Here is a 72,089-nt window from a genome sequence, read left to right on the forward strand (position 1 = left end):
AAAAAACTGTCACACGAGTGGAATGAATCGAAAACAACTGTCTTATTCCTGTATTAGCAAATGATTAGTGCAGGCATTTTCCATTTTAAATCTGTTTTATAGTTGAGTAAACCTCACAAATATCAAACATCAAAACAACAGCCCAAGTGATTTTCACTTATATCATATAGTGTTTAAAACTTAACTGTACGTGTGGATTTATTTATTTTCATGGGTACTAATTTTTGTGAAACGAAAACCTGTATGTTCGTGGATATTTAATTTGATGGTTTTGCCAAAATCTGTAATAAATTACACGCCTTTTTTAAAAGAAAAATTTGAACATAAATTTCGTGGTTAACCGTGTTGACCAAATAATAGATAAATGTACCTAGAAAATTGGTATCCAAGGAATAATAATGAATCCACAGTATACTTGTTGGGTAAATAATAAGAAGCAACTCTTGGCCTAGTAAAGCAAACACATATCTGTTTTAATAAAACTTTTTAACAGTATTAATTTGGTTCATATTATAGTTACTCATGCAGGTATGTCCTTGCACAAAATTGTCATACATGCACTGATAATACATGTATAGTATTGGGGACATGTTACGATGTATTAAAATTTCTAAGCGTTGATATCATGCTTGAGGTTTTTGTTTACAAAAGTGACGGGGCAACATTGATTAAGTTGATATCTTGATAACATATATATCATGTATACAGTATTAAAGATAGTGGAATAATGTCCTCATTTAGATTTATTTATTAAACAAAAATTTAACGTGTAGAGTGATTTGGGAAATTAAAACTTGGGAAGATTTTTAACGGTAAGAGGAACAAATTACTTGCAAAAAATAAAAAAAAAATGTGATTTATAACTAATTTTGTTAGTTACTATTGCCAAATTACATAAGTTTAAAGTAGGTCAGGTTAAGGTTCACATAAAGGTCATATTGAATTTAAAAACTCACAATCTTGGTCTGCAAGAGCCAAAATTATATTTTTATATCAAATTATTTGAAGAAAATATAAAAACAATGATCTTTTTTTTTAAATTTTACTTTTTAATTTAAAAAATCTGGCATTGCAAAGTTGTATTTTCTGACTTTGTTGGCATGTCCGAAGTGATTCCTGATTTATCAAATACTGTACACACAAATTTTCTGGACAAACTCGGAACATTTTCTTATTTGATACATGTACTATAACCCTTATGATATGTTAACATATGGAGCAATGTTTGTTAAAAGAGATAGATACTAACCATGTTTAAACTTGGGTTCAATGGCTGCCTCCTATAATGTCCATAAATTTTCAAGAAATACAATCGACTTGTAATATGTGTATTTTACATTGACTGTTTCGAATTCTGGTGAACCGTTGTCTAATGTGTTTTCTTGTCTTATTAAACTTTTCAAAAATATTTCCGTATGACGCAGAGCCTTGGTTGTCAATTGTTTAAGAAATCCATCTGCTTCATCACTAGCCTAACACTGAGGTTACAAAAAATGGGAATTTGAATTGTCGAAGGTCACTATACTCTCTGGGTACTCAAGATCTGTAGGCTTTCACCAATCAAAACTGCATGACCATGACAATATTGTCAGCAGTGCTAAAAGTGGCATTAAACACCAACAAATCAATCAATCATCTTCATTTCTAATATATTTTCCCCGAATATGTCTTAGTTACATTCACTCATCATCATAAGAAATTTGCAATCAAATCAAACTTTATATATAGGTCAAAACAGCAACTGTCAACATACATGTATTAAAAGTGCACCAGTTGTGACAGATTTTAGAGATCAGGTGCCTTGACTAACACATTAAGTTTTCACAGAGGATGCTTCTTTTCTTCCAGATGCTTCAATTGCTATAATTTTATTAATTGTTCAAAAACTTTTGAAAAAAATACTTAACATGCTTTAGTATTCTGAGATCAATTAAAAAATGTATGGCATAATGCCAGCTGGTTTTGTATAATAGTGGTCATTCACTTAGAATGAAATATTTTGCATATATGTGCACGTATGCTGCATTGAAAACCCTTACTAATCTGTAGGACTTAGCTCAATAGCATTGGTCATTGTCCTTCTGACCAGGTCAGTTTTAGATTTATGACCTCTTTCTGAATAAGAAAACACGAACAAGGCATTACATACATATAAAATCGGTCAATCCGTTTTATGGAAAACTTAATCACAAAATTACTATCTCTGCCAGAATTCCGTAACCATGAGGTTGGTACATGTACATATGCCTTTGTGGAATATTTTTTGATCAGATATAATTTGAGAAATATAATTTTAATAATGCTTTAATTATAATTCTGAAATGAAATTTTCTCTTTGCATAATTCTGTAACCTTTATAATTGAGGAAATATTTTGATCAGCTGTATCATAATAAATATAATTTAATGCTTCAATAATAATTGTGAATGTAAAAATTTTTTCTTTCCAGAGTTGTGTAGCAGTGGAAATCTACCGGAAGTAGAAATATTAAGTTTGATTGAAGAACAGATACCTAAATATCGTTTACGGTCTGATAGCATTACTGATTTCTGTGGCTATGATAATGAAGACTGGATACAGACTCCGCTGATCCCGATCGATGAAGATCTAGAACTGACCAATGAACAGATCGATGAGACCTTAAAATATTTTGGTAAGTTATATTGTAGGGATTCCTGAAAAAGGGAATTTGATAAAAAAAAACAAAAACACTTTTTTTTACAAAAATGCATGTTTTTTGCAAAAGACTGATTCTTGTTGCAAAAATGCTTTTTTTGTTGCAAAAGACGGGTTTTTGTTGGTGCAAAAATGCTTTTTTTTGCAAAACATGAAAGTTTGCAACAATAAAACATCGCAATATCAGGAAAACATCTAACAGACAGCACATGTAGTTCTGAGACAAGACATCTGTTTATAGATGAAGTCTGTTTATTAATATAACCTCCATTTCAAAATAAGGTGTTGTGTTATTATAATCAATGGGACAAAATTATCCCCCAAAGTTCAAATAAAGTGAATGTTAGCAATTGAAGGTAACTGTATGGCCTTCAACATTAAGGAAAACCATACATGTTGTCTTTTGAATATGTGTTGTTGGGTTGCTCTCAAATTCACTTAAACCTCACTTCTCTATGTTTATGCAAATTATCATTAGTTTTTAGTGGACGTAAAAATTTTGAAGGTCTTTTTTTGGGGGGTCATGTTCAGGATATTGTTGAACGTCTTTCTTCATTTTATGATAAAACACGTAAAAGTAACTGCAACATAGTCCTTGGTATTTTTTCCCATTTTTCAGGAATATTAATGATTTTTCCATATTTGAATTTATTTATTTATATTTTTAGCTGAGTAACGCGACAAAAAATAGAAGATTCACAAATAATTATTCTTTTTATATGTTTTGATTGTCAATTCTTGTATGTAATCAGAATTTAAGAATTTGAATTTAAATGTAGATTTTGAAATTTACAGGGTTGGAGAGCATGTGGCACAGCACATTTAAAAGCAAGACTTAAACCTAATGCTCAATTATCTTAAGTTAATTTCAGTCATACAAAATGTACATACAGTATTTACATATCATATCTCATGATATCTAAAAGATCTACATGTATGCAGTTAAAAATTTGTTTGTGTTTCTTATCCTTATCGGGCTGTGAAGATAAAGTTAAAATGCTTCTTTCTCTAGGCAGGTATTGTTCAGCGATGATAATAACACTGATCATTTGAGAGATACCTGGAAACTAAATAATTGTCATTAAAAATTCATAATTTAAAAGCCATAGAAAGGTCATGTTACAAGGTTAAATGTCCTGTTTTCATAGCAACTATGATGCCTGTTTACATATTGTATTGTTTATTGAAATATATTAACAATTTTAGGATTTGTATCGAATCGATTATATCATGGTCTTACAGGTTATTAAAAAATCAATTTTAGTAGAGACTTGTAAAAGTGAGAAAATAGAATCATTTGATTTCTTTGATATAAAAAAATGTTATTGAAAGTAAAAATCAGATAAGGACTTAGATGTTGACCCATCCTCATGTATTGAATAATTCAATAGACGCTTCAAGACCAGAAAATGTATAATGAGTTTGGGTGCACATGAAAGTTTCATGTACAGTGGAATCAAAAAAAATGATTTTATGTCCATTTATGGGCATTATGCATGTTTTCTGGTCTGTGGGTTGACTGTCCGTTTGTCCGTGTCTGTCCTTCCATTTGTCTGTCTGTCTTGCTTCATGTTAAAGTTTTTAGTCAAGGTAGTTTTTGATGAAGTTGAATTCAAATCAACTTGAAACGTAGTACATATGTTGCTTATGTTAGGATCCTACTCATTTTAATGCCAAATAAGAGTTTTGACCCCAATCTCACGGTCTACTGAACATAGTAAATGATATTGCAGTGGGCCATCTATGCACTAAAGACACATTCTTGTTATGAAGTTTAATTTAAAAAAATAGATTTAGATACTGAAAATGTCAACAAAATCAATGTATTTATAAATTTTATATCCTGTCTGATAGCCATAATGTATAATCAACTAATCAAAAGTACTTTTAAACAGTTCAAAGTTCATGCAGTCATTTTGTCATTTTTTGTAACCAATTAGATTTTATCAAGATGAAGATAAATATTTTTTAAGACCATCTAAGGGAAACATTCCATAAATAATTTGTAGTTTAATTCAAAAGTATGCAAATTATATAGATATGGACATCATTATCTTAAAAAAAACCACTTACAAACTGTTATTTTGGTGTGTGTCTAACTGTCGCTATTTTTTTGTTGATTAAAAAAAATTATTTTCCCACCATGAAAAAATCCCTGATTTAGTATAAATTCAGCAGATATATTATATAAATAATTAGTCATGGAAAACTTTGAAATATAAAACATGTATCCCAGCAAAATATTGAATAGTATTTTTCTTGAGTATATTAAGCAAATCCTAAAAAAAAAGCTGACTCAGGGAAATTCTTGACATAAGATAGTTGCAGGATTCATAACTTTAAAATACATGTATAACATTCACATGGAAATAATGCAGAATCAGTTGACCTGTCTGTTTTAATCCTAGGAGCAGATCCAGCCATTTTAAAAAGGGGGTTCCCAACACAGGATAAAGGGGGGGGGTCCAACCATATATTGATCGTCTACATTATTGAACTGTATGAGTTAGGTTGCACGTTAACTTGCGAAGTTGATTCGTTACATGTGACTTTGGTCTCATTTAATCAGATTTCTTAATCTCGCAATAAATTTTACAAGACTACCTTAAGTAGATAACATTTTACACTTTGGAATTGCTAAGCTACAACATTAATAACTTTGTGTAATGTATTAGGGACATCAAAAAGATGACCTTCACATTGTACAACGAGTATTTGATTTATTCAAAAATGTCAATAAGTCAATTCGGTGCTAGTATTTATCTTTCAAAACAAAAACAATGAAAGCTGAATGGTTAAGTATTTGAAATATCGTCACAGTGAGTAGAGCAATATTACCGGGTTGTAAACTAATATCAGTTCTTTTCATTTTATTCAAAAGTCTATGTATCAATTAGCGATAAAATTTAAGCTCTTAAAACCACCTCACAAAAGAAATGAATATATTTTTAAACCAACCATGCTTAAATGTCCTGTTGTTAACTAAATGAATGCATATATTTTACATGTGAAAAGCTGTAAGTTAGACTGTTGGTTTTCCTGTTTGAATGGAATTCATATTAGTAATTTTTGGGGCCCTTTACTTAGCTTGCTGTTCGGTGTGAGCCAAGGCTCTGAGAGTGTGTTGAAGACCGTACTTTGACTTGTAATGGTTTTCTTAAACAAATTGTGACTTGGATGGAGAATTGCATCATTGGCACTCACACATACCTCCTCTTATATCTCATTTCTTTTTACTTGTGAAATGCAGAAAGTTAGAAATTTTTTCCTCTGATCTATACATGTGTCAGGATTATCTTAGCCGTAAATGTGCAGTGTAGAAATTGAAGGATAATCAATATATACATCTTCATAATAATTTCTTGCAAGAAGCAATAGAAACTTTCGTCTGGATTGTTAAGCTAAAAGCTTTCTTTCTTGTGAGGCTCAGAGTTGCTACTATTCTTTAATGTTACAAAAAGTTAAACTCAGAACTTAAGTCCATGTGATTTTGTATGTCATAAGTAAATATCTCAATTATTAATGAGAGATAGAAGATATGGGAATTATATGCTACAATTTAATGGCAAGGTACGTACAACATTTCTGTTCTATTTACTTTAATTGTCAGGTGTGTTATAGATATTGCCATTCAACTTCTTACCAGTACATAACCAGTTGAATGTTATCAAATTAAAAGACTACTGAGGTCTAAAAAACCTTCTGGACCTTATGGTAACCAATAAAAAAGAAGGGCTGTCATCTCTCTGATCAATATTTGTAGTAAGCCAAGTATAGTTTGTTATGTCATGTACATGTATGTGTCAGATTCATATTATTAGTTTAAAGGATAAAGGTGCAGTTTTAATTTGTAAGCATTTATTCGGGTAGTAATTAATATATATTAACTCCAGTTTGTCGATTTCAATGAAGGGATGATTTAATTTGTCAAGGTATCAGTTTTATTAGATTTTTACTTTAATAAATCTTTTTTGGTTATCAATTTAATGAGTATTTCAGTTTTTGTCACTTATCTCTAAAACATGCAATAAGACATGTACAAATGAACATGTAAACTTAGGCAAGTACATGTATGTAACATGTTCTTTACTCAGAAATTCATATTGGATATAGAATTTACATCCGACCTCAGATAGTGTAAATCAGAATTTCTCCATTGGCTTTTTTTAGAAAAATGTATTTGATAAAAATTGATTGTAAGTGATGATTTTTAAACTGAAATATTCATGATTTTTAATTTTTCCTCTTCTTCCCAGTTACTAGTCGAACTTGAAAGTAAATTGTTACTGACTCTGTAAAGTTATGAGTATGATATTTTTTCTAGTCGCATCAAAGAAGTAGTTAAAAATTTCATGGTGAAATTTTGGCGCATAATGACTCAAGAACTAACAGCATACATCCTTCATTGAGAATATAAGATGATGATCAATCATTTAAACCAGTAAATTTATTTAAATTGTATGATTATAAACCTTAGCTACTTATAATTATATAATTTATTATACACCTTTTTAAGTTGATTGTGATTATTTCCCTTTAAGTTAAAAGATGGATTATATCTTGTTAATTATTTAAACTATAAACATGATCATATGATAAAACACAAACTCTTCAATTATACACCCACATTACACTTTTATTAGATACCTTAGAAACATATGTAAACAATCTAAATATGGCAATTTTACCTTTTTAAAGAAGAGTTCCACTTATATTGTTTTATCTGAATTATAATCAACCTGTGTTAATTGAAGTTTGTGTTTTTAGAATCAATATTATATTGGAAAAAGAATCTATTAAATCTTAATACAGTGCTGTCTCTTTCATTTGTTAGAATAATTTACCGTAGGGTCTGGATGTATGGGGTTAACAGAAAAAGAATAATGGCCAATATACATGATATAAATAAAAAGCATGATTATTAAAAGTATAGAGAATATAGAATGATTGGGTGCAAAAGCATTATAGAAATATATAGAGTAATAGGGTGCAATTGTATAAGGAATTTAATTAGATAATAATGGGGTTCAATATAACAGTATAAAGAATTAGAATACAGAATGAACAGGAAAATCATTTGCATGAACATTTTGCAGAATAAGCATTATTTTTCAAGATAAGAAAAATGTCCATATATTACTTGAATAATATAAATTATATTAAGGATCTCCCATCCTGACTTTCATACATATCTTAGTTGTTAAGGTATTGAGAAAGATTAGTCCTTAAAGTGTTCCAAATGTAAAACATTTACAAGGAATTTTACGTAAGTCATCAAATCGTGTCAAACTAGTACCTTGACCTCAGGTAATTTTTACCTGGTGTAAATTTCTTTCATCTCTTTTTTCAATACACTAATAATCATATAATGTTGTTTAGAGATTCCAATTAACTGTCTTTTAATCAATAGTCTACCTGTCCTTTAAATGATATTGATTAAAAAAAATATGGATTATTATTTGTAAAATATCTTTAAAGGTTCTGTTTACAAAAAGTGTAAATTGGAAACATATATATATAGTGAACATACATTATTTACTTACAACATTTAAAGTAGACATATATATATATAATTTTGGTTTACCAAAGGCTTTGGAATATATGTTCAATTCTTTTCAAAGGCTGGACAATTCCGGGTAGATTTGTTTTAAGTTACATTTAAAAAAATAATATGTTTTTATTTTATTTGACTCAGTATTTTGTTTTTTTGTATCCATAGTTAAGTTATCGACTGATTTGCGGCATTGCCTGGGTTAATATCTGTTTGAGGATAAGTATCAAAATAAAACCTAAAGTTGTGTCCAGTTGACAGGTCAAGCATAAGTATTATAATCTCAGAATAAACATTGTCTTTGGTCCAATGCACATGTAACAGTTATAGAAATTTTATGTGTCGAAAATGTAAACGTTGTGTCATTTTTATGTTTTTGGCGACAGGACATTTCGTCATTGAGGCTTGTGATTTGATAACTTGATAAATATACGGATGTAGAAAATGTAGAAAATGTGTAAATGTTCTTTTCTAAGGAAGTTATATAACCAATTTAAATGGAAACTAATCTAAAAAATAGGCTCTTAGTGCCAAAGATTGATAATACATGTAGAGATTGTTCTTTGAAGAAATCATACACTACAGGTGTATAAATGACAAAACATGGACTTTAATTAAAAAAAACTGTACTTAATCAAGTATTTTATACATCACGGTACAGGTGTAAATTGAAGTGTGGGCAATTTACAACACTCTAAAGGTGACAAAATATGCATGTGCTTTGAATGAATATAATCAACGATTTTGACGTTTGACATACATTCTGGAATTAAAAATTCGTACTTAATCAAGTATTTATTACATCATTGAAAAGGTGTTAATTGAACTGTGAGCAACATAGTACGACAATCTTAAGGTGACAAAATATGCATGTGTTTCGACTGAATATAATCAAGGATTTTGACATTCGACACATTCTGGAATTAATATTCATACTCAATCAAGTATTTTGTGCATTATTCATTAATTCAAAAGGTGTTAATTGAACTGTGGGCAACATATTACGACAATCTTAAGGTGACAAAATATACATGTGTTTAAAATGAATATAATCCACGATTTTGACATTTGACATACATTCCAGAATTAAAAATTCGTACTTAATCAAGTAATTATTACATCATTGAAAAGGTGTAAATTTAACAGTAAGCAACTTATAACGACACTCTTAAGGTGACAAATAATACATTTGCAGCATTATGTATGAATATAATCAACAATTTTGACATTGGACATACATTCTGGAATTAAAAATTCTGTGACAAATTATTGACGATATTGATTGATTTGTGCAGGTATAATGACTGTGAACGGCTGATTTCACAATTCAAGGTATATTGACTGAAAACAGAATATTCTGTGGCAAGTGTCTGATTTGTTGATTATTAATTACCAATTGATTTTATGGATGATAATCTTGTTTATTTCATACAGAACAGCAATTGATTAACCTCGGGACCTTTGTGGAAAATGAAAATGAAGTGTTGATGTGAATTAATTAGCATATTAATTGTTCGAACAAGTTTAAAGATTTTTTTAAAAAGAATTCATTGTTGTTTAATAGATTGAGGTCGAAGGTGGATAATTATTAGTATAACATAAACAGGTGTTTTGTCGGTGTGCCGATTGTAGAGATTGTAAATTCTTACAATTAACCCCTCCAGGATTATAAGACCTTCAGATTAAGATTAAACGAGAAATGTGAATGTTTTGACCGACATGTTATGGTATAATATTTACGCACTGTTTACTTACGGAATATAAATAGATGGATTATGGATAACAATGGTTTTAAAATTAAAATCAATGAAATCAATTAAATATTTATTAAAATGAATAGTTTAGGTTGCTGCTTATAATTGGATTAGCTACTTTTGGAGTAAAGTTTAGTGTGCTCTTTTTCTATAGAAGAATAATGCATGTTTTATTTATCAAAAGTTATGAAAATCATTCTCAAGGATTAAAATTCTTCCCAACTTAATACATTATATAGTATTTCCGGAGAGAGGAGTGTAAAATTAAAGTAATGATCAACTTGGTATGAGAAAATCCATTTTGAAGATAATTCAAATTCAGACTACCAATATGTAAAGGAATAATTTATTATACAATTTATAAAAAAAAAATGAAATTCTGACAAATATATGTCTGACATTATTACATGTACAAGTTTGTTTTCGTTTATTTTAAACATTGGAATTTATCTGAAATTCTCATTTGTCTTGTAACCACAGTTTGTTTAGAGAATTAAGATTAATCGGACTGGAAAAGTGTTGGAAGAAAGTTTTTTTCTAAAGATATTTATCTGAAAAAGAGTTCATTAAGACGAAAAGACAAAACATGTAGTTGAAATGCGTAAAAAGGAATGACAGATATTCCTGTATCATGCAACTTGGATGAGAAATTACTTTTAATGGGATGTAGAAAGACAATTGTTGTTTCATCTTATGATTTATCGCTTATAAGAAAGGATTTACTCGCCATAAAACTCAACAAAATTGAAACAACAAGACTTGATTTTAAATTCCCTAGTGTCTTATTGAAGAAAAGAAGCTTTGCACAAAATATTTAAGAGGATTTAAAATAAATTGGAAGACTGAGTCTGAAGGGGATTGAAATTAAAGTAAAAGTAAGTGGCGTACTGTGTTTTCTGCTTGTCTCAGCAAGTTGCATAGCATCTGGAGATCTGAGGTTGATGTTTGAACTTGTACAGATTGCACTGTGATTTGTGATCAATTTATAACTATGATCTCCTTTACAAAAGCAGCACCAGAAAAGTTTAGACAGTGACTATTGCCATTGGAATTGTGAGTTGACAATTGATCAACCAAAACAATTGATATTAGAGATTTATTACTCTAAAGGGAATTCTTAATAGTTATTTTCCAGATAACTCATAACTCTACATTGAAATAGTATTAAGAAACTGTTAACAGTTCTATTTTGACAGTAGGCAAACAACAATTCCAGTGGAAAACTGTTAACACTTTCATTTTTGCAGTTAACAAACAAAAATTCTGGTGGAAAACTGTTAACACTTTCATTTCACAGTTAACAAACAATAATTCCGGTGGAAAACTGTTAACACTTTCATTTTCGCAATTAGCAAACAATAGTTCCAGTGGAAAACTGTTAACACTTTCATTTCGCAGTTAGCAAACAATAGTTCCAGTGGAAAACTGTTAACACTTTCATTTCGCAGTAAGCTAACAATAATTCCAGTGGAAAATTTAACTTACATGTGAAATAGTCTTTGTCTCATAGACCCCAACCCCTAAAATGACCAAGATGACTGGACATAATGGATATTCCTGTGTTATCTCTGACCAGTGAAGAGCTGTATTGTTATGGGTATTCTACAGACGATCAGCTACAACAGTTGGCAGGTAAAAATTGAATGAAAATCAGTTCAAATTACACTGATGTGCTATACATTTAAAAGAAATGTAAAAGTTTTAGGATCTTTTGTGATTGAGGTTTTGATTTTGGGTTTGATTAAGCACTGAAGATTTTGAATTTTCCACAGAGTTCCATATTTGTGTAATTTTGCCTTTTTTAAAACCTATGTGTTTTTTAGAAGAAAATTACTAGAGGGAAGTAATTTAGACATAAGTGAAAGAAGAGTTTTTGAGAGGGAACACTGTGTCTTATTGTGGATTGTGTCTGCATGCATGTATGTGTTTATAGTTTTAAGTTATGAAAGTTAGTGTTTTAATCTACCGAGTATTTTCTGACAGGTTTAAAAATTTGATAATAAAAACAAAATGAATAAAAAAGGTTTTGCTCATTTTTGAAGGTGGTCATATATGTTTGAATGTAACTTTGTTATTTAGTCTATCAATGGTTATGTCTCGTTGGCAATCATTCCACTTCTCCTTATTTTAGATGGCAGCATAACATCAGAATTTTAGTTCACATTTTTCTATAAGCATATTATATTTCACCTTTATGTAGACCTTCTTAAATTATGTAGACTCATCAACTTAGTGAAAGAATGATGTCATCAATTTAAAATTTTTATCAGTGATCCCTTTGTTATGGAATCCAGGGTCTATGTGATCTGTGAAGTCAACAAAGTTAATCTCATTTATATGTTATGCAAGGGGTCCAATTGACATGCAGTTCTTGAACCTTGGTATTTAAAAAACGGTACGATCCTCAGTGATGAATGTATTTCAAATATTGAAAAAGTGCAGTGATAATATTTGATTTAAGGGAACTTAAGTTTCTTTAAGTAATTTATCTTTTAAAGTTTGGTGAATAAAACATTTAGGACATGCTTTTCTGACATGTGTTTTTTTTCTTTTTTTTTAAAAGATAAAAATGACAAAAATAGATGGCCTTGCATGATGTTCTATTTAATGTTGTTTAAAAAAATGCATGTCTGAGATGAGATGCATCTTCTATTGATTTATTTTATATTGCTTATATTATCTCTTGACAGCGCAAAATGATAATTTAGGACAAGTGTCCTCATATATTTAAGAGAAAATTACAACTCCATGGCAGAAATCTATTTAAAAAAAAGGGGGACATCAGTGGCTATGTGGTCTAAGAAGTTACTACTGAAATTACTAGCCCGTCAACACTGAGGTTGTGGTTTTGAACCCTGCTCATTCAGGTGTACTGAACTCCAATGTTAATTGACTATGATTTTCAGTTTTCCTATGGAAATGTCATGGTTTTCACTTGGCACTTGGGCTTCCTCCACCAAGAAAAACTTGCCCCCACAAAATAGCCCAGAAACGGTGCTTAAAAGTCATGAAAGTGGCATCAAAACCTCAATAATAGAAAAAAATCTATCAGACACATAAAAACACCAGAGACAAAAAGTTCATAAAACACTACAAAGAAATATAATCAAGACTGAGCAACATGTAGCCAATCAAAATAAAAGTGTTGATCTCAGGTGTTCTGGAAGGGTTAGCAGATCCTCATGACACCTAATTGAAATAGGGATTATGTCAAGACAAAAACCCCAGCAAAGAGCAGAAAACATCCGATGACCACCAATGGGTCTTCAGCACAGCGAGAAAATCCTGGACCTGTAGGTGAGCCCCAGCTGGCCCCTATATAAAATTGTGTTGTAGTTTAGTGAAAATGGACATCATATATACTAAACTCCACAAGATATAAATTAAATGAATTGAAAGAATATACATATCATTTTGCTAATAGTTTGAAATAACAAGTTGGGTAATTTACTTTAAGCCTCATCCTATACTGAAAATGAAGATTCATTTGTAATACTAATATTTTACTTCTGTGAACTCTAAATATGTTTTTTAAAAATCTTTATAAGAAATTTATAAGTAAATAAATAAAATCCATCAAATTTGATATTGATTTAATTTCCATATTCCACCTCACATTATAGGGCGATATCTTTTTGCGCCAAAAAGTAACTCATTTGCGCCACAACTTAATTGCGCCAATACTTCTTTTGCGCCACCATATTTTCAAAACTATAGGTATCATTTGCGCCAATAAAATAATCATCTAATTGCGCCAATTTTATCTATTTTTATTTATTATATATAACAACTAAATGATTGACCTTCCTCCTCCCTTCCGGGAGTGGGATAAAGTTGTTTGAAATATTTTGGACAAATTTATAAGTACCATCAGCAAAAAATTCCTCTGACATTGTAAACAGAAATTTTATTTTAGCCTCGCATCCTAATAAAATTATCCCCTTTTCTGTATCGTTAAACAATACAAAGTCAACATCTTTATTTGTAACAACACCAATATCATCCAATATTCTGTTTTTGAATCCTTCTTTTCTAAATTTTCTTCTTCAATTTTGAAGAGCTCTGAATTTATTATTTTTGAAGGTTGCTCTGACAACATATCGGTTGCTTTCTTTTGCACGCAGTTTTCAAAATTTTACGTTCTTATTTCTGGACATTTGTTTCGTGAATATAATATAATTCTCCATTCAAAATAATTGTACACGATTCATCTGTAAATAACCTAGCACAACATGACTTAACTGTACATCTCAACCTTATTTCTTCAGTTTTCTTTATAAATGCCTGATGAAATGTGTGTTCTTCAACAATGATGACCGGTTTTCCTCTTTCACACTCTATTATCTTGAATGGTATATCTGACATCTTGACTCGAGAAAAAATATTCTATTGCTAAGCAATATATTTTTTGGTGAGTTATCTTTAATGTTATGAGTGTTCAGTTAAATCTTAAGTGGAAAAGTTACATGTAAGATATAGGTAAAAAAATATTTACAGGTAAATGTGGCGCAATTTCGTTTCATTTATTGGCGCAATTTATACCATCAAAATAAAAGAGAGTGGCGCAGTTAATACCTTTTCAAAACTGCAATTGGCGCAAATTGATTCTGCCCACATTATAAATATTTTATTAAATAAAATTGTAAACAAATATTCAATTGATTAATTGGTGCTTCTATACTGAATTTTAATTAAATAGATTGATGCAAATTTAATGCAGATAAGAAATTAGAATGAAAGAAACATGAATGAATAGGCAAAGAAATTTAGAAATAAATATTTTCAATGCATTGATACAAATAAATTTAGAAATAAATATTTTCAATGCATTGATACAAATAAACAAATGATTATTAACTGTAAAGAGGTTTAAAATTGAGAAAGCAAATAGGGAATGTGTCAAAGCGACAATAACCTGACCATAGAGTAGACAACAGCCGAAGGCCACCAATGGGTCTTCAATGTAGCAAGAAACTCCCTTGATAGTATTTTTTTTCTTCATTAAACGTTTACCCACTAAAGTATCTTACAACTGTAAAAACTAACAGTATTTTGATTTTGGGCTCTTACAACTTTAGTGGCTACAGTGGCCAAGCAAAAGTAGCGTTTACCAACTTTTTGCATGTCCACCCTGAATTGTGAGTTTAAACCCTGCATGTGGTATGTGCCTTTGATTCCAACCTGTATTGACTGGGATTATAAGTTGTGCTCTATAGCATTAATGTACTTGATCTCCAAGCAGTCTATGGCTTCCTCAACCAACAAAAACTGACCACCATGACATCACGAAGAGCTTAACCACCAAATATCTTCAATTAATTATAATTTTAAGTTAATAACTTTGCCTTTTTTTATTCCCACCAAACTAGCTAATAATTGAAGTGAATTCGATTTGTAGAATTTTGCTTAGAACTTTAAAGTTATGCAATGAACATTCATATTTTTCTATTTCTCATGACGTATGTTTTGATAAAAAGTAAATATAAACAAATTGTAAACAATATGTCTCTTGATCGATTGAGACTTTAAATGGACTCCATACTGAATATTAATTAATAATTGTTTACATAAAATTCATTGAGGTGTTACATTTAATGTATTAACTGTGTATAATACAGAGTCGATAAATAACAGATTAAAATTCATAAAGCTTGTATACAGTTTATAACGGTCTTATATGGAAATGCTGCCAAATGTCGGCAGAATTTTGCAACCTTGAGTTACTGTGAGAAAGATCTACACCTATTGACGATCCTATAGTTATGATTTCAGCGCTTTTTTAAATTGTTATGTCTATAGATGTGGGTGTCTTTTTATGAAGTGCAGGAACATTGCCAATCGTTGGTAGACTTTGACAATCCATTAAATGTTATGGTGTTTGTTTCTTGAGGAAGAGATGATCTTTGGAGTTATATAACATTGTGACTATTTGAATTTTTTATGTGGTAGGTTCATTCTTTATTGAACATGTTAGAATATTTGCAAAAAAATTTATAATACAGCCATTGGTTTCTTAATAAAATGATTTGTATGCCCTTGTTATTACTAGAGGAGGGGGTATTAAGTTTTACTCTCGTCAGTCTGACTACTTTCAAAAGTTGGTTCTGTTCTCTAACTTTAGTTTACCTCAACCAAATGTTATGAAACTTATACAGGAAGATGGCCATTGTTATATTATTGTTCGTTTATGTGTGTGTTGCATTTTAACGTTGAGTCGTTTGTATTTTCTCTTATTTTTGAGATATTGAGATGAGACGTGGCACGGTACTTGTCTATCCCAAATTCATGTATTTGGTTTTCATGTTTATATTTGTTATTCTCGTGGTGTTTTGTCTGATGCTTGGTCCGTTTCTCTGTGTGTGTTACGTTTCGGTGTTATGTCGTTGGTCTCCTCTTATATTCAATGCGTTTCCCTCGGTTTTAGTTTGTTACCCCGATTTTGTTTTTTGTCCATGGATTTATGAGTTTTGAACAGCGGTATACTACTGTTGCCTTTATTTATACACCATGCTTTCAACCACAAAACACAGATCAATTTTGAATTTTGGTGGCAACAAGCTCATCAGATAATTAATGTGGATCTTATTATTCTTGTAAAAAAATATTTATCGAAACATAAATATTTGGTTGTTTAGATGGATTTATTAAATTTTTTCTGTATGTAAACAAGACCTGACAATGGCTTCCTGGAAAAGCAATGTACCTCAAAATTCAAATAAAGAAGGCAAAGTGTATAAAAGATAAACAATTTAATGTTATGTTGGATCTTTAACCATAACAGCAGTTTAATTTTAGTTAAATATATATATATATATATACCTTTTTAAAATGTATTTATATAATAACTGATAAGAGTTTAACTATAAAAAGGGACTGTGACAAAAAAAGTATTAAAAAAATCAGTGTCAGCAGAAGGTTGAGTTGGTTCAGGTTGGGACAACATTTAGGAATTATTCTGTAAAAACCACTCTGTTTCAGGGATTTAAATGATCATTTTGTACAAATTTGGTAAATAACATATTATTTATTGATATACTAAACATGAAAAAGGTGGTACCGTGATTGACATAGAGTTGTTTACCTTAATGTCATTTGGTTTCTAGTGGAGATTTGTTTCATTGACAATCATACCACATATATCCTTTATTTTATGTAAATCAATCCAATGTTACTGCAAGTGTATAGTTTTGAAATAGAGTAAGTTTTTAATTGGTGATTATTTTTTTATTTCTTTAGGGATATTGCAAGGCCTTGTAAATATAGAATAATGGCATTTATTTATTTTTATAGTGACTTTAATCAGCAAGAACATCAAGAGATACACTACAAGGTATTCCAGCTGATGGAATCAATCAGTATCAAAAAAATAAAAGGCCGTTATTCATTTATTGGTTATTTGTCTTAACTGTGTTTTTTTTGTTAAGAATATGAAGCAAAATGAAATAAAAAATAAAATGTTTTCTGCCTTTATATATTTGGTAATAAAATTGCTTGCATATTTTATACATTGATGCTTACCAGTATATTAGGGTAGTATATTAATCAGTGTCTTCATATTGATTTTTTGTTTCTGATATGAAAATAGTGACGTAAAAAATCAACTTTTTTATTAAAAGGCCACACTGTTCAAACTCAGATATCTGACTAAGTTTGATTAAATACATACATGAAGTGAAAGTTTACTTGGGAGTACAAATATTTCATATGTACATATATCAATTTCATAGTGCATAGTCAACCCACAACAATTTGAAGAAAAAGCACTTTAATTTTCTGATCTTCTCAAGAAAATTTTACATTTTATCCCACAATGATTTTTGTTGTTTATAAATAATAAATATTTTCAATTGTTTCATGATGAAATTTCTAACAAAAATTAGATTCAAAGCATATAAAATCTCAATTTTATAAGGCAAGTCCAGGGACATTTGAATTTTTTATTGGTGAGTCCATGGCCAGTGTTTTGTCTACTTTTGAAGACCCTTCCAGGGACTGGTTAATTTTTAAAGGCAATTCAACCAGGCAAGAGTCTTGTTAACTTAAGGTGATTCCACTAACTAGTCCAGGGTCTTGTTAACTGTTAAAGGCCAGTCCAGGACTTGTCACATTTGGTCATGGCTGGTCAAGCATTTATATCCAGTATTTCAGTCTCCATTTCAAAATAAGGGAAGGATTGCATACCATCAAATTTAGATATTTTTACATTTTATATTTTTATGGCCCATTTTAATGGGCATTATGTTTTCCGGTCTGTGTTTCCTTTCGGCCATCTTGTTTGCTCTTTTATTCGTCCGTTTGTCTGTCTGTTTGTCGTTTGTCTGTCCTGCTGCAGGTTAAAGTTTTTGGTCAAGGTAGTTTCTGATGAAGTTGCAGTCGATTCAACTTGAAACTTAGTAAACATGTTCCCTATGATATGATCTTTCTAATTTTAATGCAAAATTAGAGATTTTCCGATTTTCACGGTCCACTGAACATAAAAAATGATAGTGTGGATTGGGCATCCTTAAACTTGGGACACATTCTTGTTTTCCTTAAAACGATGATGTTTATATTTTATTTTCATATTTCAGTCCTGTGCTCTGATCGTCTAACACAGATGACAAAGACATATAATGATATTGAGGCTGTAAATAGATTATTAGAAGAGAAAGAAAGAGATTTAGAACTTGCAGCACGTATTGGACAAACACTTTTAACTAAGAATCAAGAATTAGAAACCAAAAATGAGGGCCTTGAGGAGCACCTATCTGCAGTTGTTGATAAGGTATTCTAGGATACAATATATATCTACTATAAGGACTAAGATAGAATATTGATTCATATGTTCATAACACAGTTTTTAGTTGAACAATAAATCAGAGCTAGGTGAAGTTTATCACATTGATTCTGATTGGACAATAAGGACCATCTAGGTTAAAAAAAAATACTCCAGGAATGTAAATTTGCAACACAAGCATATTTTTTGTCTATGAATATTAGTCTTGTTCTTTTGAGATATTCCGTAGATATTATCTAATGTAAATTTGAAGTTGTTCTCCTGCATCATTTATTGAAACAAAGTACCATTTAGTATCTAACTAGGTTATTTTTATGAAATGCCTCTAGGTGTTGAACAAACAACATTCTATCGATCAATTTATCAATCAGATTGAAAAGAATAAAAAGATTGCTACCTTATCCAAACTTCCTCAAATTATCAGTTTAATTTTAGAGACATTTTTAGCACAATTGTTAAATGTTTAACAATACTATAATTCAGTTTATACTATTTTATAGGTCAACCAGTTGAAACATGAGGTTATTTTGAAGGATGGCCTACTCCAAGCCTTCACAGAATATGAAGGTGGAATATCTCCTAGTGATGACTCTCTGAGGTATGATCCTATAAATACTATTGGTTCATTTATTTTTGTTGAAAATCCAATTTTCATGGATATTTGATTTCATGGTTTTGCCAAAGTCTGCCAGAATGAGTAATTGTAATCATTAATCAGCTGTAATTGATTACAATTTGTCAAGAAATCATTGTAATCATTACTCAGCCAAAGATCTGATTTAATTTGATCAACTACTTAAATGACGATTTTTGTTGAACATATGTTGTGGTTTTACCAAAATCTGTATGCAAAGCCTATAGAAAGGAGTAGGTCCAGTAAGACCCCTTTTTGGCCCCAAAATATAGCAGTTTTACAAATTGTCAAAATGTAAACTTTTCGTTATTTATTTAAGAATTGAATGCTTCTTTTTGTAAATTTATTGGGGTGTAAAAGCGTTGACCGAAGTACATTTTGTATGAAGCGCGGAAGCGCTTCATTCTAAAAATGTACGCACGGTCAACGCTTTTACAACCCTATAAAGTTACAAAAAGAAGCATTCAATACTTATAATTACCTTTTTTTAGCTAGGATTATAAAAACACGATTTTCATGAAGTTTAATTTTTAAATTTACCTGTGCACTTTATTGTGGGACCTCGTGTCATCATGAATGAAATGTTATTGTCTCATGCAATTGCTTACGGAATAACATGTGATGTGCAATTAGCCAATCAGAATAACGTATTACAATGAAACATACATCTAATGTAATTATTGTACAGTAGAATGCTTCTTCTACATGAATATGGGCTGTTTTTGACAATACAATGCACATACATGACATATATCAGGTACTAGCACCATTAAGTCATGCTAAATTACTGAAATCTTCACAATTCTAGCATTTTAGTTAAATTTAAGACAGTTTTCGTGTGAAACGAAAGTGGCCGCATACGTGTTCATCCTTAGTAAAAATGTAAGTTGTATTTATGATAATACATAACATATGTAAAGATTGAGGATGAACACGGATGTGGCCACTTTCATTTTTTGACGAAAACCAGCTGAAAAGTGACATTTTTTGGCATATTTGGTAGATTTTTCATATTTGAGCTTGAATTGGGTCGTTTTTAATGACAAAATCAGTTAAAATATTTCACATAAACTAATCGATTCAAATGGAATAGACACTTAAGTGTTTAAAAAGTGGTCAAAATATTTCTTCAGATGAACCTGAAATTTGAGGCCAAAATCAGTCCTTATCAGACCTACTCCCATGTAACTCTTTATACATTTGAAATTATGGTTCACCTGTACCCACGAGAATTAATATATCCGATGTACTGTACATTCAGAAATTAACGCAAGGGTTTTATATTTGCGAAAAATGCGGCTGAGTTGTAAACGCAATAATTTAAACTCACATTTTGAATATTTTATATGAATTTAACAGGATTTTTCTCAAAATTGTAAAAATTAAAATTGCATTTAAGTCCAAAATGACAAAATCGCAATAATAAATGCATGCAATAATTTCAGAATTTACAGTATATAGATGTAATGTAATTTCATTTATCAATGAAAAATAAAGAATCTCTTTAGTGTTCATGTAAATGTCAAGCAGAAAACTGACCAGAAGAAAATGCTAATTGCTGCATGGGCCAATTGCAATTCATTGTAAAAAAAAATAATTTCTACTTTACAGTATTGCAGAATACATCTAAATATTTCTCTGTGTTTATTTTTAGTGATGACAGTCTCCATTCAAGTGGTGTAAAATCACTGCAGAAAAAATGTGAAACCTTAGAGCAGGAAAATGTGAAACTTAAGTTGGAGGTAAGAAAAATGTGGAACCTTGGAATAGGAAAATGTGAAACTTAAGTTGGAGGTAAGGAAAATTGTGAAATCTTAGACATTATTGTTAGAGCAGGAAAATGTGAAACTCAAGTTGGAGGTCAGAACAAATGTGAACCCTTGGAATAGGAAAATGTGAAACTTAAGTTGGAGGTAAGAAAAAATGTGAAACTTAAGTTGGAGGTAAGAAAAAATGTGAAACCTTTGAACAGGAAAATGTACAACTTGGTGTTTGAGGTAAGATGGAATGAGAACCATCAGCTCGTGTTAGTACTTGCAAAGACTTAAAAATTGAATAAAGATGAGGTTACATGATTGCTAGTGACACTCTTGTAAAAATTTCCACACACTCAGTTAAAAAAAAGAAGAGGAATGTTTACCAATGAAATGATTGTAAATATTTATAAAGACTCAGTTAAACTAAAAAGAAATAAGGAGAGGTGGTATGATGGCCAATGAGACAACTACTCTCCAGCAGAGACCAAACACATTTGTCCATGCCCCCATCGTCTATGAAGGCAACTCAAAAAGGGATGTCTCCTCTGTAAATCTTATTTACATACTGTGGATTCATTTATTTTCATGGGTACCAATTTTCGTGGATTATGGAAAACTTGCAATTTTGTGGATATTTAATTTCATGGTTTTGCAGAAGTCTAGTTACAAGCCTATAGAAAATTTGTTATTCGTTGAACATTTAATTTCTTGGTTCACCAGTACCCACGAAAGCCACGAAAATTGGTATCCCACGAATAATAATGAATCCACAGTATATGAGAATGTTGAGATCAGGCTGAATGTGTTTTATTTATAGATAAATGAAGTAATATTTTTGTATGTTTTTCAGACTGCTCAGTTATCAGCAGATACATATGAACTTGAAGAGAAAGAGTCAAAACTTGTTAATGATTGTCTGCAACAGTTTGGTAAGATTGGTCGAACTATTATATAATCTGGGGTTAAAAATTGTTATCATAAAAACAGACTATTGCTGAATTTAACCATTTCATTGTGTTCAAGGTTGTAGTTTTTATACGCCTATTTAAATGATGTAGTATGGTATACCTCCTCCATAAATCTGTTTGTCTTAAAAACTCAAAAACTCTTAAACCAATTTGCATGAAACTTTGGTCAATTGTTTATGTCAATTGACGTGAGCTCCTTTGTAATTTTTATAAATTCTAGATTTTAAGTTTAAAAGGGGGGATTTTCCAGTTTTCGAACAATAACTCAAAAGTACTTTGAGCATTTTTCATGAAACTTTGATACTGGTATATATTAAAATATTAGTTTTCTTAAAGTCATCAGAAACCACAATCAAAAAAAATTATGCATATTTTTTTTTATAACTCAATGGATAGTTTTCATTATAAAACTTATGTACATATACTTTTTTCTGAAGAAATTCTTTAATTTATTCATATTTAGAAGAAGTAAACTTTATTTTAATTGCCTCCTTCCAGCAAGCAATTCCCCCAACATGTTTTCCGTATGCAAAGTGACCTCAGTGTTACCCATCTCATAAAAATCTGGTGATCACAATAGGCATGGTTATCCTTAAAATAAACTTTTATCTGAATTTACATGTTAAGCACGTGCCTAATTTTCATGTTTTTCGTTGATTTTTTGTCAGTTGTTGACAAACAGGTGACAATTGTTAAACTTCGGCTTCAAAACACGAACTTTAATTACCTGCCATATTTTCATAACAACACTGACTGATTGATAAAAAAATGGACGATTATACGAAATTGACACGAAAAAAAAGACTAAGTTTATTATGTTTGTATACATTGGTTCAAGAATTGGAAGAACAATATTTTCCACCGGTCACTTGTTTCTAATGACTTTAATAATTTCTGAAATGAATTTGACAAGTTAGAAGTTTTAATTTAAAAAAATAAGCGATGGCTGTATCATTGTTCATGGTGCAGCTCTTTATTCTATATACTGTGTATTCAATTATTTTCGTGGGTACCAATTTTCGATAATGTAAAACTTGCATGATTGTGGATAATTAATCTCGTGGTTTTGCCAAAGTCTGCATATAAGCCTGTAGAAATTTTGTTATTTGTTGAACATTTAATTTCATGGTTCACCTGTACCCATGAAAGCCATGAAAATTGGTATCCAACGAATAATAATGAATCCACAGTAGTTAAGTTAGGTTAGGAGTAAGAGTTTGGTCTTTCTTTTGGAAAGGACCTTAACTGAAACTTTTTGATTGAAAATGGTTTGGATTGTATAAACAGTTTAAGTTGAACTATAATATTTAAAAGTTTGAAAGTATGAAAATTAAACTTGCATAGATCAAAACAAATTGCTTCATTTCATTAATTCTCTTTACTTTTATTTCAGTTGAAGTAAAGAAAGATTTAGAACATTATGTTGAAGAATTGGCCAAAAAGACGGAGGAGAACGGTGCACAGAAAGAAGAAATAACTAATTTACTGGGTCAGATTGTTGACCTTCAGAGGAAGGTGAAAGTGGTAAGAAATGGAAATGGCATGGATTTATCGAAACGACTTTCTTCAATCATTTTAAGAAGTTCGCCACTCTATTTCAAAATAACAAGCTTTTTAAAAGACTTATATACATTGATAATTATGTATATAAATAACTGAACTGAAAAGCAAAAAAATTGAAGGATTGTGTGCTATTTTTTTTTTTAGATAAGCTTAAGCCTTTCAAAATTTGGCAGGAAATGATTTTCTTTAGATTTTTTATACATTAAACAGTGTCACCTTTTTTCTTCAAAAACTATGAAACAATAGCAAGAATTTTCATGATTTTATAGGATTTTAAATTTATTGCCTTTTTCAACGTTTGTGTCTTTTTAAATTTTTAGAAAAGTTGTGGTTAGCATAAATTTTTTTATGGCACTACATGGATAAAACTAGAGGATTCTCAAATATACCAATCACATTAGAATACAGAATACAGATCTAGATTATATGCCAATGTTTTGAGTTCACTCAGTTCTACTTTCTGTTATTATAAAAGAGTAGGTCCGGTAAGGCCCCTTTTTGGCCCAAAAATATAACAGTTTTACAAAATTGTTAAAATGCAAACTTTTAGTTTTTTATTGGACAGTTGAATGCTTCTGCTACATAAATATGGGCTGTTTGGCAATACAATGCACATATACCGAGTTGTAGCACCAGTAAGTCATGCTAAATTACTAAAATCTTCAAAATTCTATCATTTTAGTTAAATTTAAGACGTTTTATGCGTAAAACTAATGTGGCCGCATTCGTGTTCATCCATAATATTGCAATGTTAGTTGTATTTTATGATAATACATAACATATCTAAAGGTTGTGGATGAACACGGATGCGGCCACTTTCATTTTTGCCAAAAACCATCTGAAAAGTGACGTTTTTTTGCATATTTAAGAGATTTTTCATATTGGAGGTTAATCGGATCGTTTTTAATGACTTAATTAGTTAAAATCTATCACATAAACTAATTAAATCAAGTGAAATAGACACTTAAGTGTTTAAAAAGTGGTCAAAATCTTTTGTCAGATGAAACTGAAATTTGAGGCCAAAAAGAGTCCTTAGCGGACCTACTCCTTTTACATCAACCATAGAAATTCACCCTACAAATTTATGAAGATGTGCATCATTTGGACAAAACATGAGAATTTTGAAAGGTCTTTAAAATGGAAAGTACATGTAGAACATATCCTTGTAAGCGTAGCATGGAAAAGGATATCTATTTCAATCAGATGGCAAAACATTAGACAGTACAACAGACAAATCAACCACCAATAAAAATTGAAAAAACAAAAGTACACTATTAATATTTTCATCCAATCAAAACCATTGATACAAAATGATTGCTTTTGAATGCAATTTTCATGAGTAAATCAAATGGTGATCTACTGTTTGATATGTCTTGCGTACTCACATTGCCAGAGAAATTATTACTCATAAATTGATATTGAAATATTAAATCAATATATATATATTATCTGCTTAAAACATTAAAAGAAGAACAATTTTATTTATTTTCCAGCAAACAGCAGAAAATCTAGAACTGCAGAAACATTTAGAAGCTTCACAAAATACCCAAAGATTTTTAACACGAGAGGTAGGCATGGTTTAAATAAAGATAGCAATTTTCTACAAGTTACAGAAGAAAAAATGTTTAATTTGCAACAAATTTATGCAAGTCTAAGATCTCATGATTTTTTTTTTTAAAATGTTATACTGTACATGAAATATTAACTTACAGTTCTTTTTGTTGAGCCTTCGACTTTAGTCGAAAAAGCGAGACTAAGCGATCCTACATTCCGGTGGCGGCGGCGGCTGCGACAACAAATATTCACTCTGTGGTTAAAGTTTTTGAAATTTTAATAACTTTCTTAAACTATACTGGATTTCTACCAAACTTGTACAGAAGCTTGTTTATGATCATAAGATAGTATTCAGAAGTGAATTTTGTAAAAATAAAATTCCATTTTTTCCATATTTTACTATAAATTGACTTTTTTTTTTCTGCGGGGAAACAAAACATTCACTCTGTGGTTAAAGTTTTTAGAATTTTAATAACTTTCTCAAACTATCCTGGGTTTGTACCAAACTTGTACAGAAGCTTGTTTATGATCATAAGACAATATCCAGAAGTAAATTTTGTAAAAATAAAATTACATTTTTTCTGTATTTTACTTACAAATTAACTTAGTTTTTTTTGCGGGGAAACATTACATTTACTCTGTGGTTTAGTCAAAAAAGCGAGACTAAGCGATCCTACATTCCGTCGGCGGCGGCACCAGCGTCAACAAATATTCACTCTGTGGTTAAAGTTTTTGAAATTTTAATAACTTTCTTAAACTATACTGGATTTCTACCAAACTTGTACAGAAGCTTGTTTATGATCATAAGATTGTATCCAGAAGTGAATTTTGTAAAAATAAAATTCCATTTTTTCCATATTTTACTATAAATGGACTTAGTTTTTTCTGCGGGGAAACAAAATATTCACTCTGTGGTTAAAGTTTTTAGAATTTTAATAACTTTCTCTAACTATCCTGGGTTTGTACCAAACTTGGACAGAAGCTTGTTTATGATCATAAGACAATATCCAAAAGTAAATTTTGTAAAAATAAAATTCCATTTTTTCCGTATTTTACTTACAAATGGACTTAGTTTTTTTTGCGGGGAAACATAACATTCACTCTGTGGTTAAAGTTTTTCAAATTTTAATAACTTTATTAAACTATCCTTTGTTTGTACCAAACTTGGACAGAAGCTTATTTATCATCATAAGAAGTAAAGTTTGTAAAAAAATTACTCCGTTTTTTCTGTAATTTACTTTTAAATGGACTTAGATTTTTTTAAAAATCATAAAATAGTAACAAGAGGAATATTTTTAATTATTTTTTTCCTCATTATTGTTGAGCCTGCGATTTACAGCAAAAATAGGCGAGACACTGGGTTCCGCGGAACCCTTACAAATTTTTCTTTTGAAAGTTGCTCAAAAAAAGAGTTATCTTAAGCATTGCTCTTGGATATATTTTGATAACCACATTTTATTTGTGTTTCATTTAAAATAATGAATTAAATGTAAAAGGATAGACATTTTCCCCTGCCCTGCATGTCACAGGGGATATAGAAACACTAGTGGCCCTTCTGTCCATGTGTCCTGTCTTGTTAGTGTGCTCTCATGTACAATTCTTGCCAGAGTTTAATGAAACTAATACCAACAATGTCTTGAACTAGTTTAAAAAATCAGTGCTGATAAATTACTTTTTAAAGAGTTATGCACCTTGAAACCATTATTTTAATGGAAAATTGCAATGTTAGCGTTCTATGTGTATAACTCTTGCCAGAATTTTGTGAAACTCAAATCGATTCAGAGATTAATATACAATACAATACAATAAAGGTGCAACACAAGCGACATTGGAACTCTGTTCTTATATTTTATTTAATAGAGTATTCCTGCCCAGTAAATTTTTTTTGTAATTTAAAAAGAAATGAATAAATAATCAGAACTGAAAGACCTGAAAGGTGAATTGTTTGAACAAATATCAAAGGGAAACTACTCTATAAAATATCTTTTACAAAAATTTGTAAACCTTATGTTTTAGATCTCAGAGTTAAAAGATAAACATGATGAACTTGTTGCACTTTACGAAGATGCCCAAGAAGAGGTACGCCAAGTACGCAGAAAACAGAAACCAGGAGCTGTACGTCACAACTACATGTCGTCGTCCCTGCTTAGTTTACCATCTGATTCCCTGGCATCCGAACTAGAGACATCACTTAAAGGGGATATGGAGTATCCTAAAGGATATTCACCTACCGAGAGGAAGTAAGTAGATTTGATTATTGGTAAGTGGGGCTTCATTACTAATTATTGTCCTCTGTATTCATTCCTTGGCCAAACACACTTTGTTTTGTCAAAAATATTTTTTGATTTTATATTTTGTTCAAATATTAGAAACTCCTACATTTGAGAACAAATTGGGAAAGGTAAGATATAAGTCAATGACTCGCCAATTAACAGTTTATGCAATAATTTCATAATTAAATTTAGACTGTTTGACTATTCCTAAATCAACCAGTACCTTTCTGGATCTAGGCCAGGCATGTTAGACTCAGGTTTACATTAACTAACTTTCTGGATCGTGGCCAGGTGTTTTTTTCAATCAAGTCTTCACTAACTTACTTTCTAGATCGTGGCCAGGAGTGTTTGACTCAGGTCTTCATTAACTTACTTTCTGGATCATGGCCAGAAGTATTTTAGGCAGGTTTTCTCTCTGGTAATATGGCTTCTGCCAAATATTAAAACTTTAAACCATGAATATGCTGCTAAATGTTAAACCCGAACAAATAAACAAAAATTGAATATTCATGTATACTTCGAAGTGGACACCAATCAACTATCAATACAGCAATTGCAATGTACAATATATATGTTATCTTTTCAGGGTCCATAATTGGAAAGTTTTTGAGACTGTTAAAGCAGCCAAGAAGTCTGGATCAAGATGTAGTTCTATACGTAGCGGTAGTCATTTAGGGGCATCTAATTATAGTTTGAATGACAGTATTGAATCGGCCCCTGTTTCCAACAGAAGTTCTATGTACTTCTCTGATCTTGAATCTGGACCTAGCGATGCTACAGGCAGTGATCTTGATGGTTTATATGGGTAGGTAATGCTACAGGCAGTGATCTTGATGGTTTATATGGGTAGGTAATGCTACAGGCAGTGATCTTGATGGTTTATATGGGTAGGTAATGCTACAGGCAGTGATCTTGATGGTTTATATGGGTAGGTAATGCTACAGGCAGTGATCTTGATGGTTTATATGGGTAGGTAATGCTACAGGAAGTGATCTTGATGGTTTATATGGGTAGGTAATGCTACAGGAAGTGATCTTGATGGTTTATATGGGTAGGTAATGCTACAGGAAGTGATCTTGATGGTTTATATGGGTAGGTAATGCTACAGGAAGTGATCTTGATGGTTTATATGGGTAGGTAATGCTACAGGCAGTGATCTTGATGGTTTATATGGGTAGGTAATGCTACAGGAAGTGATCTTGATGGTTTATATGGGTAGGTAATGCTACAGGAAGTGATCTTGATGGTTTATATGGGTAGGTAATGCTACAGGAAGTGATCTTGATGGTTTATATGGGTAGGTAATGCTACAGGCAGTGATCTTGATGGTTTATATGGGTAGGTAATGCTACAGGAAGTGATCTTGATGGTTTATATGGGTAGGTAATGCTACAGGAAGTGATCTTGATGGTTTATATGGGTAGGTAATGCTACAGGCAGTGATCTTGATTGTTTATATGGGTAGGTAATGCTACAGGCAGTGATCTGGATGGTTTATATGGGTAGGTAATGCTACAGGCAGTGATCTGGATGGTTTATATGGGTAGGTAACATACTCACAATATACACCCCAGTATGTGTACTGTGAATTCACTATTATTGTATAGCAATATAATATTTCCCACAGAACGTAACTAAAAGTTAGCGTGCAATAAATTCTAATATTGCACTAGTGCAATAAGTCTTCAATATTCATGACGTCATCAACGACAAAATCTTATTTAAAACCATTTTTTACTTTCAAATATTATATTGCTATACAATAAAAGGGTTATTGCATGAATATTGGGGAATATTGTCCCTCGTAGAACATATATTGCACTCGCAAGCTCGTGCAATATAAAATTCTACAATATTCCCCAATATTCATGCAATAACCCTATATTATTCACTGAATACCAATTTTTGTGGGTTAAGATAAATCAGATAAATATGCAACAAATTTCAAATTTTTCATAAACAAGTATATATAGTATATATTTTTTTAGGGGCCAGCTGAAGGACGCCTCTGGGTGTGGGAATTTCTCACTACATTGAAAACCTGTTGGTGACCTTCTGCTGTTATTTTTTTCTATGGTCGGGTTGTTGTCTCTTCAACATATTCCCCATTTCCATTCTCAGTTTTATGTTGTTTTTGGCAAAACCATGATATCAAATATCTATGTAAATATAAGTTCTAACTCAATCCATGAAAATTGGTACCCATGAAACTTAATGCATACACATTATATTTGGGGATTTTTTGGGGAAGACTTTTGCCTCATCTACATCAAATTTTTACATTAAATATTATTTATATTTTTTAGGACCAGACATTCTTTGGGTAGACCAGGGATCCCTGGGTCCAATGATCTGGAGACTGCTCTACGTAAATTATCACTCCGCAGGGCTAATGAACTGAACGAGCAGGATTACAAAGCGGAAGAAAACAAACGATACAGACAGAGGTTTGTAGATAAAGGACTGCAATGGTTAAAGGCCTATTCCATTTAAAGTAAATGTTGGAGAAACAGAAATGATCTGTTTTATATTTGACATGGGATGTGGGTCAATTATGGTTGAATGTCCATTGGATATGTGCAAGATTACGATACCGGTACTCAAGGAAAGGATGTTGGTTGTTGGCTTGGTTATTTTTTGAAGACTTCCTATCCTCCAACATTCATTTAAATGGAGTAGCCTTATTTCTAAAATGACAAAAAAATGTTTTATCATGTTTTCTACTTTTTAATTAAAAATTTACATAACAGTTGGGAACTTTTTTAGACATTGTGTATAAAATGAACATCCATTTTGTTTTTCTAGGTCAGAAAATGAAAGTTCAACACCTGGTATCTGTCAAACACCAGATAGCACATTGTCAACAGGAAGTGGACTAAGTGGCTTATCAGGCATGACAGGAAGTAGTAATCCATATTATCGTCTGCCAGAAAAGTTGAGAATTGTTAAACCTTTGGAAGGTAAGCAAACATACCTTTGTTATAGATTTGCATTGAACATAGCACAGTGAGGGGTCGGATAAATACAAAGTATAAAAAAGAAGATGTGGTATGATTGCCAATGAGACAACTATCCACAAAAGACCAAAATGACACAAACATTAACAACTATAGGTCACCATACGGCCTTCAACAATGAGCAAAGCCCATACCGCATAGTCAGCTATAAAAGGCCCCTAGAAGACAATGTAAAACAATTCAAACGAGAAAACTAACGGCCTTATTTATGTAAAAAAAAAAACGAAAAAACAAATTTGTACCACATAAACAAACGACAACCACTGAATTACAGGCTCCTGACTTGGGACAGGCACATACATACATAATGTGGCGGGGTTAAACATGTTAGTGGGATCCCAACCCTCCCCTAACCTGGGACAGAGGTATAACAGTACAAAATAAGAACAAACTATAAAAATCAGTTGAAACAGGCTAAACTCATCAGATAGACAAAAAATACAAGTGGATGTGGAAAGCCACGCCAAAATCAGAACATAGGGTATGAAGCATGGAGATGTGATATCAAACAAAGAAAAAAAACTCAGGTATTCAATAAAGCTCTACATAACACAATAATTAAAGGTATGTTTCATTGTTATATGTTATTTTGATTGGCTTATAGCAATCTTGCATCATTCTGAAATTAGTCTTTATTTCAAAATGAAATGCAACTTTCACAATGACAAAAGCTTTTCCAATAAAGAGCACAGGTATAAAAAGAAAAACTTGATAGAAATCTTGTTTCTATGATTCTAGTTTAAAAATGTTTTTGTATAAAAATGCTTCTTTTAGTAAATTGATATGGTTGTAAAAGCATTTATAGTTCTGTGCACATTTTCCACGCTTCATACAAAATGTACTTCAGTCAACACTCAAATAAAATACAAAATGAAAACTCAATTTTAAATTGTAGGTTTATATGCTGTTTGTAAAACCTTTTAAACAGAGTATCTATGAAAATTAGTAGTCACAAAATAAAAAAAATCCAATGTATAAATATATTTTATGCATTGTATATTATCAGGTTCTGTAACTCTCAGGCAGTGGCAACAGTTGGCCACACCAAACATTGGTGGCATATTTGAATCTCGGCCAGGTGTACAGATCAAAGGAGAGAGAAAACTTGATCTAGAAGAAGAACAGCATAATCTCAGTGATCTTGAAGAAGATGGTAAGGGAGATAATATCTCATTAAAAAAAATGTTGACGTAAGGGAGATAATTCAGTGTCATTCTGATAATTTGATCAATTTTAATAAAAAAAAAAATCAAATATGTATTTTAAACACAAGCATTAAAATATGTCTTTTACTACATTAACATTGTTACTTATATTCACCAATATAAGTACAGGTATACAGGTATACTGCAGTCTTATTTACACATTGTAATTTTCAGTAAGAGCTGTTCTATTTAAAACATTGTCGGATTGTACTCATGAAAGGCACTTTGAAAATAGACCAAAGACCCCTAAAAGTAATTTCAGAGACCTTCATTGAATTTAAACCTGTAAAAAAATAGTCTCCTTGCCTGGGGTCCTATGTATGTTTTAATTGGGAAGCCCTGAGGTAGCTTCTTGTTGTAATTTCTATCATCACAAATATGGAAAACTAAAAAATTGTAGTCATTTATATTTTTATATTATGTTTATTTATATTATCTTAATTTTTACCTCAGGTTATCTGTAAAATAAATGCACTCAAATATTATCAGAAGCTGCGCCAAATGAAAAAAAAATGAGTCCCAAAATGTGTGCAAAAGTTATGTGCCCCCAAAAATAAGCCACCAAATTTTTATCCTGTATGTATTTTTTCTTAATTGTAGATGACTATGAACATTTTCCTGTGAGAACAGCTCAGGATGAAAGCTGGACTATCAATACCTACACAAACTCTGTGGTACTACATCCGTCTTGTTATCTAAGGTAATTATAAAGTTAATAAACACTCATTTATACATAAAAGCCAACATTGACTTACTGTGGATTTATTTAATATTGTGGTTACCAATTTTTGTGGATTGCAGAAATTTTGGTAACCTTTGAGGGAATATTTGATTTTGCGATTTTGCTCATTTCTGCAAACAATCTGATAGAAATTTTGTAATTCATTGCATAAATAAATAAATAAAATCACCTGTACCAATGAAAACCACGAAATTGGTATCAAAGGAATAATAATGAATCCACAGGAAATTATTCTACTCATCCACACATAGAGAGGCCACCAAGTGGGTAAATTTTCCAACTACTCCACCTAGCACATTTAAAAGATATTCTACATCCCAAGGTCACCAATATTTAGTACAGAATATCAAATGCAGTAAAATTCTTCAATCATTTCAAAATTATGTCAATTTCTTCCACAAATCTAAGACAGTATGGTATCATTTATGACTTAATCGTAATATTATGAATATTGCAAAATGCTGATATTTGAATAAATGGTATTTTATACACACACAAAAAAGATGAAATAAAAAATGTTTAAAATCCTAAACCTCAAAATATTTTAATTGCATAAATATGTTTATACAAGACATTATTGGTTTATGCTTGATAAATTTTTTATACTATTTTATTTTTATGCACCACCTACAATAGTAGAGGGGCATTATGTTTTCTAGTCTATGCGTCCTTTCGTCTGTTTGTCCATTCGTCTGTCTGTTCCGCTTGGGTTAGTTTTTGGTCATAGTAGTTTTTGATGAAGTTGAAGTCCAGTCAACTTGAAACTTCAAATTTTAATGACAAATTGGAGTTTTCACCCCAATTTCACGGTCCACTGAACATAGAAAAGTGAGTGGGGCATCTGTGACAGTGTACTGGTGACACATTCTTGTTAAAAAAGATTGACTTAATCATCCATTATTCTTTAAAAAGAAAACTAATGTGATTTTTTTATTATTGCAAACATAACTTGGTACTGGTAGCTTTATTTTAACATTTAATTTTCATTCTTTATACTCTTGATTCATTATATAATTATTAGTCATTGCATACCAATTTTCATGGGTATAGTTGAACCATGAATTAAAATGTTTGACAAATTACATATTTTCTAGAGGCTCTTTATACATACTTTGACAAAACCATGAAATCAAACATCTATAAAAACAAACAAAAATGTAAGTTTTTTCGAAATCCACGGAAAATAAATGAATCTACAGTACTTTGCATATTTCAGTAGGAAATTCATGTTTGATTAATATATTCCCTATCTCAGCCAAAAATTTTAAATTCTCTTAAATGCAATAAATAAAAAAAATTATAGTCAATATCAAATTTGAAATTAAATTTGAAAGTTTAAATTTAGTGTTGACTGTAAATTTTAGCATTCTATTTTTAACTTTTTTAGTTTTGCATTTATACACAGCATTTGAAAATACCATTGAAACTTACAAATATGATTGATTATAAATCATTTAAAGTACATTGCAAGTGTTGTATGCATTAAAACCAGACATACTTCTTTCTCACAGTGATATTGAATATACATCTATTTTCTTAATTGATCAATCAGTTATTTAGGCAAAAGCTGCGTGAAAATGTGACATGTTAAATATCGTGAGTTTGAAATTCGTAAAGTACAGTCAGAATACCTACTAAGAGTGTGTAGAGGGTTGGGTATACTGGTTTACCTCTTGCTACCAGTCCCATGGAAATTAACTAAAAAATCAGAGCTTTCCAAATTTTAATAATGAAGCTTCATATGTTTTCAAATTCAATTCTCTTTAATTGTGTTTATCAAGTACTTGCACATTGCGATATTATTAGAGAACTACAATAGATACTTGTAATAACCTCTATATACATTACCTAAAATGTAAGTGATTTTCAATGGTATTTCTAAACACTGTGTATTTGTTGTTAAGCTTTATCTGTTGTGACATTTTGTTTTTCCTTTATTTAGTGAGGACGAGCAATGTGATAGTGACTTAGAAAGTTTAACAGAGTGAGTTGTCATTTATTTTTCTTTTATTTTATTTTAACTGTCCTTTTTGAATAATATGTTTTTACACATTTTGTGTAAAGATAGCAAGACAAGAAGTAATATGTGTTTTAGAATTGTAGTAAAAATTTGAATGGTTTTCTTTTTATGTCTGTCCAAAGTCAGGAGCCTGGAATTCAGTGGTTTTCATTGATTGCTGTCTATAATATTTATTTATTATTGTTTTGGACATCAATAAGTTATTGTTTTTCTTGTAGAATTGATTTACAATTTGTCATTTCATGCTTTTCATAGGTTACTATTTATTTTGTTTTTGTAATCTTATAAAACCTGTATTGATGCCTCAAAGCTTTGCATCTACATCATTTGGTGTTTGGTGGATTGTATATCATTGTCAATCATACCACATATCCTTATACTTAATATTAACATTTTACAGACTTTAGGTGGATTTGTCTGACATTCTAATTGTCTGCAAAAAGAGGACCAGCAAACTTTTATTAAGACCACCAGATCTGTATTCTTAATTAGCAAAATATTTCAATAACTCAAAATTATTTGATATTTTGATATATGATGTATGGGCTATAATTCAATGAAACAGCAACCCAGCACAAACAAGAACCCAAGTGACATACACTCAGTGAGATAAATATTGTTTGTAAAGATAAAGATGTGATATATTTTATATTTTCAGTACCTCAACTCCTCTTGTCTGCTCACCAAGAATGGCTTCCCAGCATGCACCTAATGTAGGATCTATACCCGTTCAAGGAGCAGGGCTGGGATTGGCCTCACTCCTGGGAGCAAGTGATCTCTTACCTCAAAAACTGGACAGAGAAAAGACTGATAAAACAAAAACAAACAACTCGGACTATATGGCTGGTGTAACCTCAGGTTCTTATACAGGTGATAAAAATTATTTGGATAAACACTTTAGTGTCACAGACAATCGGAGGGTGAACTGTTCAACAGTGCCATCTAGTGACAGAAATATTTTTCACAACCATATGAAATCAGTGCCTTCAGATGTTCTCCATAATAAAAGTGAAACGGAAAATTTTATGTCCAAAATCAAAAACACTGGATCTTCTCTTTATGGTTTCCTTGGTAGCTGGGGTCAAAGTTCACAAACTAGCACAGATGTGACCACTACCAACTCTTCTGCCATTGGAACCTTGCCTGTGTCCAATATGACAGATAGAGCGACCAATGATAATTCAGCAGGATCTAATGTGACGGTTATATCGACCAATGATAAGTCGCCTACTAAGTCTTCCATGGTCTCATCTATATTTGGACAACGGGCAGGAGGGAGTGTACTTGGTGCACTGACGTCTTTTCAACGGAGCGGAATATTATGATATTGACTGTGATTAAGTGATAGTTATTCAACCAATATGCATTTTATCTCGCCTTATAAAGGTCATGTAATGTTTATTAATTATAAGATATACTGCATTGTGCTGTCATCCAAATTCTTTTAAATTTTTATATGGTTGTGGATTTTTCTAATAATTTCTTCATACATTTTGTAGATCTTGAAACTTTTAAACAGAAAAAGATTTTTGCTTCAATCTTCACAATATTTTCTGACTTCATTTTATTCATGCCATGTTTTTTCCTTTTAGAAATAAGAAATCTTTTTCAATTAGGAATCATATTTTTTTATTTTTTAAATATCCTAATCATGATATTTAAATTGAATTAATTTTTTTAGTAACAAAAAGACAAGATTTTTTGGGGATTTTGTTTTATAAAAAGTCAGATTTCAAACTTGGATTTCAGCATCTGAATTATCATTTTTACAAATTTAATGTGGTGAAGTAACCTCAAAACATTTTTTTCTGATGGCCATACAGACTAAAATCTGTTCATATTATTGCTTGATTGTAAAATCAATGTCAAAAATTGTCCAAGATTCAAATTGAAATTGTAGCGTAGTGGGCTCTGTGGTTTATAAACAGAATTATGTAACAAGTAATAGTATTTCAATATGCATTTGTGATTTATACAACTGTATATCAGTATTTATACTTCCGTAGAGGAATTCCATTCAAATGAATGTTTGAATAAAGGAAAGATTTTCAAAAAATACTTCATCCATTTAAACAACTCACATACTTGTTTTAAGTGGTTTTACATATGTCTATCAAATTTTTTAGAATTCTGTCTGTTTAAAACAAATTATGCAACTTTCCATAATCAGTTATCAAAGCTTTTGTACTCTTGGGGGATTTTTTTTTACTGCAACAATTTTGTGAATTTTAATATGTCATTTGTAGGATTTAAGTTCAAAAAAGAATTATTCATATGCTTTTCAGACAAAATTGTACTCGTTTTGTATGATCAAACCTGTGAAATTTTTATTGAATACATTTTAAGAGGAAATTATGAATATGCCATTTTTTCATGAGAGATGTTATGACGTTTTACACAGATTTTTTTTTATTGGTTTCTTGTTTTTTTAAATTTGAGAAGCTTTCTTTCATATTTGTAAAATAATTTTAATTAAGGTATTTGCAATGATATCAAAATCTTTGCCTAGTAGTCAAATCATCATAGGTGCTTTAAAAAGGTATAGCACAAAATATAAATTTATGAAAATTGTAAATACTAATTATTTTGTACATAAAATATGCATATTTAAATATATGTAAATTAAAGATGTGCTATATTTAGATATATTTATATTCTAGTGCTTTTAATTGGGCATTTTTTTATTCCTCCTTTTTCTTTTGTCCTTGCTTCCTTGCCTATCTAGACTTTTTGGAGTAGAATTATTATTCTTAAATGTATTCATAAGTTTCACAGAAACTGTCAAGCTATCGTACATAGATTCACACTATCAGCTCATACATTTAGCATGTTTAGTTGCTCAAGATTTTAGAAGTATTAATTAAGGTTGTGTATCTGTTAAGGATGTACTTAGGTGAGAAATCAAGAAATTAAAATTAATGTGAAATTAAAACAATCAAGAAATTAAAATGGATACTTAAGGTTGGAAGAGCACTAGTTTAAGAACAAAATAAGCTAAAAATCTTGATAGGTTATGGAGCTCCTATTCGAGATATTTGGATTTTAAAAAATGATGGGAAAAGGCTGACTCATATATCTAATATTTGCATAGGTACATGTATTATTAGGGTCTCATATTGAAAGAAAAGAAATCTAAAATCTGCTTAAATTTTGGTAAATGATCTTTTATGAGCTATTGAAGTCTTATATTTAAAGCAGAAAGGGTGTTATGGGGCAAAATATGTTTCCATGAATTGAAGGGAAAAAAACAAAAATTCCGAAAAAATCTGACACAAATTCCCAAACCTCGCGTAAGTACATCCTTAAAAAATGAATATTTCTCTAAACAATGTTGTTATTGTTAGTTCCAACTTCATATAGGCATATTTACATTGTCCAATCATTTTAACAACATATGATAAACCAGTTAATTCGTAGTGTTATAAGAGAATTAATTTCTTGAATTTTACAAGTACAAAGATATACACTTTTCTTATAAAAATGCATAAACAACATTTGAAAATTGAACCTAAAAATCATAGTGATAAAGATATTGACTTCAAAAAAATGAATGGCTTGAAAAAATATGCAATTTAGCATGGATTCATAATTTTATGAGAGATTGAATTACTTGAATTTTGAAATTACAAAAAACTCTTCATATTTATATCTTTTTATATATACAAATGTATATTACAAATGTTTATCTTTTGTTATATGAATACATATCAACATTTGAAACCATAGGGATATAAAATTCAAAAAGTGATAGGCAAGAAAAAAATTCTGCAATATGAAGTTGGTATGAAGTATACATGGTATATGTGGTATAAGATATTTTAAATAGATAGTTTCAGTACAACATTTAGTTGGTTGTCACAAATTGGAGCTTTTCTTCATTTTTTTTTTTACACAATCTCATTTTTATGTAGAGGATATTTCATGCTTTTTTATCTATGCAAAACATATTACAAAGTTCAGGAGAATTTGATACAAATTGGTTTTAAGGTGATACCAAACACCTTGATTAAAATAAATTTGGCTCATTTAATTTTCATAAAACTTAGACACAATATCAACTTTTACACTTTGTCAAAAAAATTTTTTTAAAGGAATTGAACCGACCACTTTCTCTGAAAAATATCATTGAATACATAGCAGTTTGACAAATATTAATTTGATCATTGAGAAGCTTAATATTTCTTTAACAATAGAATGTGATTAAAACGTTCAGGTTATTTTTACTGATTTATTTCACTTAGTGTAAGGTACCAGCTTAAGACTTCTTGCACATGTTGTTTTGCTAAGCTTATTTCTATTAGATAGTTTTGTTATTTTAATTAATGAGCTTTTGTATATTGGATCTATCACAAAAGGATTTACTGAGTTCCTCTTAGAGCTAAATCGCCATAAGATTACCCTTAGATACAATACAAATACTACAATCTAATAGTTTGAGATATTCTAGCTTTGGGAGCAAGGATTAAGCAACTTCAGTTTGTTTTTCTTCATTTATTATTTCCCCAATTGTAGATATTTATATTTTGTGTGTTTTTATTTTCCATTGTTAAGTTTTATGTTGTTTTTGTTTTGTTTTTGGTGCTTATTCACTAGAAACAATCAGAACTTATATCATGATGATATTAAAACAAAATAATTAAATCTGTGTTTTTGTTTATGTTACCATGACAACCTTTATAAATATAATGTTACATGTATATCATGAACAGTACCAATCTGACTGCACTTGTGTAAAGTTTTGGGCAAGGTTAAAAGATACATTTGTAGTCTGGAACTACTTGAATTGATCTGTTATCCTGAAAATATATGAAATATTTGCCACTGGACATAAAGCAAGCATCAACTAATATAATCAAGTTATATGCCAATATTCAAATCTACACAAATTATCTACTAGTAAAATAATTTGCTTACATTTGGAAGAGAATGAATAAATTTCAAGAGACAACATCCCAACAAACATTAAAACTTGAGAAGAGATCTTGAAGTAACTCTATTTTCATCTTCCGTTTTATAAATATCACTTTTAAAGAGTATTATGATATTTGGTAAATGGATGCCTAGCTTGTAATGTTTACATTTTTGTCAGACAGAGTTCACCTGACATCAATCTTTTTTCCTGGATCAGTGATTAAGTTAAAAGTTACTGGATTAGGTCAACTATGTCAAGAAATATCAATAAATAACTGCGATCAAAAGGAAGGTATTGAATCAATAGTACTAAAAAAATAGTATTGCACCATTATTTAAAAACAGTCAGTACGTTTGAAGTACTAAAAAAATCGGTACTGCTGCAGTACAATATAGTGAAAATATGAAAATTCCATTAGGAATATCTCCCCTTACTTAGTATTTACACCGTTGTTCGCGCTTTAAAATATTAAAATCCATGCCCAAGGGAATCGACTCCACGTATGCGTAATTCCCCAGTCTTCATCTTCAGCAAAAAGTGTTCCCACGCTGTTTGTTTTCCTCTTTTCAAATGTAACTTTTTCCGTCTATTTTCATAGTTTTTATACGACCGCAAATTTTGAAAAATTTTTCGTCGTATATTGCTATCACTTTGGCGTCGTAGTTTTCGCACTCTAACTTTAGTAAAAGTGAATAGAAATCTATGAAATTTTAACACAAGGTTTATGACCATAAAAGGAAGGCTGGTATTGATTTTGGAAGTTTTGGTCCCAACATTTTAGGAATTAGGGGCCAAAAAGGGCCCAAATAAGCATTTTCTTGGTTTTCGCACTATAACTTTAGTTTAAGTTAATAGAAATCTATGAAATTTTGACACAAGGTTTATGACCACAAAAGAAAGGTTGGGATTGATTTTGGGAGTTTGGGTTTCAACAGTTAAGGAATTAGGGGCCAAAAAAGGGCCCAAATAAGCATTATTCTTGGTTTTCGCACAATAACTTTAGTTAAAGTAAATAGAAATCAATGAAATTTAAACATAATGTTTATGACCACAAAAGGAAGGTTGGTATTGATTTTGGGAGTTTCGGTCCCAACAGTTTAGGAATTAGGGGCCAAAAAGGGACCCAAATAAGCATTTTTCTTGGTTTTCGCACCATAGCGTTAGTATAAGTAAATAGAAATCTATGAAATTTAAACACAAGGTTTATGACTATAAAAGGAAGGTTGGTATTGATTTTGGGAGTTTTGGTCCCAACAGTTAAGGAAAAAGGGGCCCAAAGGGTCCAAAATTAAACTTTGTTTGATTTCATCAAAATTGAATAATTGGGGTTCTTTAATATGCCGAATCTAACTGTGTATGTAGATTCTTTATTTTTGGTCCCGTTTTCAAATTGGTCTACATTAAGGTCCAAAGGGTCCAAAATTAAACATTGTTTGATTTCATCAAAAATTGAATAATTGGGGTTCTTTGATATGCCAAATCTAACTGTGTATGTAGATTCTTAATTTTTGGTCCAGTTTTAAAATTTGTCTAAATTAAAGTGCAAAGGGTCCAAAATTAAACTAAGTTTGATTTTAACAAAAATTAAATTCTTGGGCCTCTTTGATATGCTGAATCTAAACATGTACTTAGATTTTTGATAATGGCCCCAGTTTTCAAGTTGGTCCAAATCAGGATCTAAAATTATTATATTAAGTATTGTGCAATAGCAAGTCTTTTCAATTGCACAGTATTGTGCAATGGCAAGAAATATCTAATTTCACAATATTGTGAAATAGCAATTTTTTTTTAATTAAGAGTTATCTTTCTTTGTCCAGTATAGTAAGCAAGAAATATCTGCATGAATTTTTTTTAATTGGAGTTATCTTTCTTTGTCCAGAATCAACTTAAATCTTTGTTATATACAATATACAATGTATATTCACTTTTTACTACCAACTGATAAATTTAAATAATCTTTACCATTCAGTGATAACAAGCAGTTTTTTTACATCTTAATATTTTATGATGTATTTAAATGAGTAGTAATTGTTGCAAACTCCATTAGAATATTTTAATTGAAATTAGTTTTGGAATAAGGGAAAGGGGGATGTGAATAAAAAATTGGGTTCAATTTTTCTCATTTGAAATTTCATAAATAAAAAGAAAATTTCTTCAAACATTTTTTTGAGAGGATTAATATTCAACAGCATAGTGAATTGCTCTAAGAGAAAACAAAAATTTTAAGTTCATTTGAATACATTCATTCTGTGTCAGAAACCTATGCTGTGTCAACTATTTAATCACAATCCAAATTTAGAGCAGAATCCAGCTTGAATGTTGTGTCCATACTTGCCCCAACCGTTCAGGGTTCAACCTCTGCGGTCGTATAAAGCTACGCCCTGCGGAGCATCTGGTTAAGTTATGAGATAGACGCTTTTTATTGTCAACGTGGCAGAAGCTTTTTATTACGGCCATACAGTAGGCAAGTGAAGAGGCATATTCTTCTAAAGCTACCCTGTCTAGCTCTGATAAAAACGAGAAATCGTCAGTCAAATAGACCGGGAACGCGAAAAGTCAACGGGTGCCTTAGAAGTATCAGATGAAACTAAGACAATTTCGACAACAGGTTTGTCATTAAATGTAGAAAAAGAATTGAGAGCAGAAAATGTCAAGTGTCAAAGAAACCGTTATGATTCGGTGAGTTCTCGTATTTATGGATATTTTTCTACCTCTTTTCAAAAAGTTCGTTTTCTCAAACTGTCACTTCAGGTGAACATCAAGAAACAGACAGAGAAATTGCCACTTCAGGTAGGCAGGATATTTCTTAGGATTTTAGAGCCATTGCCACGTCAGGTGAGCAGAATTCTCTCCGACATACTAGTGTTGAAAATCATGACAATGACATTGATGATGCAAGTTCTCTTCAACCAGATAGAAACGATAGATTAAGATATAGATTCTGACAAGGAATCCCAACAGTCTTCTGTGAATACAGTACACATAACCGTTTTCATGTATATTCGGTAGTTGATAAGGACTCTCTTTTTATACTGAAAATGTTAGTAGGAGATATCCTTGGAGATATTTTTGGTGAAGATGGCAAAAACTAAACCAGAAAAGTCTGAAGGTGGTATTGTTCTAGATCAATCTTGGCACTGTGGAAATCCTCCATTATTGTCAACATATAATAAGGAATGTAGGGCTAGTTTTCCTGTGAGTAATAAACTTACCAAAACTAGATGATATTACTCAAACTTTACTTTGTAAATGGCATTGCACTAATGCTGGTAAAGTTTATAATAAACTTTTTATAAACCTGAGACATGTTTTGAAAATATGGCATTCAAAGCCGGTCAGTCAGCAGCTTTAAATGTCAAGTGATGGAAAAAATTTGAAGAAAACGAGACAAATAAACAAATTAAAGATTTACTGCCAGAATTCAATCGTAAAACTATATCGACTTCTTTAACTTAAAGTTTTAAAAAGTAAGAGTACTGTTGGTTAAAATTACTTTTAAAATTGTTGCATTCCAAAGAAGGCGGCTAAGCCGAGTGAAAACAAAGGTAAATTTTAGCCTTATTTCTTGGTTCTTGTAGAAAAGAGATTGACGGTGAAAAGAAGGGTATAACAAAATGACTGCAAAAAGTAGGTAAATAATTTAAGTCAGAAACCGGAGATACCTGTAGGAGGTCGTTTAAACCTGTTTTGGCAAAATAGAGCAATGATAACAAACGACAGGTGGGTTTTGAAATAATATAAGAGGGTTACAAATTGGAATTTTCGGGGAAAATCCCACAAATAGGAATAAAGAAAACATATGTTCCTGCGAAAGTAAGTTTTTTTCTAGTACCCATCCCCCCCCCCCCCCCCCCCCCCCCAAAAAAAAAAAGAGACTGCAAATGATTTCTCTAAATAGATGTCTTAAATTTGGTACAAAAATGGAGATTGGGCAATTTCTCTTGACCTAAAAGATGCATATTTCTTAATATATACCAATTCAGGAAACACAGAAAAATCATTTAAGATTTTGTGTCAACAATCAGTGATACCAATTTCGGGTGTTGTGCTTCGGTCCAACATCATCACTTCAAACTTTCACCAAAGAACCTCATTTACAAGCCGAAATTTTGAAAATATTCGTCTAGCAACTTATCTAGCTATAGACGATTGGTTTTTATACGACCGGAAAAATATTTGTGTTCGTATGATGGTATGATGGCGTCGTCTTCTGTGTTGTCTGAAGACACATTTAGTGTCCGGACAATAACTTTAGTTTAAGTAAATGGATCTCTATGAAATTTTATAAAAAGGTACAATACCTCAAAAGGAAGGTTGGGATCGATTTTGGGGATGATGGTTCCAACTGTTTTGGAATTAGGGGCCCAAAAGGGGACTTAAACAAGCATTTTTCTTCTTTCAGGATATCAACTTGTGTATAATTATTGCAATTGCTCTGAAATTATACCACAGTGTGCTTGTTTTAATTATATGGTCATTTTTATAAATTTTCTGTTTACAAAACTTTGATTTTTCAAAAACTAAGGGTTTTCTTACGCCCAGGAGTAGATTACCTTAGCCGTATTTGGCACAACTTTTTGGAATTTTGGGTCTTCAATGCTCTTCAACTTTGTATTTGTTTGGCTTTTTAACTATTTTGATCTGAGTGCACTGATGAGTCTTATGTAGACGAAACGCGCGTCTGGCGTATTAAATTATAATCCTGGTACCTTTGATAACTGGTTAAATACTACAAGTAAATGGTTTGGAGTGATTTTAAAGGCTATGGTTCCAAAGGTTTAGGAATTTGGGGCCAAAAAGGGGGTTTAAATAAGCATTTTTGTAGTTTCCAGTCTATAACTTGTGTTTAAGTGTTTAAATCTCTTTGAAAGTATACTACAAGGTCACATGCTATAAAGGGATGGTTAGTATTGACTTTCGGGGGTTATGGTTTAAAATATTTTGGAATTAGGGTCAAAAAAGGTTTTTCTGGTCAATGGACAATTGAGACAATTTAAAAGCAGTGTAAAGAAGGTAATTCAAAAACATTTAACATGCATTGTTGGGTATGTTCAGATTTACCTCCTTTACACTGTTTGTAAATTATGTATAAAGAAAGTTAGGTTTTGGACTAATTGCCAAAAATAAGGGGGGTAGTAGTTTTCAATTTTTTTTCCAAATTTCTAAAACTCCTAATTTTTGAAAAGTTTGAAGAAGAAATCTTTGACTGCACAATATTGTGCAATAGATTTGTGAGATCTTGACATTTTTTTTTGTGTCAGAAAGTCATATTATGTCAAATTTTTATCACAATTCAAATTCAGAGCTGTATCAAGCTTGAATGTAGTGTCCAAACTTGCTCCAACTGTTCAGGGTTCTACCTGTGCGGTTGTATAAAGTTGCGTCCTGCGGAGCACCTGGTTGATAAATCAGTGTTTTACTCAAAAGAAGGAATAGTTCGTTCTTCATTAGAAAGGGTGTCAAAACTCCTTTCTGCAGTGGAACATATCTTAAACTAGCAAAACCAATCAACAGAAAGAGAATATCAACAATCAAAAGGTATAATGGCTTCATGCTTAGAATTAACTCCAAATCTAAAAGGTCACATCAGACAGTTGATAAAAAAAGTAAAAATGGTATATCAATAACACTATGGCAAACGTCGATAACAGTAACAACAAACTATCAAAACCAACAATAGTCTCTGATTTCAGGATTCATCGTCAGTAGAAGAAAAACTTTTCCACCTAAATGCTTTAGAAATGGAGGCAGTTTTCATAACTTATTAACAAACATTGAGATGCAAAAATGTTCTTACTCGCCCAGACAATGCAACGGTTGTTCGTTACATAAACAAACAAGGAGGCACAAGTTCTCCTAAGCTTTGTACGAGAACTTTGAAACTTTTGCACTAGCACTAACCCTTTTTTTCTAAAACCTGCACACATTGCAGGAAAATAGAACAAGCAAACGAATGGCCATTAAACAGAGATATACACATGCAATGGTTCAGATTTGAGAGATACCTTACATAGATCTTTTCGCCTGGAATTCAAAAAGATTACTCTGTCAAATTTCGAAAATTCAATAGCTGGTGAAGTAGACGTAAAATTGATCCCCATAATGCCTGTCTGACGGATGCGACAGAGTATTCACATAATTATACTCAGTCTTTAGTATAGAAACATAGCTGGTTATAGATTTATTTTATCCTCAGCGCTAGATCCATTTGGGAAAATTCCGGTAAGACGACATCATTACATAACTCGTCTCATAAAGGGTTTTTTTTAAAACGAGACCACAAGGGTAGTTCCATTTACCTGCATGGTACTCATTTTTAGTTTTAAGAAAAATTAAAACAAGCACATTTGTAACCAATCAAACATGCTCATTTGAATTTTGTTTCTTGGAAAAACTGCATGTTTAATTGCAATTACTTCTTTTAGGAGATGCAGTGACTTACAATCTTTGTGCATTGGAGAAGAGTCGATTGTAGTGCAAAAAAAATGAGTGACTTTAGTTCGCCAATGACTATCAAAACAGGATAGATCAAAACATTTTGGCAGCAAGAGTTTTATTCCATCTTATCAAACAGATAAGTTATTAGATCCTAAACGGTCTATTTATTATTATTGGAAGAAAAAAACTTAACAATTCGGGAACTCTGACTGAATTTCAGAACTCGATAACAAGTTGTTTTTATCTTTTATTGAACCGCACACCCCGGTTATATCGCAGACTATTTCGACTTGGATCGGTCAATTAAATGTGTTTACAATGAAAAGGACAAGAAATTTCGTGCTGCTCATTCTACAAGAGCCTTGGGTTCATCTTGTGTCCTTTTAAGTGCGCATCTGTGATGTCTGTTATGGACTTTACAGCTGTCTCAGCATTGCCTTTACTCGTTACAAATTACGTCACATAGATGTAGAAGTTTTAAATTCTGTGTAAATAAGGATGATGTACATATAGAAGAAAATTCTATAAAAAGGAAACTGGAAGAAGTTTTTTTTTTAAACTGTATAGTTTTGTCTTATTCATATCTAAACAGATGTGAAGAAAGGACAGAAAAAATATTCAGGAGTGGATAGCTTAAAATTCCTCTAAAGTTATGAATTAATATTAAAAAAAAGTTGTGATTTTATAGAATAATACTTACGTAATTGGCTCCCATCCACCTCCCCTTTCGAATCTATTTTTTTGCCAGGAGACTGGGGAAACACACATGCGTGGCGGGATTCGATTCACCTAAGCATTTTCTTATTATCTTTAACAAGGGGTACAATCAAAATCACGTGATGGATATACACACACCGGAAGTAAAAGTCGAGCAGACCGCTCAAAAGGTAAGTAGTCGTATTTACTTGTTTATATCAATAAAATTTAATAAATAAGGTAGTGCACCGAATGTCGGATACTATCTAGTTTTGAAATACACAATTATCCTTGCTGGAAAGCGTGCAGTTAATGGTAACACTTCGACACAGTTCCAAAATTTCACCAGATAACTGTGTCGAAGTGTTTGCAATAATTGCACGCTTTCTAGCAAAAACAATTGTGTATTTTAAAACTATATACTATCCGACATACGGTGTGCCAACTTATTAATCAAAATTTAAATGATATAAACAAGAAAATGCAACTTCTAACCTTTCAAGCGGCGAGTTCGACTGTAACTTCCGGTGTGTGTATATCCATCACGTGATTTTGATTGTACCCCTTGTTTAAGTGCGAACGAAGGTGAAAATACACAGTAGGGGGAGACAATTCTAATGTTATTTGCAATTACGAATGTATCAATCTATCATACAGTTGTAATTTGTGAACACATTTCCCAGTTGTTGGTAGTGTCTAATAAATGATGGATCCTGTGCACTCTGGTTCACAAGTAAGAAAACACAAAAAGGACACTAATGAAAACGAATAACGAAGAAAGACTTGAAAATCATGATCAAACGGAAAAGAATATTGTTGAAGCCTTATCTCTATAATACTCCTGTTTGTAAACGTTTTAGGGTTGCCTAAGCATAGACGCACAGACGCACACTCCATGTGTCTTTTGTTTCTTATATAAAGACAAACAGTAGTTTATAAATCACTAGACAAGACACTTATCACTTGCCAGGAAAAAGACAAAAAATATTTAACAACATACTTTGGAACGATAAAAAGCCTCTTTCTAATTAGTAGCCCCGTTCGTTTTGTTCATGGCAAATCAAATAATTATTAAAACAAATGATAAAAAATGTAAAGACAAGAATCATTATCAAATAAGTACCAGAGTAAATCGAATAAGTTACGGGTTTGTTGTTTTCGTCTAGTTCGTTCGATCGTTTGTTCGTTCCCTGCATTATTTATTTATTGGTGTAAGATGATAGACAATAAACAGCAAGTCAACAAGTCAGCAATGCAAACAAATCCTTCGATGATTGCTTAAGTATGTGAAACAATTATACAGACTAATGAATACCATAGTTGATCTACAAGTGTGTTGTTTTCGTCTTATTTGTACATGTTGTACGTTTATTCTTTTCTCGCATTAGTTGTGTATTTGTCTAAATATTCATTTAACGCTGCCTGGTGTATCAGATGGAAAACCTGGTACCTTTCATAACTATTAACATGTCGAAGTGTATTATTGGATTGTTTATTTGTGTATTTCTCTGTCCTGAATGTTCTTGAATTTATTTGTACTATAGTCATATCGGGTAATGTTGTCCTTTTGTAATAAACATTGCCATAGAAGCGCAGGGTTTGGCTTAAAATGTCCTGTACAAAGCCAGTATTTATCTTATAGATCGTTTCTCTGTGTGTTACATTGTCGTTTGGTTTTTTGTTGTTTTCCTCTTATAGATGATGTGTTTCCCTCGGTTTTAGCTCTTAAACCGGATTTGTTTTCTCTAAATTGATTTTTGACTTTCGAACAGCGGTATACTACTGTTGCCTTTATTTACACCTACCATATATAGAAAGTTAGAGAAATACGTAGAAGGTGTATAGGTGTGTGCTGCATGGTTATACTTGATTTTCACTTTCACCTTAGTTTGAGCATTGTTGGATTGTTATTTGACTTGTGCAACAGCAAGTGGCAAGCATTTTATGTCTAATGAGATCGAGAACATTTCACACTTAATCCAAATAACTAATAGGAAGCCTCTTCAAAGTGCGTCGAATAGAATTGGACAACTCCTACAACATATAGAACAAAAGGGAATAAAAGAGGGACGAAAGATACCAAAGGGACAGTCAAACTCATAAATCGAAAATAAACTGACAACGCCATGGCTAAAAATGAAAACGACAAACAGACAAACAATAGTACACATGACACAACATAGAAAACCAAAGAACAAACAACACGAACCCAACCAAAAACTAGGGATAATCTCAGGTGCTTCGGAAGGGTAAGCAAATCCTGCTCCACATGTGGCACCCGTCGTGTAGCTTATGTGATAACAAATCCGGTAAATAGTCTAATTCGGTAGGTCACATTCATGAAAGGGCAGGGGATTGTAGTTACGACGTAAGGAAAAAATCCGATATCATTTGTGAAACGGTTATTCCAGAACCAACCAACTCGTGATGGCGTCCGTAAAATTTACGAAGGGATGATTTCAACATCACCATTTGGAACTCTAGGTTTAATAGCTTGCTTGTGAGCAGCAACCCTTTATTAAGAAAATCATGATAGGAAATGCAAGCACGGGAATATCGTATCAATTGGGAGATATATACCCCGTATGCAGGTGCTGCTGGAATGTTGCTACTTAGAAAAGGAAAATTCACAATTGGAAAGCTGAAATCATCTATTTTGTCGTAAAGTTTTGTTTTCAACCGACCCTCATTGTCCATTTCTAGATGTAAGTCAAGATATGCGGCCGACTTAACTGTATTTGTAGTATCCTTTATCTCTAGTTCGATGGAATAGATGCGTTCCACATAGTCACCAAATTTTGAATTATTTAGTGAAAGAACATCATCTATATAGCGGAAAGTAGAGTTAAAGGATATTCCTAACTTCTTATGTTTCTTCCTAAGAAGTTCCTGCATGAAGTCAGAAGTGGCATTAAGTTTTTTTTTCAGTACCTTATTTAGATATTCTGATGACCAGTTTACCATTAATTTGGTTTAACTTTGTTACACTATTGTTTCAGGTCTGAGTGAAGATTGGTTCCTATTAAAACGTTTAAAACAAATGCATTTGTTTGCATTTGTTAACACCTGTTTTAAATCCTAATGGAACCTGATGTTCAGTGGTCGTTTTTTGATGTGGTTCAGAAGTGTTTCTCGTTTGTCGTTTTATATAGATTAAACCGTTGGCTTTTCTGTTTGAATGGTTTACATACAATAGACGTTCGAACAGCGGTTTATTGCTCTTCAACTTTTATTTGGCCTTTTTAACTTTTTTGGATTCGAGCGTCACTGATGAGTCTTTTGCAGACAAAACGCGCGTCTGGCGTATGTAAAAAATTTAGTCCTGGTATCTATGATGAGTTTATATACATGTACTACTGTTGCCTTTATATATACACCCAAATACACAAGAATTAGAATGTGCTGTATTTTCGAAATTAGTTGAGATATCACAATAATCTTTTGTATTCATGGTAGTAGCATTGACAAAATACATACAAAATACGTAATACTTTATTCAGCAAAGTAGATATTCCGATTCGAAATATTTACAGAAAAAACAATTTTGAAGTTGGACTCATTTGGTTGTTAAATGTTAACATGTTTAACATGTTTGATACATTCAAAGTGCCAAGTACAATAAAAAGTCAGAGCTTTGTTTAAATTTCCTTATCGTTTTTAGTTCTATGTACCAGCATGCATCAATAATACGAATGTGCTGGTTTTTTTTTAAACCGGTTTAGATATTACCATACACTTTTATATTTATGGTAACCACATAAAAAAAATGCCAAAAACAGAAAATATGTATAAAGCTAATCCGGACCCATTTTCACAGTTACGATAAACTATATTTTGCAGTACTGTGACACTTTCGATGAACCATTTCTTTATATATATTACATGATTGAACCCAACGTTAAAGGACTTCACGTACATAAATAACCAATAGATCTAAATCAAAATTAACCATAGCTCATTTTATGTCTTTTCTAACCAGTTTTGACTATATTCAACCGTATTTTACACACTGCTAGGATGTGTTTATTCTTAACTACCAACGATAGTCCCACGCAATCGGTATTTCATACAAGGGGAATCCCTGGGGTCAAACAAAAAGAAAAATATCTAAATTCTGATTTTTCTATTGACAATTGAACACTATGAAAGGTCAAAAGTAAAAAGTTTGGTTTCATATTTATACAATTTTAATTTATCAATATTCTATTTTTGTGTGCCTGTATGATTGACACTCTTTGACCCTATCATGAAATGTCTTTACAATGTAGGAATCAGATCAAACGGTACTTCGTAAATAGAGAATGTAGTTAAATATAGAAAATTTGCAGTTAAAAATCATTAAAATACTGAATTCCGAGGAAAATTTAAAACGGAAAGTCAATAATCAGATGTCAAAATCAAAAGCTAAAACACATCAAACGAATTGACCACAACTTCACATTACTCACTTGGTACAGGCATTTTCATATGTAGTAAATGATGGATAAAACCTGGTTTTATAACGAGCTAAACCTCTCATGAGTACAACAGTCGCATACAATTCCATTATATTGACTATAGGTGAACAAAACAAACAGACATTACAGTTGTAGGTAAACACGCCAATGTTAATATGTTTCTAAAACACTTTTCATTATGTCTTGTTTACTATAATTTCCTTCTTTTTTTAATTCATACACTTTCATCTGTTTATAAATCTACGACTATACAAATATCAGTATTTTTCATTTGGTTATGTGATAAAAGAGAAAATTAAGTTCGCAGTTGAAAATGTGACGTTGATATTCTTATAAAAGGAAGGACTCCGGTTGTGATTTTGTCCTGTTACTTAACTTTTGTATTACTAATCTACTGTAAACCTAATTACTCACTGGTAAATAGTCTTTATAAATCACACTTAAGTGTATAAAGGGGTTTTATATATGTCCATGGCTTTGGATTTAATTAAGTTGCACAACTGGATTGACATATTCTAGTTTAAAACGACTATTTCATTTGAATCGCCATGTTTTCCGTCTTCCCCGTTTTCTACTTCCGTTTATGGATGATGTTACATCGAAGATGAACCTGGACGAGGAAATTGATACACTTGTTTAAAAATTCATAAAAAGGTAAAAACTTTGTCATTTATATAAATATAAATGAGTAAGATAACAGTTGTTAACAATACAACTGTATTGTGAACATGGTGAATGTGTATTACTGCATGATGGGATGAAAAGTCACATCAGTCATTATTCAAATCACCAAAGTAGGAAAAACATGAACGCTTTAAATGGACACATTTATTACTCGAACAGTCAGCATAGATTTCTATAAGCCTACAAAATACATATATGTTTCAAGTTCAAAGAAATTACTTAAAATTTATTGTTATATTAATTTTACCATTTCCGTTTTTGAAAGCTCTTCCCGTACAGGAAAGAAGAAAATATTGAGTTGAGGAAGTGAATTTTCATATTCTTTTGTACATAAGTGTAAGAGGGTCTGAATGACTCACACTATAATACATGTATACTATGAGATAATGTAAAAATAGAGTAGGTTATAATACAGATGAACCAACTCAATATGCAAAATAACAAAATACCGAACTACGAGGAAATTTCAAAACGGAAAGGCTCTAATCAAATGAAAAAAATTAAAAGGTTAAACACATCAAATGATTAGACAAAACTGTCATATTACTGACTTGGTTCAGGCATTTTCGTATATTCCAGGTTCTACTGTAAGAACTCACCCAACAGTATTTATCTTACCTCCTATATTTTTCTATGAATATGATTGGTTAAAAGCGTCTTCGTGAAGACCGTTTATATTCCATATTAGGTCAGTAGGGAAGCGGGACTTATTTAAATACGTTTTAGGAAGTCAAAGCTTAAAATACAATACAGTTGTCTCCTATATGCTACATTAATTAACAAAGGACTTCTAGCAGTTACTGACATGACAGCGCCAGACCTCAATTAAACTTATTGAACTATTATGGCATATGAAAATAAAGCACACTTCCTCTTTTTAAGCTCAAACCCATCAAATTATTTGAAAACAACTGTCATATTCTTAATTTGTAAAGTAGTGTAAACGCAATAGTCTTTTCTGAATTTGATAAATAAAGTTTCCTGTCATCTATACATGTGTAATTCTTTTATATGAATAGAATGAAAACTAACGTTAATGACAAAATATCGACATTGTAACGTTCTCATGGTTTGACTTTTGTAAGCTTAAGGGTGAGCAGGAATTCCAATGCTTGGTATATTTTTTCTGAAATTATACAAGGGGAACAAACTACAGTTCCTTTTTTTAACATTTTTTTTTCTAGGTTAAACAAGTTTGACCTTGTTAATGTTATTGGAAAGTCCTCCTGCCATACTTTACCATTGTTTTATACTGTCATTACAAGACTTCTGCCATTCTTTGAGTAAATGTTGTAAAAATATATTATATACATCAATGAATAATTAGATATATGAAGATTTGGTATGGCTGCCAATAGACAGCTCCCCAACGAAGCCAAAATTTGTTAAAGTAAGCCACTAAAGGGCAAGGTCGGTCTTCAATACGGAGCCTTGGTTCGCACCGAACAGCTATATAAATGGGCCCCCAAAATCACTAGTGTAATACCATACAACCAGGGACACCAATGGGCAAATTTATAGTAAAAAAGAGAAACACATATGAACCATATCAACAAAATACAACTACTGAACATCTGGTGCCTGACTTGAGACAGGAGCAAACAAATGCAGCTTATTATAACGTATTAAAAGATACCCACCTTAATCCTTACCTGAAAAAAATAGTGTACTTAAGCAACATAGAAAGACACCAATTATCAATTGAAATACATATAGCTTTACTCAATCAAGAGACACATTAACACAGTTTATCAACAAGTGATATATTGTTTGACTTGCAGCTAATCAGTATTTGCACATTCCCTTAAATTCCTCTTGCTTTGATCAAATATCATTTTTTAAAACTCAAACATTAAGGAAATGGTCAGCAACTGTTTTATTTCCAACATGTTAAGAACTGTAAAAGCAATAGTTTTTTTCTTAATTTTTAAAGTAGTGTAAAGCAAAAGCAATGTCTTTTCTGAATTTGTAAAAGCAATATTCTTTTCTGAATTTGAAAAAGCAATATTCTTTTCTGAATTTGTATAAAAGTGTAAAAGCAATGTCGTTTCTGAATTTGTAAAAGCAATATTCTTTTCTGAATTTGAAAAAGCAATATTCTTTTCTGAATTTGAAAAAGCAATATTCTTTTCTGAATTTGTACTAAAGTGTAAAAGCAATAGTCTTTAATGAATTTGTAAAGTAGTGTAAAAGCAATAGTATTTTCTGAATTTGTATAAAAGTGTAAAAGCAATAGTCTTTTCTGAATTTGTAAAGTAGTGTAAAAGCAAAAGTCTTTTCTGAATTTGTAAAGTAGTGTAAAAGCAAAAGTCTTTTCTGAATTTGTAAAGTAGTGTGAAAGCAATAGTTTTTTCCGAATTTGTAAAGCAGTGTAAAAGCAATAGTCTTTTCTGAATTTGTAAAGTAGTGTAAAAGCAATAGTCTTTTCTAAATTTGTAAAGCAGTGTAAAAGCAATAGTCTTTTATGAATTTGTAAAGTAGTGTAAAAGCAATAGTCTTTTCTGAATTTGTATAATAGTGTCAAAGCAATAGTCTTTTCTGAATTTGTAAAGCAGTGTAAAAGCAATAGTCTTTTCTGAATTTGTAAAGTAGTATAATAGCAATAGTCTTTTCTAAATTTGTAAAGAAGTGTAAAAGCAATAATCTTTTATGAATTTGTAAAGTAGTGTAAAAGCAATAGTATTTTCTGAATTTGTATAAAAGTGTAAAAGCAATAGTCTTTTCTGAATTTGTAAAGTAGTGTAAAAGCAAAAGTCTTTTTCTGAATTTGTAAAGTAGTGTGAAAGCAATAGTCTTTTCCGAATTCGTAAAGCAGTGTAAAAGCAATAGTCTTTTCTGAATTTGTAAAGTAGTGTAAAAGCAATAGTCTTTTCTAAATTTGTAAAGCAGTGTAAAAGCAATAGTCTTTTATGAATTTGTAAAGTAGTGTAAAAGCAATAGTCTTTTCTGAATTTGTATAATAGTGTCAAAGCAATAGTCTTTTCTGAATTTGTAAAGAAGTGTAAAAGCAATAGTCTTTTCCGAATTTGTAAAGCAGTGTAAAAGCAATAGTCTTTTCTGAATTTGTAAAGTAGTATAATAGCAATAGTCTTTTCTGAATTTGTAAAGTAGTGTAAAAGCAAAAGTCTTTTCTGAATTTGTAAAGTAGTGTAAAAGCAATAGTCTTTTCTAAATTTGTAAAGCAGTGTAAAAGCAATAGTCTTTTATGAATTTGTAAAGTAGTGTAAAAGCAATAGTCTTTTCTGAATTTGTATAATAGTGTCAAAGCAATAGTCTTTTCTGAATTTGTATAATAGTGTCAAAGCAATAGTCTTTTCTGAATTTGTAAAGAAAGGTAAAAGCAATAGTCTTTTCCGAATTTGTAAAGCAGTGTAAAAGCAATAGTCTTTTCTGAATTTGTAAAATAGTATAATAGCAATAGTCTTTTCTAAATTTGTAAAGTAGTGTAAAAGAAATAGTCTTTTCTGAATTTGTATAATAGTGTCAAAGCAATAGTCTTTTCTGAATTTGTAATAAAGTGAAAAAGCAATAGTCTTTTCTGAATTTGTAATGTAGTGTAAAAGCAATAGTCTTTTCTGAGTTTGTATAAAAGTGTAAAAGCAAAAGTATTTTCTGAATTTGTAAAGTATTTTAAAAGCTATAGTCTTTTCTAAATTTGATCAATATAGTTTCCTGGCCTCTATGGATGTGTAATTCTTTTATATAAGGATGAAAACTAGCATTGGTAACAAAATATCGACATGGTGTCAATTGTTTTTGTACATTGTGTCGTTCTCATGGTTGACTGTTGTAAGGTTAATGCCTGTTATGATTTGTCTGATATCAAACAAAGGGAAGTCGGTTCAGTTTCTTTTTTCAATCAAATTTGATTTGGGTTAAACTAGTTTGACCTTGCTAATGTCATAGGAAAAGTTCTACTACCATACGATACCATTGTTACACACTGTCATTACAAGGCTTTTGTCATTTATTAGTTGGGTGTTGTAATAGTATGTTATTGTAATTATATCGTATATACTTCAATAAATAATTAACTATAGGACTATGTGGTATGATTGATAATGAGACAGCTCTCCATCCAAGTCAAAATTTGTTAAAGTAACCATTATAGGTCAAATTTCGATCTCCAACACGGAGCCTTGGCTCACACTGAACAGCAAGCTTTACAAGGATTCAAAACTGACTAGTTAAATATCATAAAAACCATTCATATAGGAAAACCAACGATATAATTCAAATAGAAAAACGAGAAAAACCTATGAACAACATGACCAAAGACAAATACTGAACATCATGTCATCTGTACATTTTGTGAATTTTTTTATAAGCATGAATTTCAAAACTATCAACTTGATGGCAATTGCCTTTATACTCTCTCATGTTTTCATTTTTTTTATCAGGTTGCAGAACGAGTTTTATGTGTCTGAAATCAAACAAGGGGAAATGTGTCCAGTTCAACTTGGTTTTTTATTCAATAAAATATTTGTGACAGGTAAAATTGAATTGGGAAAAGACCTCCTACCACCCTGTACCACTGTTCTAATTGTCATTTAAAGATTTCAGTTATCTATAAGGTAAGTGTTGAAATAATGTGCTACATACTTAAAAGAATAAGCTTATTTATAATTGATAGATGACTGCACTCTCTGCTCGCAGCTGACCAGTATTTGCTTTGATCAAATATCAATGTTATAGCTCAAACATAACAAACGAATAAAAAACAATTGCATATTCTTCAGTTGGTAAAGCAGTGTAAAAGTTATAGTCTTTTCATTTTAGTTTCCTGTCATACATGGTGTAAATATGGAAGTAAAAGAAGCATAATTTAAAATGAAAAAAATAACGACTGACCTGGCGAAAATTGCCTTTGTGCTGCTCTCGTGCTTTTGACATTTGCAAAGTTACACGAGTAGTCAGTTCTTACTTTTATTATTACGTGTCTGAAATCAAACAAAGGGAGGAGGGTGCAGTCAAATGTTTTATACAATCAATTATTTGTTTCAGGAAAAAACACTTAGATGATGTTCTTGCTACCCTCTTGTATCATTGATCCCCTCTCCCTATAAAAGATTTCCTTCATTAATTTAGGTAAGTGTTGTAATAATATGTCATATACTTCAATGAATAAGTTAAATACGAATTGATAGATGGCTGCCCATGGTTCTCCACAGAAATATAAAGCAAGGCAGATAACCCAACGGAACATACCCAGCCGTGTCGTGAACCTTTAGATTTGCAGAGAATTCCCAATTACAAAGTCTTCAATGTGTCCCGTTTAAGGTTTGAATATACTGAATGTTTTCAAGAAAAATGCACTTCTCTCACTCGCATGCAAGTCATAGGATTCAGAGTAAACTTTTACACATATTAAGCTCACCTGGCACTTAAGGCCAGTCTGAGCTTTTGCTGTTACTTTGTGTCCTTAATTTACAAAGATCAACGGATCTCTGAAACTACTAAAAATATAACCAAAAGTCAAAACTGTATGTCATTTTAAAAATATATCCGATGACCCGGCCGAATATCAAACATGGCCAATATGGCTAAATATAGAACATCAGGGCAAAACAATTGCTATATTTGTCTAGTATTTAGAAAACCACTTGAAATATAGACTCTGGCAAAATGTATTCTAAATAATGAGATCCAAATAAGGGAAAAATGTTCTGAATAATGATATCTACATAAAGACTATTGACATCATACATGACAATGTAGATAAAAGACACACGTAGCAATACGCACAGCAAAATTTAGTTTAAAAGAAATCCGTGTCCAATGTCTGAATAGGGAACTCCTTATATCAGTTATTGGCCTTAAATAAAGAATTGAACATTCTATTTCTTTTTGCGTATATTTATCCTGAAAAATGTAATAAATCAATAAAGAAATTAAAATGCTAAAATAATCAACAATACACGATATACATCGCCAGTTGACACTTTATTGTAGTTATTTCCCTTTATGCCAACTTAAATACAAATGAGACATATCTCTGTGTCTACGCTTTTTATTATCATTTTAGTTTTCATATAGCTTGAAATTCCATTGGAAAGGTAAATTCAGTGCAATTTAAAAGTGAACACGCCTGTTAGCTAGATACTGGTTTTACAAAACATGTAAATAGTATGTAGACGACAGGGTGACACTTTGCTCCTCCTACCTACAAGGTGATTTATAAGGCAAATTAAAATACAGCTATTCATAGATATCCAAATATTCAGCTGTTAATCTATATGGTATGATTTCCCATGAAACAACTCTCAACCAGAGACGACATCACTGAAAATGTATCAACTATTGGATTACTTGATGTTTCAATGATTCACACCCATTCCACATGGTAACTTGTAGCTTGTTTAATCACAACCCTTGCCAAAAGAATACCTTAGAAACTAAACAGTCAAAGCAATACCGAACCCACCCAAAAACTAGTAATGCTTTAAGTTACTTTGGAAGCGTAAGCATAACCTTCCAGATTCTCGTGTCAAGTAAAACCGATGATGACACAATCATAGACAGAGGACAGGATTGTGGTGACGATAATTGACTCGTGGCTCATATAAAGTCTTTCTACTTCTGTAAAACTTCATTTATAGCTGTCAATGTAACGTACATTTTTTTTGTAGATATTGTGTAGACTATGTTAATTATTTGTCAAATATATGGTTTAATAATATATTTTAGGTTTACTCCAACTTTAGTTAGTCCAGAGCAAATTCGAATTTATCATATCATAACAAAGAAACTTCAGTAAGATTTGTCTATTTGCTTTTTAAAACTATTTCGTTCATTTCTTTTTTTTCCCTGTTTATGAATAGAAATACGAGGTCTTACACGCCTGATGGGTATAAGTATGAACAGATCAGGCTAATATATCATATAGAATTTAAATTTAAAAGTTCAAAAGAAGATGTAGTTTGAGTACCAATGAGACAACTGCATATCTACGTCCGAATTTATACGATGTACAATTCAAATTAGTATAGGTCATGTAGCCTTCAAAGCAAAGCGGAACCTTGGCTTATACTGAACAACAAGCTATAAAGTACCCAAAAATGACTGGCGAAAATCAACTCAAGCATGAACACCAATGGTTGCATCTATATTATGGGTGTACAGAACACCTAAGAAAAGATAACTCTTGCTCATAGTCTGATTCATTGCTACGTTTTAAAATCATGTGCAATATGCAAGCTTTTACAAGATCATGATCATAATGTTCACATTATTGCTAAAACCAGCTGTACACCATTTGTTATTGTTAATCTTTTAATTCATTCAAAGTCACTCACTTTCCATAAATGGATATGCAATGAGACATAATAGGGAAATTTCAAAGTAAAGAAATTTACCAAAAGAAAACCAGGACGTTAGAAACGAGAGATGAAAGAGAAAGGACCATAACTGTTTTCGTTTTTAACTTGGCAATGCCTAGGTCTTAAATGAAATGAAATAAAGTACAAAAAATCAAAAGTCTAAGGATACTTCCATTTGATTTTAGAGGGGGAGGATTTAAAATGTTTGTCCGGCATTTTTTCATGGTTTTAATCATCCTTATTGTCCTGCATGTTTTATTTTTCATTCTTTACGGACCTGTAGTTTTCATTACTTTACTGAAATTGTTTACCTAAATTGTCATCCTGCTTGTTATGCCAAATTACTCATCCTACCTTTTTTTGTTCAAAAGCCTGTCTTGCCTTTTTTTTTCAAATTTCACCCAAACCCCCTCCTCAAATGATGGTGGATAGGACCTTTATCGGTACTCTGGGATAGGGTGTTTTTAAGTTCGGGATTTGGGGATTTACCCTTCGAGATCCGGGATTTAATTAAATTCGGGACCTCTGGATTTCGGGATCAGGACCCCTCCTACCCTTTCTCAAATGGTAGCTCCCTCCGGCAATTAAATTTTAACCAAATAAATAAGAATCCATGGACAATTACACAATGCTTCTTTTCGTAGATCTTCGTATCAAATTTATTAAATTAAAATTAAATTGTCTGAATTCTCCACAATACTTTTGTTTAATGAACTTGAATACACATGATACACTATGGCCTTAGTGATACACGTAGCAATGTAAAAAAAAATTACGAATATTTTATAATTTTATAATTGCTGTCATATTTTTTTAAAGTGCAATTGAATATTTTATTGCATGATTTATATTCATGTAAAAAGTTAGAAGATACCGAGGGGGATCTAATCAACCACCAATGCATCATTACATGACTGTTACGGAACAAAGTCAAAGACACATTTTACAGTCCAAAAACACTACACATATGAATAGAAAAAAACTATATCTTTCTGGTATCTTTCCAACCTTTACCCTGACAGGTGTAGAAAATTAACGAGTGTCTTCTATTCCGTCCGCAATTTTAGAGAAAGTAAAGTCTATATTTAAAATCATGCTACATGTATGATATAAACAGAACATGTTATTTTCGCTTTATCAAATTAAAATTTTGAAGGGATAGTAAATTTTGTTATTTTTCTTCTATTGTGCTTTTGTCATGTTTGTGTATCTTTCCGAATTTTTTTTATCAAACGCAATTTTAAAATATATATAAGAAAGAAAGAATGGTGTTATTGCAAGTGACAAGTGAAAGTGTTTCTTCTCAAGTCTCAATTCAAGATTATTACTGAATAGAGTAATCATTCTCTATAATAATAAGGGCGCAAAAAAATAATGTGAAACTTTTAACTGCCGTGCCTTTAACTAAAAAACAGTTGTGTCTAGTTTTCATAACCTCTGCAAAAATACTAAAAAGTTCTATGTTGAACGAACTTGATTTCACAGAATAAGAATTTTGCACAGTCAGCTCTATTAAATCTCTCATGAGCGGTTGTTCTTTGTACCAATGGTCTTGTCGTTAATCTGATTTGTATATTTTTGAATCTGTTGACCAATAAATTGAAAATCTAGATCATGTATAGCATCTACCAACTTAAAAGCTTTGGCCTTGTCCCTATATATCATGGGTAATTTTGGCGTGTCATGCTTTTAATTTCAATAGCTCGTATCTCAAATCAAAAATCAGTTATCCTCTTTTTACCTCTGCAACTGAAAGTCGGGGGGGGGGGGGGGGGGCTGTTTTAGTCCTGTCCGTCTGTTCTTCCGAGCGTACCTTTATTGGTATATAGTTATTTTGCATAACTCCTCCTTCTGTTTGATTCATAGGAAGTTTTCACTTTGCTGCCTGTTGAGTAGTTAAGTACCTACACTGCGCTTCAATAAAAAAACCAATTCCGTTTTCAAACAATTTTATGTGACTACATGTGCACAATTTATTCCAGATCAAAATAGTTAAAAAGCCAAACAAAGGCCTAGATTAAAAGGCGAAGAATGTATGGCCTACAAGGTTGTTTTTCACGAAAAAAAACATAAAGTTGACCTTGAGTTCACATTTGAAGGTCACACAAAAGTCACCATGAGGCAAGACACTTATTCTTGTGATGAAACATTCACATGCCAAATAGCTAAGGCATAGTTCAAAAGACGAAAAAAGAAATATGGCCATTATCAAGGGGTACAATCAAAATCACGTGATGGATATATACACGCCGGAAGTAACAGTCTAGCAGACCGCTTGAAAGGTAAGTAGTCGTATCTACTTGTTTATATCAATAAAATTTAATAAATAAGGTAGTGCACCGAATGTCGGATACTATCTAGTTTTAAAATACACAATTATCCTTGCTGGAAAGCGTGCAGTTAATGCTAACACTTCGACACAGTTATCAGTCGAAAATTTGGAACTGTGTCGAAGTGTTTGCAATAACTGCACGCTTTCTAGCAAAACCAATTGTGTATTTTAAAACTACATACTATCCGACATTCGGTGTGCCAACTTATTAATCAAAATTTAATTGATATAAACAAGAAAATGCAACTACTTACCTTTCAAGCGGCGAGTTCGACTGTAACTTCCGGTATGTGTATATCCATCACGTGATTTTGATTGTACCCCTTGGTTATGTACTTTTTGAATACTTTTGGCTCTTATTTAATGAAACAATTTGAGGGTGGGGCGTAATTTAAACTTAAATACCAAAAAATCTAACGGTTAAATTTAAAAAAAAAAATTGCAAGAACAACCGACTCCAAATGCTTTAATAGTTTTATGAACAAATTAAACGACATATTTAAAAAAAAAATCAGCATTCACTTTTTGGGGTTGATTCTGATACCCTCTTTTAAAGTTCTGGCAACATTTTTAATCCGGAATAAATAAACTTACAAGAAAGAGGTGTCAGTGAACTAATATCCACCTCAGCTATCATTACTAGCTATGCTATTGTCAATTTAGGATTAAATTTGAAAAAATTTGAAAAATTCAACCTAATACCCATATTTCAAAAACTTCCAATTTTAGCCGATATTAGTATGTAAAAGATGCCATATTTGAGTTAACAATTCTTTTAAACCTATGGTTCAAATCTTTTAAAAGTTTTACAATATGTTTAAGTTGGCTTAGTTTATCATTGAAAAAATAATAAGAAAATTAAACGACAGGAATTTATTGGGGTATGATGTTGGGTACCCCCTTAAAACAAAAAACGATAAAACACTTATGAACCAACTCAACAAACGACAACCACTGAACAACAGGCTACGGACAAGTCCCTGGGTTTAACATTTTAGTCACAAAATGAAGGACCCAATCTAGACTGGTTGTTAAAAAAGAACAAACAAATGCTTAACTCTATCTTGAGACCTAATTAAAACAGTTGTACAGGTTATTTTTGGGTTATGCCATGTAAAACAAGTTTTAATCTAGCATCGCCTTAATGCAAAAACCAAACAAAAAAAGCTCGCAATACAAAACTTCTTGTGGCCTAATTATCTTTATGGTGACAAGAACATAAACCTATCTAACCAAGGTAAGTGCTTCATATAAAATTGAATTGTGTTCAAGTGATAATAGACAGTAGTAATTTAAGAACAAACAAAAAACACAATGGTTCTAACAGGGCCAACCAAACCTTGATTCACATAAGTAAAGAAAAAGTACAAAGTATATGTCTACAAATATTTAACTAACCTTGATCTTATGACTCCTGAATGTATTTTTTTTCTTATTTGCAGGACACCATGGAAAGTTTGAATGAGGTAAGAATTTCCTCCTGAAAAGTACAATTAGCAGGTGATTTACTGTTGTCTTTTAGCACCAAAAAATATGTATGTGGTATTTTGGCATAAACACTTAAATTTCAAACTGTGAAATAATATTGTCAGAAATACTACAAAATTAATATATTTGTTTCTGTTGTCTGTAGTTGGTTTTATTTTTAAAGGAAAACACTTGATTACAGCAATTTTATTTTGGTAATCATTGTTCTTGATATACATTCTTAAATAGCAAAATATCAAAAAATAGGAAATGCAAAAATCATTAAAAGAGGTCATAGATATATAAATATTAGTACTTTAAACAATTTCACTATATAATTTATTGCCTTTTTGTGCAGAATTCAGTTCTAATAATTCTAATATTCATACATCTGTTCAATGAAAAATACTCAGTAGTGTTTAAAATTTCATTAAATAAAATTTGATAGTATAAACAATTGTGCAAGCACTTTCTATTTATACGGCTGACGGAACTGTTACTTCGTTTTTAGTTTGCGAAACTAGGTATTCAGTTGTATAAGTATTGGCTAATCTCATTTCCATAGAGATGATTTGGCTCTGCCGCATCATTTATTGTCTATTAACTTTTAAACGTTTGCTTAGTTTACATGTATTAATTTGTGTTATGTCAGGGGAAATTGTGGTTTGGAAATGCCGTAGTCAAAAGTCCTGTATGCAAAGTAAATTCATAATATATGCTCACTTGTTATTCAAATTTATAAACTTTAATATTCGCAGTCATTGAAACTCATAGATCCTCAATAAATATCGTTGTTGGTTTGTTTGTCTGTCGAAAATCCAGAAGTAAACCGTACACCTGAATATGTGCTTTCTTGGAACTGCAGCTTTAAAAATACAAGCTAATGATACAAATATATTCAATGAAACTAAGAATAGTTCATACATTTTTGTTTTGCAAATATGACTTTGTTAAATACTTTTAGTCCTATATTAGCCAAATTATATATGTTAGATATTTAGTGAGATAACATTATTGTGTCAATATTTCTTAACTGATCATTTGAGGAATTAGGAACTTTAATAGAAAACTAGATATACAGTAAGAAGAGCCCGGAGACAGAGGCAGGTTTGCATACTTTATATAATCTTGTATGTTATTATATACGAAACTTCATAGTAGAATTGGTAAAATTTAGCCCGAATAGGAGTTCCTCTGGGAAATGGCATGATCTATGCTTCAAAATTGCAATTTACAGCTATTTTTTTAAGAAGGTAATGACAAGGCTTTGATTTATTTACAGAGACTAGGAACTGCTGCTTATAATGGAAATTTAAAAGATTTGAAAAGATGCATACAAAAAGGGGCAGATTTGGAATATATAGATAATGTGAGTTAAATTACAGAAATTGAATCTATGAAACATTATTTAACACTTGGAATTGGGAGTTACCAAAAATGTTGGCCATTCCTGACACAAATCTAGCTAAAGTTATTTTATTGTTATATAAATTGTTTACCGATATTCGAGATCCTGTTTAATATTTTGAATTTCATTACGTTTTGAATTTCTTTAAATATATTTTTTGTATAAATGATATGTGAATTCAGCATAAATACTGGTCACCTCCAAGGGTAATAGAAATATTGTAACTTTGTTTTTTCATCCAACACACAGTAAAACCTGTTTGGAAGTGGCACTTCTGTGCATGTACGTACTCATGTTTGATCAGAATGGGGACAATAGATCTGATAAATCATGTTCTCTGATCAATGTATAATAACCTTTGATGACTCGAACTCGATTGATTCGAAAACTTTGTTCAGTCGAGTAAATTTATAGTCCCTTCAATTTCAAATTAATGTACATTAAAAATTGTGATTACCCATCAATCGATAAGTGTCATGCCAAAAAATGACTTAAATGTCCCCGTCTTTCCACCAACAATACGGTAAGGTCGATATTTAATGGTCGCATATTTTCTTCAAATTTGGAAACTGATTAACTTGATTTACAAAAAGTATTATCTATTTACTCTCATGAAACAAAACGGATGCGGTATTCAGTATGTAGGTGAAGCTGCACGATATTATCTTATCGCACACATGAAAACCTTCAGCGTTTTAAAAGACCAACTAAATTAAAAAGTATCATTTATCAACACCCTAAGAAGCACATTCATCGTATTAGATATTCAACATAACAGTTCAACCTATAGAAAAAGAAATAAACAGCCTGGGTATTCTCATTCAAAGTCTGTACGATCACGGAAAACAATTGAATTACGTTAGAATAAAGTCTACCCTCTCGGTCTTAATGCTAAGAGCATGGGTATAAGTAATATATTAAGAACCGATTCTGTTAACATCGTGCATATAGTTTTTAAAACTGTTCGTAAAAATCGATCTCATGGGCGTATAAAAACGCAATCAAAGAAATTTTCAGACCAACCATTAAAATATTTCGGACCTAATTTCTATTTCAAAAAACAACTCAGACTTTATCTTTTAACCAAGCTCTGCTCTCTACCTGTAAATCAATTAAATAAAATTCTAAAGTATTGCAACACAATTCTATATTGATTTTGTAAATATTGCTGGTGTTTTTAACGATTATTCTGTTAAGGAACAAATTCCTGGATATTTTGATAATGCTGAACTCCCTCTTATTTGTTAAATTTACAGGAAATCTACCTGGGGGAAATGTGTTAAACTATAGCAAAGTGTGTAAAGATGTAAATGTCAGTGAAAATACACATATGTCATGACAATGCAGTAATTTGAATACATTTATGGTCCCATTTCCCATGTTATAACAGGAGACCTTTCGCGACCGAGAGTTAAAAGTATTCCCAGTAAAGGATCTAATTATCGTCCCTCTCAAATATTATTTATAATGAGTGTCGTAATATCATCCACGACCCACTCCGAACTAAATGTTTAAAGTGGATAACACGAGAAAAAGCTGACAAGAAATCTTTGATTTTTTAATTCAGTAATGAACATAGTTAATATACGTATATAACATTTAAAGACCATTTGACACTTAACAACAACCATGCAAACCCTTTTCTAGTATCAAATTTAAATTTGAAGAACTATCAAAGGAATTTGTTTTGTCCTGGCTGATAAAGCTCGAAATAATACAATTATTGTTTGACGTATATTTTACATCGAGGTTCTGCAAAAGGAAATCACGAATTCACCAACATTCCAACTGACTCCATTTTTGGAGAATGACATATATATCAAACATTTACTTTAGGCTACTTCTTTACAAGCAGAACCAAATACAATGAAAGTCCAAACAATGTACTGGCGTTCGGAACAACACAAAACACCTTACAAATGTAGATTAATCGTAAATAATCGAATAATTGTCCACTGTTTAGAAGTGTCAAGTTAAACACAAATCTTATACCGTACTGTATGTCACGTTTTTCAAATTTATAATTGAAAAAAGTTATGGGAAATAACTGCAAGTTGTTATTATTACTGTGTTGGGCCCATTTGGTTAATTGATGATTATAAATTAACAGGATTGACAATTATTAAGTAAGTGACATTACACGAAAGCTATATTGTTTATGACAGGAATATTAAAGTTAACACCTTTGACTCCTACAAAACGAGTGACAAACTTGTAATAAGGTAGTTTCAGTAGGACACACATTGCTTTTTCGAGTAAAATGTGATAAATTGCTATTGAAGCATGTGCGTTTACTTATTTATGGACAAAAATTACATTCTTACCAAAAAAAATAATTAACCTGCACACGAAAACAGTGTGATTGACATGTGTACTTATTTATAGGCCCCCTGCAGACTAAGTTGAAGTGGAATATAGGTTTTCACTCCGTCCGTCTGTACGTTTGTATGTATAATAAGTTTTCTGCACCTATTTTCCTTGTGCTTGAAAGATATTGGTATGATATTTGGTATGGATTTTTGGTATATAGCTGTATCTTGACCAGTTATTGATTATGTTTAAATTTTGCTCTGTTTAAAAGTTTTTGTGCAGAGTTATGGTCCCTGGACCACACAGGTAATCAGTTTTCTGAACTTTTGTCGTCATGCTTAAATATGTTGATTTGATAATTGTTTTATTGCTTAATCATGTAACAAGTAATAGATCAAGTTCATATTTTCGTCTGTTAAAGTGATTTTCTGCTATATAATGGTCCATGTGCTTAGAAAATTTATGTAAATATCAATGCAATATTTTTTAAAACAGTAGGGGGTTATGTATTGCAATTCAATACTCGCATAGTGCTTGTTTAGAAGCCTAGATACATTTTTAGTATACATCATTTAACTTTCAAATAATTTTTTAATGCAACATCATTCGTTGAAATTAAATGGAAATTTTATTTTTGACAAGACACTTAAGAAAGAAAACATACTTGCCTCTAACAGGTTCCAAAGAGTTTATCTTGTACCATTGCCTTATGGAATTGTGTTTTCAGCCTGGGGAATGTTTCTTTTTTTTTTTATCATTTTCTAATGACTGCTAACTTGCTTAATATGTCGTGATTATGGAAAAAGTACTTTTAAACAGATATACATTAGCTTTGAATACCTTATCAGATGTTGACAAGTAATTATAAACTTCAAAACAAACAAATGAGTGTTCACAATTGAAAGTTTTAAGAGAACATTAGTAATTTTGGGGCCCTTTATAGCTTGTTGTTCGGTGTGAGCCAAGGCTTCGTGTTGAAGGCCGTACTTTAACCTATAATGGTTTACTTTTTAAATTTTTATTTAGATGGAGAGTTGTCTCATTGGCACTCACACCGCATCTTCCTGTATCTATATTCACCTAGAATGAATATATATCTTTTGTCTAAAAGTATTATTGAAACATAGATTCATTGAAATAAGTATCGAGAACAGAGAACGATAAATTTACATATTACATGAAATGTCTTCTTTTCTCCGCTCGTGAAAATTGATACCCACCAAAATATATGAATTCACAGTACTTAGTGAAAACACATTTTCATCTTATTGTTCAATGTATAGTAAATCGATATGACCTTACACACACCGTTTATTTTTAACACGTCACAGGTAATAAATCTATAAATTAACACCGTTTATGTTTAAGCTCGATAGTATCAACGAAAAAAAACCTAGTGATGATGAGAGTCTTATAATTCACACATCAATGATACTGACATATATAAATTTACACATAACTGATGGGGAAGCTCTATGAATTAACTCATCTCTATCAGAGAAGCACTATGAATAAACACACAGCTAATGGCACAGCTCTATATTTAAATATTAGTGAGTTGTAGCTTTCCAAATAATACACAGCTCAAAGTTAAGTTCTATGAATTTACACACCAATAATGTTGACACCTCAAATTCACGAGTAGTGAGGCTCTATAAACAATATATCATAGATAATGAATTCCTATAAATTGATATGGCATTGATGAAAAAGCTTTAGCCATTACAGCTCTATGATTTTGCCATGTGATTATAAACTTTCCAAATTGATTTCAGTATTTTTGTGATTTTACTAGTGCGACTAGTTGTTTTATTCAGTTTTGACCACTGATTAATGCGAATTTTATTTCATATATATTGATTACACAACATGGTCAAGTTCATGACATAAGTTTTAATGTTTGTTATATGTTGATATTACAGCACGGAATGTCACCATTGTTGTATGCAGCTCAGGAAGGACACCTAGTGATCGTACGTTATCTGGTAACAGTCGGATGTGACAAAGAAACGAGAGATACTAAGGTGATAGATATTAGCTCCTCATTCTCATACTTCTAATTATATTAAATCAATAGAAAATCATGTTGTAAGTTGAATAGTTTTAATGGACATCAAATAATGTTAGAACTAAATGAAGAACTTTACACTTTCAATCTTCCAATCGGATCAGATAATAATCATGACAAAGGTTAATGTTTTGTCTTACAAAATCCTATTGTGTAATCCTCTGGTTTATTCATGGAGTTGATTTGAACACTTTTGAACAGTTAATATATATCTTACAGATTGGATGTAAACATTTCTAAATCATTAGAAATAATAAATAGATTTATATAAAGTGAGTTTTCATTTCCCTTGTCTTGTCCTACTTCACCCAGTCAGATAGATATGATATATATTTCTTAACAATCTATTTTTTATATGACTTATGATTATTCTTCAGACATCCTACAACAAAACTTGTTGTTTGTATGTTGTTTATGCAGAATATAAATACAAATGTGACTGCTTATTTTATTCAGTTTTAACTATTGTTTCCTGTGATATATATTGCATTTGTATTTATTACACAACATTGTTCAGTTTGTGACATAAGTTTTAGTGTCTTTATTGGTATTATAGTATGGAATGACACCATTAATGAAAGCGGCTACAGAAGGACACCGAGATATAGTCAATTATCTGGTCACAGTCGGCTGTGAAAAAGAAGCGAGAAGCAAGGTGATTATTGATATAAATCTCCATAGTCTGATAATAATTATATTTAGATTGAATAAAAAATCATGTTGTTAATGAGACAAGTTTGAGACAAGAAAATACTGTTAGAATTAAATAAATAGTGTCAACATTTGAATCGTCAAGCTGAATCAGATGATAAAAAAGATAAAGGTTTAATTATGTTTTCTAACAAATATTTTGTAAACCTCTGATTTACCTGGAGTTGATGTAAGTAATTACTCAGATCTAATATAAAAAAAACTTTTAATCAAAATTGTTTTTGATAAAATTATATACAATGGGTTTTCCTTTTACTTGTCTTGTCCTTCTGCATTCTTCATACAAATTTTTTATACATTAACAAAAACAGATTATTTTTTTTATATAATCAGTTTAATCAATGAATTGCATTTATTTGTTGTTTATCTAGAACATTTAAATAAAGAAAGCATAAATAAGTTCATACATCCTGAATCCAGACAACCTTTATTCGCACCTACTTATGGTGACACTTTTTAAAATCATAAATAAGGGATGATGACGCCCTAAATTTGTACACCAGTGATTGTTTCATCATAAATTCATACATCACTAATATTGACACCCTAAATTCACCAACCAATTATGGTGGCACAATAATTTAACAGACCATTTAAATTCACACACCACTGATGGTGAAACACTTTCAATTTACACTCCAATGATGGTGTCATTATAACTGAAAACATTAGTGCTAAAGACAATCTGATAAATACACCATAGAACTTGATTGTGACACCTGATATTCAAACGCCTTAGAGAATCAAGACCAATAAATTAACACACCACTCTTAGAAACAGTGATGTATAAAATAACTACTCATACACAATGTAGTTATTACAAAAAATGCACTCCTATGATAAGTATAGATAATTACATGGCATTTTTCATATCAGACCCTTTATCGGCCCTAGGTCATGATATCGGCCCTAGAGCTGCAGGCTCGAGGAATGATATCATGAACGAGGGCCGATAAAGGGTCTGATATGAAAAATTACATGTTATGATCTTTTTATCATATACTTCAGCAGAAGAAATACAGACAAGAACTATTGATTAAAGTTTGTCTTTCTACGAGTTTTTAGATAATAATTTTACAGAGAACCAAATATATTTTTTGAATTTAATTGATTTTACTGATATAACAAGCATTTTATTTATCTTGTCACAACATATATTTGCTCCTCAACTATTTTGTGAAAAGTATTAAATCACTTGCGGTTTTCCGCACTGTTTTGTCGTTTGCGAACAAATTTCCGGAAATGCACGAAGTTGCACGTGATAAACGTCACGAAAATCAACGGAAATATATGTGATAACATTCCGGAAGCAGTCAATAAAGGTCCCTTTATCAGCCCGCTTAGGAAATTTTTAGGAATCTGTTCAATTAACCTAGCAAACCTTTAATAGCCTTTTAATATTTTTAAATGTTATTGAACTTTAAAATTTTAGTAATATTTCATACAACTTACACGTATATGATAATACATTATATTCACACAGCACTCATTATTGCATCTTAAATTACCACACCACTGATTTTGACACCTTAAAATCGGGAATTAATTAAGATCATGCCATAATTTCATACACTACTGATGTTTATAACTCATACATCAGTGATAATGATGCTCTAAATGCACATAATCATGATAACAGTGAAAGTGACATCTTTACAAATACACACACCACGTCACAATGTTGATGATGACATGGTTAATTCACAAACTATTAACGGTCATATCATTGATGATTACATGGTAAATACACATACCATGGATGATGACATAGTGAAATGAAAACCACTGATGGTGACACGTTATATTTTCAGATATCATTAATGATTAAATCCAAAATTAAAACACCACGGATAAGAACAGCCGAATCACAATGCCCACATCCCAAGCGTATACCCCATTAACGATGACAAATTAAATTATAACACCATCGATGATGACAAATTAAATGTACACATCACCGGTGCTGTAATACTTGATTCATACACCTCTGGAGGGTGAAACTTTGAAATATCACACGTCTGATAATAACAGGCTAAATCCATTCAAAACTTAATGTAACATTAAAAAAGTTCACTTAACACTGATGACAACAACCAAAATGTAGACACAATTAATGTTAACACCTTTAATACTCACATCGCTGATTATAAAACACTTTTAGATTCACAAACCATTGAAAATGATGCCGAAAAAATTCACACAACACAATTTTGACCCTTAATATTAACACAACTGATGTTGATATATTCATTTGGTCCACTTATAATGTCGATATCCTTTATTCTAACATCCCAGTGAAGATAACACCTTCAATTCTTTGGCAAAAGAAAAGTGACAAAGCTGCTAACACCACGAATGATGATACCTTAAATCCAAACCCCACTAATAGTGACGACCTCAATGCATTACCCAATAATGGTGATATCCCGAATTTCCACACCCCTGGTAATGACACCCTGAATTCAAACACCACTCATGATCTTACCTTACAATGCATATACCATTGATGAACATCCTGTGTTTATGACACTGATGGCGACACCTTTAATCAAAACTCCAATATAAGTAAGTGATGGTTTTTGTATCAATTATACCTATTCAATTATCAGACTGTATCATGTATTCAAACAAATATCATGCTTGAATAATCCGCTTGTGTTAAGCGGTTCATATGAGATTGATTACTTGTACAAACATTAGTACAAATTTACAACTTTAAAAAGTATTGAATCAGTACAAAATCCTATTGTTAATCAGACAGGTTTAATGTACAACAAAACTTGTTAGAATTAAATA

The 72,089-nt window shown here is 31.2% G+C and overlaps 1 pseudogene; it reads left to right on the forward strand.

The window, feature by feature from the left end:
* Nucleotides 1-11,383: 11,383 nt before the first annotated feature.
* On the forward strand, nt 11,384-35,971 carry LOC134695474 (trafficking kinesin-binding protein 1-like; annotated as a pseudogene).
* Nucleotides 35,972-72,089: the final 36,118 nt, after the last annotated feature.

This window comes from Mytilus trossulus, chromosome 13 (genome assembly GCF_036588685.1).
Source record: "Mytilus trossulus isolate FHL-02 chromosome 13, PNRI_Mtr1.1.1.hap1, whole genome shotgun sequence".
NCBI lineage: Eukaryota > Metazoa > Mollusca > Bivalvia > Mytilida > Mytilidae > Mytilus > Mytilus trossulus.